Raw genomic sequence first — 72,050 nt, forward strand, 5'->3', positions numbered from 1 at the left:
TATCTTCACTTGCCTTGGAAAGCTGCTCGGAAAAAGAAGTTTCAAGATGAGCTTTTTCCTTGTCTGCTTGGCTGGAGGAAGCCTTTTCAACCACCAATTCCGAAGTCAAAGCCCGCACCTGCTGCTCCAAGGTACTTTTACTTTCTTCTAAGTACTCCATGTCGATCTGAAGACTTTCATACTGTTCCTTCCAATTATATGCCTCCAATTAGTAATCTCGCACTAACTGCTCTGAGAGGGTAACCTTTTTCATCATCTCCGTGCCGATGAGATTGGCCTAAAAAGGGGGAAAGGGAAGGAAATGAGAATCTCAAAGATAGAAAAATGGCAAGGTAAAAGTTAGAAAAAAGGAATACCTTTAAAGAAGCATGCACAATGCCATTCATCAAGGTCAAAGAACTATGACTCTCTAGCTTGGCTCTCTCAACAGGACCAATTAAAGGCTTTAGCCATACATCTACTTGACCCGATTTCCTTAAAAGGTTGCCCTCAGCGGGGACTTCAATAATCACTTGCCTCATAGCACCATTCCTACTTGAGGAGCCAACCTCAGCACGGTGAGTAGGTGGAGGAGGAATTGTCGAAGGAGGAACAATAGAAGTAGTAAAAACAGCCTGGGGAGGAACGGAAGCAGCCATAATCAGCAAAGTAGGAGTCACAGGCATGGGAGGAGAAAAAGAAGCCAAGGGAGCTTCATCAGAAATGGGACCTAAACTTTCACTACCAAACCCGCGGTCAAAAAGCTGCTCAACAGAATCATGAGCAGCAGCGGAAACATCATCAGGGATCATTACCAGGGCTTCAACAGATTTGGTAAGAGGAATAGAACGGCGGGTGGATGCTTCTGCTTCATCATCAGAAATAATGCGTCTACGAGCCCGTAGCCTTGTTACCAAGGAACCCCCGTCTTCTTGGGAATCTTGGTCATTAACAGCTTTTCTTTTCGATGAAGAGCCCAGAATTATTTCTTGAGCCCTTTCCAAAGAGATACGAGAAGCCGCAACTGCCTCAGCAGTAACTCATCGAATAGCAAATCCTGATAAAAAGACGGATTGGGATAAGTTCAGGAAAAAACAATATGTAAAATAAAATAAAAGCTCTTACCATGAGTTTTTACTTTCCAACTAAAACGTTGGGAAAGGATCTTCCAAGCTCTTCCATCCATTGGTGCAATACTCAACAACTTTCCTACCCAATCACGGAAATGGGGAACATCTTCCACAACTCCCATGGTTGCTGGAAAAGAAAAGTAAATTAGAAAAATCAACAAAATTGAAGAAAAAGGTACGAGAAAGTTAGAAGACTCATGTGCAAAATTTCACTTCTCAGGGAAGGGAACGTTCTCATCACCCACTAAACCAACAGTGGGGGCAACAATAAACCTGGCATACTAGCCATGGCCTTTGTCATCTTCAGGGCTAACTAGAACTCTTTTGCTCCTGGCTACTAGTATAAAAACACCATTGCGAAAGAGTCTAGGGGAGTAAAGATGAATTAGATGAGGGAAAGTAAAAGGCACACTAGCTATGTTGGTCAAATGCCTCAAACAGGCAACATCCCTCCATATTATTAGGCCAATTTGACCTAAGCAAACATCAAAAAAACGACATAACTCGAGAATAACAGGATCAATAGCAGGTTTGAATCCTAATGTGAAAGGGTACATATAGACAAAGGAAAATCCGGTTAAGTAAGAGGTAATTCTTTGATTCGGATTGGGAATAATGATAGGAAAGTCATGACTCCAATGGCAGTCTCTACGAACTAAAGAAATCAAACCTTTAGCGATTTGAGTGGGACAGATATCAGCACTATCTAAAGAAGATACTTGATTTCTAAGAGATTCTCTGTCATTATAGAAAGATAGTTCCGCAGGAACTATCTCCTCTACTAAAGGTTCACGAAGAGGTTCAGAAGATTCCTTACCTCTAGAAGAAGATCTGTGTGAAAGAGAACCTCTAGTTTTAGTAGAAGGTCCAGAACTAGGTGAAAGAAGAGAAGAACCACGTAGGGATGGAGATCCTAAATTACGAAGCCTATCTCCTCTTCTGATCCTACTGGAGCATTAGGGAAGTTATCAACTGTGGGGACCCTTCTAGGGTTAGGGTTTGATGAAGACATGATAGTACGAGGAAGAAACAAACAAAGAATTGAATATTTTGAGAACTTTATGTGATAAAGACAAAGAAGAAAACTATATTTATACTGCGAAGCAACCGTCAAAGGAAAAGGTGCAATGATGGAAAAGTCATAATGAGAACTGACGCTTTGTGATTAGTGAAGCTGTAAAAAAGCCCTAAAAAGCGTTGCAAAGTTGCGGAACCAGTAAAAGGATTCCACGCGTGAAGAGCATTAAATGGAAGTGACAAATGAAGCGTTGATTTTGCTATAGCATTAATGGTGACAAAAATTCCCGTTTCAATGAATTCCACTTCTCAAATATTCAATTTATGAATAAATGGCAAGTGGGGGGACTATCTGTATTGGAAAAAATTGAGTTTACATATTAAAGTGATTGGAAGATGACGTGTTATGACACGTAGAATGGTCAAAGAGTTATGATTGGCAAAGAGGCACGAGTTGCAACAAATACGAGTATAGGCATAAGATGAGGCACGAGCGGATACTCAAAAGACTCAACTGTCATACCTATTTAAGTCTAAGAATCAAGGAGAATGAATCTGACAGCACAAGAGAGTAAAGATACAGTATTTAATGAGCATTAAATACTAAAAACGTTAGAGAATCTGTATTAAAATACAATGATTAAGTAACGTAGCATTTAATGTCTTTAATTGTCTATAATGACCTTATTATGACAAAGGTAAAACACATATTTCCAAGATAGCTATAAAAGAGAAAGAATGGGTCAATTATAAAGACAGGAAATACTATCTGAATATATTGGTTTACTTTATCTTCTTCTAATTATCTTATTGCTTATTTTGGGATTTATCATATGTTAATGATTTAAATTGAATTATTATAACTGTTAAAAATGGATTGGGAGTTTGTGTTGGCTGGCCTTGTTTCACGATAGGCGCCATCATGACCGGGTTCGGGTTTAAGGTCGTGACAAGTTGGTAGCAGAGCCTAGGTTATATAGGTCTCATAAGTCATGAGCAAGTTTGGTAGAGTCTCGCGGATCGGTACAGAGACGTCTGTATTTATCCTCGAGAGGCTACAGAACTTTTAGGAAAAACATCATATTCTTGAAATTCTTGTCGTGCGAATTTGTTGATCCGAGTACTAAACTTCTGATATTCTATTATCTCACAAATGGTGAGGACACGTGCTACCGGTCAGGATGGACAACCACCAGTACCACTAGCTATGGCCATTAGGGGCCGAGGACGCGGTCGAGGCCTCTTCTAAATTAAAACTTTGACTGAAATTCCACTTTTGGTTAAACAATAACAACACATCACATATATTATGACATTGCATCATTTGCATTATCATCCCGCGTCATTTAAATCATAAATAAGATTCTTTTTGCTTCTTGAATGTTTAGTATTCAATTAAAATTTTAAAGAAATTTAACTAATTAATTTTGACACTAAAATGTAAAAAGAAGTAAATTTTACTGTAAATGTAGTCAAGATATCATTTAATACCATACAGAGAGGGTTTATATTCAAATTAGCTGTTGAAATATTGGGGTTTATACGAAAAATAAAGGACAAAAACTTGAAACCAGAGTTTGAGCCTTTAAAAAGTTAACAAATGGGTCATATACAAGACATGTGCCTTCTTTTTTTACAATAGTGGTGTCCAAATATAGTGTACGTACACCTCGACTAATATTGTCGTCTCCTGAGATTTGAACTCTGAGCTTGCACGGTCAGTTTTAACATCGTTCACCAATAGGGGCACACCACTGGGTGCACAAGAAATGAAGACAAGACTCATCTTTCTCCATCCAAGCTAAATACAACTATTAGAGGATTTGGTTCATTGTTCTCAACTCAAAAAAGTAGGACATGATTTCTGAAAACTAGGTATCAAAAATATATTATGTAATTTAGCTATAGATACAATTACTTGTACAGAAAATAGATGTTGAGTACAAATTACGTTACTCTTTCGTCTTAGAGATTGAGTTGAGATTAATGTACCGTCCTGTTGCCAATCCTTACATTTTTAGCTTTTCCTCAGCATAATTAATCATTACTCCTTCATGTTTACTTTAAGTGATTTTTTGACCTTTTTGTTGTGGTCCATAATATTTACTTAATTTTTTCAAATATTAAGAAAGAATTAACTTTTTTTTTTAAAGTTGCCCTTGGAGTAAAGAGTCTGTTGTATTTTTCATGAACAAATTAAGGCTAATATGGTCAATTATGTTGTTAATTAATACTAAAAGGTGAATTCCTTAATATGTGTGAAACAACCAAAAAATTATTTTAAGTGGATCGGAGGAAGTAGTATTTTGAGCCTTTCCTCAGCATATAAATCATTTCAAATTTAGAAAGCACCCAGTGGAGAAAATAGCTGAAGTTGATCTTTTTATAAAGCTTCCACTATATTATACTCTATTATTTAACTTATTATTGCAATTAATGGCCGGCTAAGTTTAATATTGATTATGGAACTTTCACATGGCCAATAAATATGAGAAGGAGAGAGACTTAATATGTACAGTACGTTGACAACAAGGTCACTTGCTTTTGTTAATTGGGGAAATTCTTGGTCTTCGATCGCAATATATTGGAGTAACGTTTGAATGTGGCAAATGCTACGCCGCTGCAGGAGTTCTCGCCTACTTTGGTGCTTCTTTTATAATTAATTACTACTACTAGTGATTAATTTAAACAAATTACGGATAAGTATCTTAGTCTATAAATTCAGCTTTTCATGATCAAGAGTGGAAATCACACCATTCTTCTACTCTTAGTTTAATTTGTGTGAAGTGAACCATGGCAGGAGGAGGACGTCCAACACTCATGCTCACTTTTTTCTTGATTGCTCTCTTTGTTACCACTACTGGTTCATATCTTTATATTCTTGAATACATACACATATATATATATATATATATATATATATATATATATATATATATATATATATATATATATATATATATATATATATATATATATATTTATGCTAGTATATACTTATGTGCATGTGTATTATTAAATTCTAGCTAGTAGTAATATTTATTATGTTTGTGTGATCAATTTTGCAGTTAATATGGAAGTGATGGCATTACGAGAAATACCGCAGCAGGTTCCGAGAAAGAGAAATATGTTTTCACTAACAGGTGCATGTACAGATCATTGCCGTACAGATAGTGATTGCAGTGAAAGTTATTACTGTCGCACTTGTACATATGGAGTAGTCTATGCGTATGGCGTATGCCTCTGACCATCTAATTACTACTTCTCTGCTCAAGGTTATTAATGGACTATCCTTGGAACATGAAATTAGCCAACCATATACTCCATATATATATATATGGTTTGCTGAAAACAGCTGTTAAATATTGCATGTTTGTTATGTGTCCTTTAAGCATTTCTTATGTTGTTGTTTCTACTACACTTGTTTTTCAACTTTGTGTAATAAAAGTAACCAATCAGTTTTCTAGAAGAAAGCTACTATGATTGGTCACATTTGTGAGTTTGGCTTGTGACTGTATTTACTATGAAATGCATTAGCTTGATCTAATTAATTTTATGCCCCCTCTTCTTCATGTGTTCTCATTTTGGCCGCGAATATACAGATATGGGGTTATGCCTAAACTAAACCCCCACCATGAAGGAGAGAGATTTATTTTTTTAAAAAGAAAATAAAGACTCTCACTTGTTGTGATCCATCACTAAAGAGTAAACAATATTTACTCACATGTTTCTTGTTTTACATCAACATAATAAATATATGACATATACTTTTATCTAAACTGTTATTATACTTAATCATAGTTAATTATATTTATTCTAATTCTATTTATTTTTAACCATGCTAAACTGATACAATTTGATGTAAACATAGAATATGAATAAGGCCATTTTACTAATAATGTGAATGACACCCTCTTCTCACAAGTTCGAATAAACTAATAGTTGGAGTCATGTGCATTCAAGTCAGATATAAAATATAAGAGCACATGTAGTAGATAATGCCTATAGTTCAAAACCTAAGGAATATGACTCCACACGAAGTGAAATTCTGATATTATTATTTTGGGAGATTCCAAGAACTTCCAACAAGTTCTTGCCAAAAAAGAGGAAGGGGAAAAAGGGGTGACAAATGGGATGTATTTTGGGCTGCTCAAGACGGGCTGACTCATTAATGAGTTATTCTCAAGCTCTGCTTAAAGTTCATTTGAGTTAAGATGTGCTAGGTGAAGATCAGCTAAACAATGGATTATAACCCTATCCGTCCAAATTGACCTAAATTTTTGCAATATTCTCAATTTTTAAACAAGTATATATAAAAATTATCTTAAGTTTTTGAATAAATGTTAATTCATGCCAGATGATTTCTTTCCTCAATTTGTATTTAGAATTTTATTTGATAGTTGTTCATCTTATAATTCTAACAAAAATCAGAATAATAAAAAAAATAGTAAAATTAGAACTTTCCCACCCACCCCAACCTAGCTCCGACCACCACAACCCCCACCTTACCCTTGAACCCCCAATTGGAGAAAAATGAATTGTCACGACCCTGGTTCACCAATTGTGAGCCTGTCATGACGGCACCCAGTCTTCGCGACTAGGTAAGCCTAACACATTGCGGAAATTAACAGTTCGAAATAAAAACAGTAAACAAACACTAAATAGAAAAGGAAGTGTATAACGATGCCGCTTGGCACATACACTGAATACACAACTCCTGAAAGTAACATCCCAAAACCCGGAATCCCACGGGCAACACAGGTTACAAGAAGTCTAACACTGCTCTAGTCACCAGAATTTGTCTAATACAAAGAGAGGAATCGAAATAACAGCTAACAACTAGGGATGGAATGAGAAGGAGACTTTGCGGATCTGCGGACGTAGCAAATGTATACCTCAAGTCTCCAATAATGCTCCCTGACAGCTACTGGCGGTATGCCTGCTCAGATGTACCTAGATCTGCACAAGAAAAGTGTGCAGAAGAGTAGCATGAGTACACCACAGCGGTACTCAGTAAGTGCCAAGCCTAACCTCGGTGGGGTAGTGACGAGAAAGGTCGAGGCCCTATTGAGATAAACATAAGAATAAATATGAAATGAATAGACAGAAGTAAATACAGTAAATCTCAAGTATCTAGCAAAAATAATAAGTAAACGGAACAGGCTACAAATACAAATCTACAAATACAAGAACAATCACTACAGGCTATTTATCATCGGGGATCTCCTAGTATCCCGAAGATCTCCTGGTATCCTCTTCATATATACAAGGGATCTCCAAGTATCCCGAGGATCTCCTAGTATCCTCCATTTAATCACGAGGGATCTCCAAGTATCCCGAGGATCTCCTAGTATCCTCCATTTAATCACGAGGGATTTCCAAGTATCCCGAGGATCTCCTAGTATCCTCCAATTAATCAATCCTGTGCTGGGGATCTCTTAGTATCCCGCACTTCCAAATCATGAAACAAAATACGAACGAGGGAAACTCCCGGGATGCCGTCCCGTTGACCCAATCGTAAACACATCACAACAAATCAATAATTAACAGAAAGAAGCTAAGTGCGGACAACAAGAAAAAAAATCTAGAGTCTAACATGCTTCACAAAGGCAGACATTGCAATTTAGTCAAATAGAGCAAATAAGTTACTAACATGTTCTCCCTAAGCTGAAACAAGTGAAATTGCCTTTTTAACAGTTAAATACGTGAAGAAACACAGTCTAAATAAGTCAAGTAAGGTGAATTTTAAACAATTAGCACAAGTACACGCCCGTCACCTCGCGCACAAGGCATTTTAACAACAGCAAAGACATCCTAAGGGGAGAGGTCCCCCACACAAAGTTAGACAAGCCACTTACCTCGAACCGGTACAAAAATCGCTAAGAAACAATGCCCTTGCCACGAGTATGCAACTCCGAGTGGCCCAAATCTATTCAAACCAATTACATATTGTAAATAACATCGCAAGTAACTAGTTCCACTATTAAAATTAAAGTTAAGGCGCGAAAATAGGTAAAATGACCAAAATGCCCCTCAGGCCAACGTCTCGGAATCGAATAAAATTTACATTTCCAGAAACCTCGTACTCTCACGAGTCTAACCATACCAAATTAATCCAATTCCGACACCATTTGGTCCTTCAAATCTTCATTTTATATTTTTGAAAGATTCGACAATTTTCTTCCCAAATTCCATCTCAAATCACTAATTAAATGATGAATTCAATGGTATATTCATGTATTTTAACCAAATCTGAGTTAGAATCACTTACCCCGATGAATTTCTTGAAAAACCTTCGAAAAATCGCCAAAATCCGAGCTTTATAGGTCAAAATATCAAATAAAACCCAAAACATCGTATTTATAGAGTACCCCTCGGATTCTGACAGTGCTGACCGCAAAAAAATGACCGCGGTCCACGCCCAGGGAGTGCTGACCGCACAAAAATGGTCGCGGCCGCGCAACAATTTGACTGCAGTGACAGGCTTCGCTATTTAGGCCGTAACTTTCTCTACCGATGTCCAAATGCCTATTATAATATGTTTCTAAAAACTAGATTCAAAGCTCTACAACTTTCGTTTTTGAATCACCTCAAAGTTCCATGTTGATCAAAAGATATGAGCTTCCGAAGTAGAACCAGCAGCCTGCAGATCTTCCCGGGCGCGGCCGCGCGCCCAGCGCGAAAAGGAGCGCGGTCCGCGTCTCCACTGCTGCCTCCTCCATTTTTCTAAGTTTCGGGGTGTCCGTACTTGCTCAAAACTCACCCGAAACACACCCGAGGCCCCCCGGACCTCAACCAAAAGCACCAATGCATCCTAAAATATTATGCAAACTTGTTGCAATCATCAAAACACCTCGACTAACACTAAAATAATCGAATTACATCAACTTCAAGCCTAAGTTCTTTTAGAAACTTCAAAATACACATTCGATCAAAAACCCGACCAAAACATGTCCGAATGACTTGAAATTTTGCACACACATCCCAAATGACATGACGGAGCTACTGAAACATCCAGAATTCCATTCCGACCCTCGGATCAAAATATCACTATTGGACCGGAAACTTCAAAAATTCTAACTTCGGCATTTCAAGCATAAATTAGCTACGGACCTCCAAAACACATTCAGAACACGTTCCCAACCCCAAATTCACCTAACGGAGCTAACGAAACCGTCAGATTTAAATTCCGAGGCTGTCTCCCCATTATTCCGACTTCGGTCAAATTTCTAACACTTAAGCTCTCATTTAGGGACTAAGTGTCCCAAAACTCCTCGAAACTCAAAACCGAGCATCCCGGCAAATCACATTAGCAGAAATAAACTTGGGGAAAGCAGTTAATAGGGGTTCGGGGCGTAAATTCTAAAAACGACCAGACGAGTCGTTACATCCTCCCACACTTAAACATTAGTTCGTCCTCGAACGAGCATAAAGAACATACCCGAAGTAGTGAAAAGATAAGGGTAATGGCTGCGCATATCCTGCTCGGTCTCCCAGGTCGCCTCCCTGACCGGCTGGCCCCGCCACTGAACCTTTACCGAAGAAATGTTCTTTGACCTAAGCTTTCTAACTTGCCTGTCCAATATTGCCACTGGCTCCTCAACATAGGATAGATCCTTGTCCAGCCGGACTGAACTGAAATCCAACACGTGCGACGGGTCACCGTGATACCTCCGGAGCATCGATACATGAAATACTGGATGCACTCCTGCCAAGCTGGGAGGTAAGGCAAGATCATAAGCAATCCCCCCCCCCCAACTCGCCTCAATATCTCAAAAGGGCTAATAAACCTCGGACTCAACCTCCCTTTCTTCCCAAATCTCATAACGCCTTTCATAGGCGAAACCCAAAGCAGAACCCGCTCACCAACCATATAGGAAACATCACTAACTTTCCTATCCGCGTAACTCTTCTGTCTGGACTGGGCTGTACGGAGTCTGTCTTGAATCACCTTAACCTTTTCCAAGGCACCTAAACTAAGTCCGTGCCCAATAATCTAGCCTCGCCCGGCTCAAACCAACCCACCGAAGATCTACACCGTCTCTCATATAAAGCCTCATACAGTGCCATCTCAATACTGAACTGATAGCTGTTGTTGTAAGCAAACTCCGCCAATGGCAAGAACTGATCCCAAGATCCTCCAAACTCAATCACACACGCGCGAAACATATCCTCAAGAATCTGAATAGTGCGCTCGGACTGTCCGTCCGTCTGAGGGTGAATGTTGTACTCAACTCTACCCGAGTACCTAACTCATGATGAACGGCCCTCCAGAACCGTAATGTGAACTGAGTACCTCTATCTGAAATGATGGAAAATGAGATACCATGCAGACGAACAATCTCCCGGATATAGATCTCCGCCAACCGCTCTGAGAAATAAGTAGTACACACAGGAATAAAGTGAGCGAACTTGGTCAGCCGTTCCACAATCACCCAAATAGCATCGAACCTTCTCAAAGTCCGTGGGAGCCCAACCACAAAGTCCATGGTGATCCGCTCCCTGATACGGTTAAACAAGGAAGACCGAGAAACCACACAAGCTAGGACTCGACTGGGCTTCGAAAGGTCCAATCTCACAAACTGGCTGACTAAGGCCTGAACATCCATTGCCATAAGTCTCTCTGCACTGCTTCTACTTTGTTTAGATCCACTCGAATACCCTCACTCGATACCACGTGGCCTAATAATGCCACGGAATACAACCAGAACTCACATTTCGAGAACTTAGCATATAACTTCTTCTCTCTCAAAGTCTGAAGCACAGTTCACAGGTGTTGCTCATGATCTTCCCGACTCCAGAAATACACCAGAATATCATCAATAAAGACAATGACGAACGAGTCAAGATATGGCCGGGACACACTGTGCATCAAATTTATAAAGGCTGCTGGGGCGTTGGTCAGCCCAAATGACATAACAAGGAACTCGTAATGGCCATACCAAGTCCTGAAAGCAGTCTTCGGGATATCTGGTTCCCGAATCTTCAACTGATGGAAACCTGAGCGCATGTCAATCTTAGAAAACATCTGTGCGCCCTGAAGCTGGTCAAATAAATCATCAATACGAGGCAAAGGATAACGGTTCTTCACTGTAGCTTTGTTCAACTATCGATAATCAATACACATACGCATAGAAGAACCCTTTTTTTTTCTTTACCAACAAAACAGGAGCATCCCAAGGCGATACACTGGGCCGAATAAAACCCTTATAAAGCAAATTCCTGTAACTGATCCTTCAACTTAACTGAAGGTTTCACCTCATCCTTAGTCCATAACCTTAGGACAGGACCCAAACTTCAAAATCTGCCATTCATCGTAGGATACAAATTCCACATACACGACGTAGCTTATCTCTTTCTTCGCACATCTTAAGGTCTCAAATTTTCTAACTTCCAAAATTTATTTATTTATTTTTTTTGAAATTTCGGCATAGCCTCCCCTATATTTGGGTATATCCACCTACCAGAGTAACACCAAAACAACTACTAACAACACATCTACAACCCAATGAAACACCACAATGTATATATCAATAACACTAATCTCATCATTATAAGCATCGCATTATCATGCTGATATCTGGACATGAAACACATCATATGTATGCTAATAACCATGTCTATGGCCATAATAGTTGTTCATAAATCACAATATTGCCAATTAACCTTATGTTAACAATCATCTTATTTCAAACCTCCACTTTACTCACAACAAGGCATTGAGACCTCATAATTACTTACCCAAATTAACGAGTCACATTTAACACCACATGGATACTCATCTCATAGGCTAGAGCTCAACGTTTACAACACAAAAAAAATGGTTGAATATGAACAGAAAATATACAAGAATTGTCAAATAAGCCCAATAGGCATGACTCCCATTTAAAATATAGTACCAAAAATTTTAATTTCATAAAAGGAGAATTTTAAACACATAAACCTTTCACTACCAGGACCTTGTCCTTATATAACATCCACCGCAGCTTGTAGCTCGGTTTAAAATATTTCACATTATATAATTATTTGAGGATATCACCCTCAACTCTGAATCACAAGTATTTGCACATTGTGCCAACTGAAATTTTTTATTTCCTTTCTTTCTTCTTTTCAATAATTTCCGTCAAAGAAAATCACAACATACAATAATAGGGATAGCTATCTCCATATAATAGCCCAACGTGAGTATTCACATAAGTAGATTTCAGGATTACGAAGCTCACTCATGAGTGGAGCATATTAAGAGGACTTCGCCTAAATTTTCAAAATCAAATCAAGTTAAGGAAAAAAAATATCATTTTTATAACAATCAGAATTGTACTTGTAATGACACCATCTGGTATAGTGGCCTCAGCCACACTATAGCAATTATATCAATGGGTCGGGCATCCACCTCTTAGGCGCCATCTGCCCGTTCGTTCTCCATCTCTATCTTGTAGCGTATGTAGATTAGTAACTATAATGGAGTGTGTTAACTGTGTGTTCTGATGAAATAGGTTTCTCCCAAGTTTGGGATAATTTCTCATGATGTTTCTAGTATCACTACATTCATAACAACCCATCTGCAGTTTGGATGCTCATATTGAGTCTGTGTCGGATAACTAGAATAACCATTTAAGGAACCCCATGCTAGTGGTGCATTTAAAAGATAATTGTCCCATGAGAGTGCCCTGATTAACTGGAGCACTACGAGTATTCTAAAATTGTTTTCATTTCCCTGCTGATACTGAATGTAGAATCATTATGGACATAGGAACATCGAAAGTCCCCACATCATCCCATACAAATCTCAGCTCCTACTCATATACAAGTTTCAGAGAACTTTTGGATACCACATAAATACACCTCATGCCAAATCTGATATGACACATGACCCACAATTTGATCGTTGATAGTGAACTCTCTTCACTTGGTACAAGGCCATAAGATACATCTTGATACTCCACAATACTAACCTTTATCGCTCGTATGTCACCATCATGAGACACCCCAAGCCATTCGTTTGGCATATGTCCTTCTTAGGACAGTTAAACTCACTTCCTCCAGTATCTCGGTTGCTAGTTATACCCTTCGCTATATAGACATCTCATACATACCACATAGTCCCTATTACCACCAACTATCTTCAGATCCACGTCCACCTCGTGACTCTACCATTACTGCGACGATTAGGCAATTAAGTAGACCTTCTTAAGACCGTACTTATCAACCAGATGTCAGAACCTATTGCACCCCCATGTGCACAATTGAATGATCTCTCAATACTTCTGTATTATCGATATGGATGACACGCGGTAACAACGGTTGAGAAAATTCTTGGCTCCCTTATAATCCTTCTGTAGCATCACGAACCATCGGCGCAAAATTGATACCGAGTGCACAATTTCAATACACGAGTGAATGCAAAAGGAACATATGATATAAGCTCCAAACTGAATAAATGACGCACGATAAGAAATGAAATGAAGTGGAATGTTCCTAACGGTTACATAGCCTCTCGTAGATAAGTACAGACGTCTCCGTACCGATCAGCGAGACTCTAATAAACCGGCCTGTGTCCCGTGACTCCTATGAACCTAGAGCTCTGATACCAACTTGTCACGACCCTGGTTCACCAATTGTGAGCATGTCATGATGGCACCCAGTCTTCGCGACTAGGTAAGCCTAACACATTGCGGAATTTAACGGTTCGAAATAAAAACAGTAAACAAACACTAAATAGAAAAGGAAGTGTATAACGATGCCGCTTGGCACATACACTGAATACACAACTCCTGAAAGTAACATCCCAAAACCCGGAATCCCACGGGCAACACAGGTTACAAGAAGTCTAACACTGCTCTAGTCACTAGAATTTGTCTAATACAACGAGATGAATCGAAATAACAGCTAACAACTAGGGATGGAATGAGAAAGAGACTTTGCGGACATGTGGACGTAGCAGATGTATACCTCAAGTCTCCAATAATGCTCCCTGACAGCTACTGGCGGTATGCCTGCTCAGATGTACCTGGATCTGCACAAGAAAAATGTGCAGAAGAGTAGCATGAGTACACCACAGCGGTACTCAGTAAGTGCGAAGCCTAACCTCGGTGGGGTAGTGACGAGAAAGGTCGAGGCCCTATAAGATAAACATAAGAATAAATATGAAATGAATAGACAGAAGGAAATACAGTAAATCTCAAGTATCTAGCAAAAACAATAAGTAAACGAAACAGGCTACAAATACAAATCTACAAATACAAGAATGATCATTACAAGATATTTATCATCGGGGATCTCCTGGTATCCTCTTCATATATACAAGGGATCTCCAAGTATCCCGAGGATCTCCTAGTATCCTCCATTTAATCACGAGGGATCTCCAAGTATCCCGAGGATCTCCTAGTATCCTCCAATTAATCAATCATGTGCCATGGATCTCTTAGTATCCCGCACTTCCAAATCTCGAAACAAAATACGAACAAGGGAAACTCCCGGGATGCCGTCCCGTAGACCCAATCGTAAACACATCACAACAAATCAATAATTAACAGAAAGAAGCTAAGTGCGGACAACAAGAAAAAAAATCTAGAGTCTAACATGCTTCACAAAGGCAGACATTGCAATTTAGTCAAATAGAGAAAATAAGTTACTAACATGTTCTCCCTAAGCTGAAACAAGTGAAATTGCCTTTTTAACAGTTAAATACGTGAAGAAACACACTCTAAATAAGTCAAGTAAGGTGAATTTTAAACAATTAGCACAAGTACACGCCTTTCACCTCGCGCACAAGGCATTTTAACAACAGCAAAGACATCCTAAGGGAAGAGGTCCCCCACACAATGTTAGATAAGCCACTTAACTCGAACCGGTACAAAAATCGCTAAGAAACAATGCCCTTGCCACGAGTATCCGACTCCAAGTGGCCCAAATCTATTCAAACCAATTACATATTATAAATAACATTGCAAGTAACTAGTTCCACTATTAAAATTAAAGCTAAGGCGCGAAAATAGGTAAAATGACCAAAATGTCCCTCAGGCCAACGTCTCGGAATCGAATAAAATTTACATTTCCAGAAACCTCGTACTCTCACGAGTCTAACCATACCAAATTTATCCAATTCCGACATCATTTGGTCCTTCAAATCTTCATTTTATATTTTTGAAAGATTCCACAATTTTCTTCCCAAATTCCATCTCAAATCACTAATTAAATGATGAATTCAATGGTATATTCATGTATTTTAACCAAATCTGAGTTAGAATCACTTACCCCGATGAATTTCTTGAAAAACCTTCGAAAAATCGCCAAAATCCGAGCTCTATAGGTCAAAATATCAAATAAAACCCAAAACCTCGTATTTATAGAGTACCCCTCGGATTCCGACAGTGCTGACCGCACAAAAATGACCGCGGTCCACGCCCATGGAGTGCTGACTGCACAAAAATGGTCGCGGCCGCGCAACAATTTGACTGCAGTGACAGGCTTCGCTATTTAGGCCGTAACTTTCTCTACAGATGTCCAAATGCCTATTATAATATGTTTCTGAAAACTAGATTCAAAGCTCTACAACTTTTGTTTTTGAATCACCTCAAAGTTCCATGTTGATCAAAAGATATGAGCTTCCGAAGTAGAACCAGCAGCCTGCAGATCTTCCCGGGCGCGGCCGCGCGCCCAGTGCGAAAAGGAGCGCGGTCCACGTCTCCACTGCTGCCTCCTCCATTTTTCTAAGTTCCGGGGTGTCCGTACTTGCTCAAAACTCACCCGAAACACACTCGAGGCCCCCCGAACCTCAACCAAAAGCACCAACGCATCCTAAAAAATTATGCAAACTTGTTACAATTATCAAAACACCTCGACTAACACTAAAATCATCGAATTACATCAACTTCAAGCCTAAGTTCTTTTAGAAACTTCAAAACACACATTCGATCAAAAACCCGACCAAAACATGTCCGAATGACTTGAAATTTTGCACACACATCCCAAATGACATGACGGAGCTATTGAAACTTCCGAAATTCCATTCCGACCCTCGGATCAAAATCTCACTATCGGACCGGAAACTTCAAAAATTCAAACTTCGGCATTTCAAGCCTAAATTAGCTACGGACCTCCAAAACACATTCCGAACACGCTCCCAACCCCAAATTTACCTAACGGAGCTAACGGAACCGTCGGATTTAAATTCCGAGGCTGTCTCCCTATTGTTCTGGCTTCAGTGAACTTTCTAACACTTAAGCTCTCATTTATGGACTAAGTGTCCTAAAACTCCTCGAAACTCAAAACCGAGCATCCCGGCAAATCACATTAGCAGAAATAAACTTGGGGAAAGCAGTTAATAGGGGTTCGGGGCATAAATTCTAAAAAGACCGGCCGAGTCGTTACATGAATTTATAAAGAAAATATTTTTCAAATAATTAAACCAACCAAACATGAAAAAATTCGAAAATATTTTTCTGCACATGGATCAAGGTCGAATTCTAAAATTGAACATTTCCGTTGGTCAAGGTTGGATATCAACATGGGTCCATTTGTGCCGATAATTTTTGATGTGTTAACTTGGACTAACTTAAAACAACTCATTTTCAAAACCGTTCTAGCCCAAACTGTCATGACCTAAAATTCCTCCGAAAGAGTCGTAATGACACCTAGTCTCTAAACTAGGTAAGTCTAACATTGACAGAAATAATATTGTTATTCACTAACTTCAAATTCGATAACTCTGAACAATTACAATTCCCAAAACTGGTGGTACAAGTCATAAGCCTTTCTAAGAGTAGTTATACAAAATAATTACATCATTGTTCTAGAAATAAATGAATAATTGGGAGAAAGTACAAATGAAGGTGACTCTGAAACCTGCGAACGCAACAACAGGTTTGCCTTGAGTCTCCACCGCGATGATCCGCACAGCTACTACCAATCAAATACCTGGATCTGTACACAAAAATGTACAGAAGTGTAGTATGAGCACACCAAAGTGGTGCCCAGTAAGTATCAAGACTAACCTCGGTAGAGTAGTAACGAGGAACAGTCAAGACACCTACTGGTCAAATAAATTGAATAGGATATGATAATAAACTATCAACATAAGGATAACAAAGTAATATCAATAGTAGAGAGAAAAACAAAATACAATCAGTAGAAACAATAAAGGGACACACGGATGGAAACGAAAGATAACCAAGTAAATTAACACCAACATAGTTGGGACACAGACAAGTAAAATGTACCCAAATAAGGAAGACGATATCAACTAAATCCATCATTTCATTTCTGATGCACAATTCCAGCCATCTCAACACTCGATGTCTCATATCATAACCTCAATTTCCAAACCTTTAGTACAACTGGCACCTTGTGCCCACATATTTCTATCTCACTTTGCACAACAACATTCTCATGTTACTCAGTACATAATGTCCATAATAGATGCAATTAAGAAGTTCAAGGAGTCTCATTTACCTAACATAAAGTAGAATACAACTTCTAACTAATTAGGAAATCAGCAAGAAGAAATGAAGTTGTTTTTAGAAGTTATTTGAATAAAGAAAGTGCCATTTTCAGTTAAAATACAACATCGAATGAATTATTACCTTTAACATGGGATTTAAAAAATTAAAACTTAGTAGAAATTCCTTTTAAGTAAAATACAACCTCAGACGGTTTAAGAAAATTTAATTGAGAAACTAATTGAATTAAAAATATAACAATTATTAAAATTTGAAGTACTGAAATATATATTTATATATATATATATATATATATATATATATATATATATATATATATATATATATACGACGAGTTCAAATATAAAAAGTCATACAAAGCAGCGAAGTATAAATTCCTTTATTTTGAATCACGAAATTACTAATAACTTAACGGGACAGGAGAAAAATATTTCAACGTAGTAAATTTGCTTTAAAAATTATTTCACCAGAATAATAGTTTCAGGAAAAGAACCCAATGAACATCAGCAAGTCAATAACTCAATGCCAATAACCCGATCTTCACAACTCAGTAAAACCCGAAATACAAATTGTCAAGTCTTAAATAGAGGAACTAGGATCTTCTCAGTATTCAGCTATAACCAAATCTTAAATGAAATGTAAAACCATCGAATAACTCGTACAGTCAAAGAGGATTACATAATATATATATATATATATATATATATATATATATATATATATATTGATGCGGCGCACATCCCGATCCCACCGATCCTCCTTTATTCCTCCTCAACAATTACAATAAAGTAAATAGTATATATTTATTGCGGCATGCAACCTGATCCCACTAATCCTCCCTTATTCCTCCTTAACAATTACAATAAGGGTAAATAGTATTTATATTGCCATATCAGTAACAACCTGATCATTCACCCTTATTACTCCTTGTTGCGGCATGCAACCCGATCCCACTAGTCACCCTTATTACTTCTCAACATATATCACCCTTATCCCTCCTGTTGCGGTGCACAACCCGATCCCACGTGTCCACCCTTATTACTCCTTGTTGCGGCGTGCAACTCGATCCCACCAGACAACATCAATTCTCCCTTATTCCTCCTCAACATATCAACAACCAAACATAGCTTAACATCAACAACGACAACCACAACAATTCAACAACCCAAACACAAGGATTTCTACCACCAAGGGTATGAGTACACGGCAACAAGAGGGTCATGGAAAAATCAAGAAACACTACAACCATTACAAATAACAAGACATATAAGGCACGTGATAACTACACCGGCAACCACAATAAGTTGGACACATAACATATATGCACGGGGTCATAAAGGAATTCATAATTAAGAGATAACAAAATAATAAGGAGAACCATCACTTCAATTAAGGCAAATAAGGGTCAAGTCACAAGTAAGAGTTAGAAGAACTCTAACAACATTGTCTGAAGCATATAGAGGTAAAACAAGCAATTAGGAAACCCAATCATATCGGAAAACTTCTCACTTAATGAACATAAGGACCTAAGAACCCTAAAGAAAAATTTCCCACAAATAAGTCCAAGCACACACTCATCACCTCGCATGCACGGACTACAATTAGCATAGAAGACTCAAATCCTAAGGGGAAGTACCCCACACAAGGTTAGGCAAGATACTTACCTCAATCCGGCCAATTTAGTACTCAATTTAGCTTTTCCTTTACCTATTCATCAGCGTTCGGCTAAATCTAGCCAAAAATGACTTGAATATATCAAACAATGCAAGAGAAAATAATTTCAATTAACAAAACTGTGATTCTTATACAATTTGCAAAAATTCAACAAAAGTCAACTCCCCGGGCCCGCACCTCGGAACCCGACAAAATTTACAAAAACCGAACACCCATTCCGCTACGAGTTCATCAATATAAAAATTATCTAACTTCGATACCATTTGGTCATTCAAATCATCATTTTACATTTTTTAAAGATTTCACAATTTTCCCAAAATTTTCCTTTAGATTCTCATGAATTTGATTTTAAATCTAAGATATAATCACAAAATATAATTAGAAATTGATTAGAGACACTTACCCAATGATTTGGTGTAAAACTCTTCTCTCAAAATCGCCCACTCTCGAAGTTAGGGTTCAAAGAATATGAAAAATGAGAAAAAATTTGGAATACCCAGCTTTTAGCAGGCTGCAAATGTCGCATTTGTGACACTGGGTTCGCAAATGCGAACTCACAAGAGTGAAGAATACTTCGCAAATGTGAAGCCTGAGGAATCCTGTCTCCATTGCAATTGCGATGAGACACTTCGCAAATGCAAAGCAGGGCCATCGCAAATGCGGCCCAAATATTTGCAAATGCGAACTAACTCATCTTCGGCCTTTATCGCAAATGCGATGCTGAGTCCGCAAATACGAACTCAACAGGACTCGCAAAAGTGGAAATTTCCTCGCAAATGCGAGTCCATTCCTTAACAGCCCAGCTTCGCAAATGTGAGGCTGCTTCGCAATTGCGATAGTCGCATTTGCAACATAAACATCGCAAATACGATGACACTAGAACCAGAAATGAAAGACTATGAAAATGTATTCCAAAACCAACCCGGAACTCACCCGAGCCCTCGGGGCTCCAAACCAAATATGAACACAAGTCTGAACACATAACACGAACTCTCTTGCATGGTCGGAACATCAAAATAACCTCTAGAACCACGAATCAGATACCAAAATGCATGAAAATCACCATGAACTTCAAGAACTTCTAGAATTGCAACCATGCATCCGAACCATATCAAATCAACTCCAAACGACACCAAATTTTGTAGACAAGTCCAAAATGACATAATGGAGCTGTTACAACTTTTGAAATCGCATTCCGACCTCGATAACACAAAAGTCAACTATGGGTCAAACTGTCACAATCCGGATTTCCCACCCTCGGGAGTCGTGATGGCACCTACTAGTGAAAGCTAGGCAAGCCAACTATTCCAATTAATTTACCCTTTTCATTTTTAACCTCTTAGCAATTTCAAGTTAATATATTATTAACAGCAGAAATAACAATGCAGAAGAACAAGAATTTAACAATTAAGTTAATGCCAATACGAATCCATAAACACCAACCACCTAGAACTGGTGTCACAATTTCACAGACTGTCTAAGAAAAACTACAAATAGGGTCTGAACAAGAAAGTACATGTCTGTCTCTAAAGTAGAAAAGAACAGAAAGAAACTATATAGGAAGCGGACGCTAAGGCCTACGAACGCCTGCAGGAGTACCTCGGGTCTCCTGATGGACTGAAGGCAGCAACCCCTAGCTAAGGTCTATATGCTCCAGTACTGGGATCTGCACAAAAGAGTGCAGAGTGTAGCATCAGTACAACCGACCCCATGTAGTGAGTAAGTGTCGAGCCTAACCTCGGCGAAGTAGTGACGAGGCTAGGACACAACAAACAACATAACCTGCAGTTAAACAGTATTTAGTAGAATAATAGTAATAGAAGCAATTCAAAAGTAACGGGGGAGGGGTAACATGCTAAGGGGGAAATGCCAATGTAAAGAATCACAATAATAATGGAATAAGACAATTAAGGTACTTGAACCGAAAACAACAAGAAATCATAACAAACAGGCAATAAGTGCACGACATCACCCTATGTGCCTTACTCTCAATCCTCACCAATGCAATCAAGTAATGAAAATGTGCACGGCATCACACTTTGTGCTTTATCTCTCTTCCTCACCATGTAAATGTCAGAAATATGCACGGCATCACCCTTCGTGCCATATCTCTCTTCTTCAAAATATGCATCAATATCAATGAAAATGTACACGACATCACCCTTCGTGCTTTATCACTCTTTCCTCACCATATGCATAAACATGAATGTGCACGACATCACCCTTCGTGCTTTATCTCTCTTTCCTCACCCAAACAATAGCAACAATCAACATCCCGGCAAGGGAATCAACAATAAGAATAAACACATCCCGGCAAGGGAATCAACAGTGAGAGATAAATACGTCCCGACAAGGGAATCAACTATAACCAAACTTGTACCAACAATTAACTTCGCAAATAAAACCTTAACTGGAGCCAATGCTCAACAATAAACAAATACCACGAAGATAATCATAAGTTTTGCTCAACACGGAGAATCAACAATTTAGGCATTTGTAGCAATTATTAAGAAACACAATGATTACAATTTAAGACTTACAGACATGCTTGACACCGACGTATAGATACTTGTCACCACACCTATACGTCATACATTACACTAGCACATAGCAAATAAAGTACAATATCTATTCCCTCAAGCTAAGGTTAGACCAAACACTTACCTCGAACTTTCATGGCCAACTCAAGCCTCAAACACCGCTTTTCCTTTAGAATTCGCCTCCAATTTACTTGTATCTAACCCAAATTAATTTAACAACATCAATAAATGCTAAAGAATTCATACACAATGCTTAATTATAAGTTTTCTATCATTTTTCCCAAAAAGTCAAAAATCGACCCTAGGCCCGTTTGGTCAAAACTCGAGGTTCAGACCAAAATTCGATCACCCATGAGCCCGAATATGCAATTAGTTTCGAAATCTGAACCCAAAATGAGGTCTAAATTCCAATTATTCAAAAAGCCCTAACTCTACCCAAATTCCTAATTCCTACCATAAAAACCCTAGATTTTTGAATGAAGATTGATGAAATGCAATGGGAAATCGAAGGAAAAAGGTTTAGAATCATATACCAATACTTTGGGGAAGAACTTTCTCCTTAAAAATTGCCTCAATACTCTCTAGTTTTGAAAATATGAAAATGTGGGCTAAATCCCGACTTTGCTACTGTTTTAAGTGTTGGGCGACAGTGTTCATCGCGTTCGCGAGAGCACTGTCTCGTTCGCGAAGAGCTGCCAGTAGTGGACTTACGTGATCGCGGGAGAAGCTTCATGTTCGCAAAGGCTTAGCCCAGCCTGGTCTTCGCATTCGCGATAGAGGGGTCGTGTTCGCATAGTTCTCCCTAGATTCCCTGACCAACCCCTCCTAATGCTACGCGTTCGCGATTGACCAGTCGCGTTCACATAGAGCAAACCCCCCAACGCTCCGCGTTCGCAACCTGGGTCTCGCGCCTGCATAGAACAAATTTCACCCCCAACCCAGTTCCCTTTCGCGATCGCGAGAATGGCTTCGCGATCGCGAGAATGGCTTCGCGACCGCGAAGCACAAAAGGTTTGTGCACCAGAAGCAGCAAAACCTGCAATTTTCTAAGTGTAAAAATATCCCGTGGCCTATCTAGAACTCACCCGAACCCTTAGGGCTCCAACCCAAACATGCACACAACCCTAAAAACAACATACAAACTTACTCGTGCGATCAAATTGCCAAAATAATGCATCGAACTACGAGTTTAGCATCAAAATCAAAGAAAAATCTCAATAACTCTTAAGTTCAAATTTTCACAACCGAGGGTCCGATTTACGTCATATGAAGTCCGTTTCTTACCAAATTTTATAGGCACAACTTAAACACCATATAAGACTTGTATCGCGGGCCCGATAAAATTAAATTCAATTGTATTTAAATTTCCAAAACTCTTATAATTTCAGTTAAACAATTTTCTTCAAAAATTTATTTCTCGGGCTTGGGACCTCGGAATTCAATTCCGGGCATACGCCCAAGTCCTATATTTTTCTATGGACACTTCGAGACTGTCAAATTATGGGTTAAGGTCCGTTTACCCAAAATGTTGACCGAAGTTAACTTAAATTTAATTTTAAAGGCAAAATTAGCATTTTTATCAAATTTTCACTTAAAAGCATTCCGGATATATGCCCGGACCACGCATGCAAATCGAGGTGAGATAAAAGAAGTTTTTAAGGCCTAGGGACAAAAAATTTACTTTCAAACCGAGTGATGACCTTTTGGGTTATCACATTCTACACCTCTAAAATAATCGTTCGTCCTCGAACGGACATAGAAAAGAAGTACCTGAGTCGGGAAAAATATGGGGATATCGGCTCCGCATATCGGACTCGGACTCCTAGACTCCCAGGTAGCTACCTCGGCAGGCTGACCTCTCCACTGAACACGAACAGAAGGGTAACTCTTCGATCTCAACTGACAAACCTACCGGTCCAGAATAGCCACCGGCTCCTCTTCACAGGTCAAATCATTATCCAATTGGACAGTGCTGAAGTGTAACACATGTGATGGATCGCCGTGATACTTCTGAAGCATGGACACATAAAACACTAGGTGCATAGCTGATAATCCTGGTGGCAACGCAAGCTCTTAAGCCACCTCACCCACTCTTCGAAGAATCTCAAAAGGGCCAATGAACCTAGGGCTTAGCTTGCCCTTCTTCCCAAATCTCATCACGCCCTTCATGGGCGACACCCGAAGCAACACTCGCTCTCCGACCATAAATGTCACATCACGAACCTTGCGGTCGGCATAACTCTTCTGCCCGGACTGAGCTGTACGAAGCCTATCCTGAATGATCTTAACCTTTTCCAAGGCATCCTAAACTAACTCTATACCCAAAAACCGAGCCTTTCCCAGGTCAAACCATCCAACTGGCGATCGACACTGCCTATCATATAGTACTTCATAGGGAGCCATCTGAATGCTCGACTGGTAGCTGTTGTTGTAGGCAAACTCTGCTAATGGTAAGAACTGATCCCAAGAACCTCCAAAGTAAATAACACATGCTCGAAGCATATCCTCCAAAATCTCAATAGTACGCTCAGATTGTCCATCCGTATGAGGATGAAATGTTGTGCTCAACTCGACTCGTGTGCCCAACTCACACTGAGCTGCTCTCCAAAAATGTGAGGTAAACTACGTACCTCGATCAGCAATAATAGTCACGGGCACACCATGAAGATGAACAATCTCCCGAATATAAATATCTGCTAACCGCTCAGAAGAATAAGAAACTGCCACAAGAATGAAATGCGCTGACTTGGTCAGCCTATCAATAATAATCCATAATGCATCGAACTTCTTCTGAGTCCGTGGGAGTCCAACAACGAAATCCATAGTGATCCGCTCCCACTTCCACTCAGGAATCTCAATCTTCTGAAACAAACCACCAGGTCTCTAATGCTCGTACTTTACTTGCTGACAATTCAAACACCAAGCTACATAGGCAACAATGTGCTTCTTCATTCGCCTCCACCACTAATGTTGTCGCAAGTCCTGATACATCTTAGCGGCGCCCGGATGAATAGAATACCTGGAACTATGGGGCCCCTCAAGAATCAACTCACGAAGTCCATCCACGTTAGGCACACAAATATGACCCTGCGTCCTCAAAACTCCATCATCTCCAACTGTAACCTGCTTGGCACCTCTGTGCCGCACCGTGTCTCTAAGGACAAGCAAATGAGGATCATCATACTGCTGATCTAGGATACGCTCAAATAATTAAGAACGAGCAACTGTGCAAGCTAGCACACGACTGGGCTCAGAAACATCCAAACTCACGAACTGATTGGCTAAAGCCTGAACATCCAAAGCAAGCGGCCCCTGCTCATTCTTAGGGTCCACCTCTGATTGCGCTGAAAGCTTCGTAGCACATGGACCTCCAAGGATCCTAGAAAAATTCTCACATTCCGTTTCAAAATAAATCATACCCACCATATGCGTCTCATTATGCACAGGTGACAGACTTTGGCAAGTGTCTGCTGTATCTGGATTTTACACGACAATGTCGCCTGCATCAATAAGCTTCTGAATTGCATTCTTCATATTCCAACACTTTTCTATGTCATGTCCCGGGACATCCGAGCAATATGCGCACCTTTGAGAAAAATCAAACTTCTTTGGAAGAGGGTCTGGCATTTTTATCTGGGTCGGCTTCAACATGTCCAGTATCCTTAGCCTCTGGAACAGACTGGCATATGACTCTCCCAAGGGAGTGAAGGTCTTCTTCTTCCGTAACCTCTCGTTCTTAAAGGCTTGATTGGGCCGGAAACCTGATCCCGGGGGGGTTTGGTAGACTCGTGAGGGTAGATAGGCATTTTGTGGAGCTGGGTACTGGGAGAGTGATGTACAACTTTGGGAGTTCTGTGGAGAGAAGTGGCATTGGGGAGGATCATATGGTGCATAAGGATATCCACAGGGATGATGTCGAGGCTGGAAGTATTGATCGGGAAAGCCCATTGGATCATCTTCTCTGTTTCTCTTTCTTCCACCCAAGCTTACTGGGATGTTCTAAATGTTTCTCGAACAACTCATGATTTTGCCTGCCTTGATTCCCTCTTCTATTAGCTCCCCCATTCTTAACACATCATTGAAAGGCTTCCCTAGGGCCGGGATCAAATGACTGAAGTAGGTGGGACCTTGGGCTTGTAGGAAAAGCTCAACCATTTCTTCTTCACCAATCGGGGTATTGACTCGAGCAGCCTGCTCCCTCCATCTGAGCCCAAACTCTCTAAAGATTTCCTCCGGCTTCTTTCCCATCCTAGATATGGAGAAGCGGTCTGGGGTAACGCCTGATTTGTATTGAAAGTATTGAACAAAATCTTGAGCGATGTCACCCAATGTAGGCCACTTACCAACATCTTGACGAGCATGCCAGTCCAAAGCTGCTCCAGTCAGACTCTCACTAAAATATGACATCATCAAGTTATATTTCTCTCCAACACCTCTCATTTCACTGCAATAAACCTTCAGGTGGGTTACCGGATCCCCACACCTATCATACAAGTTAATTTTTGGCACTTTAAACCCCGCGGGCAGACGAACGTCAGGGGACACAGACAGTTCCTTGTAAGCCATGCTTCCCTGGTCTCCCGTTATTTGCTTGTTCTTTAAGGACTGTTCTATGCCTTTCAGCCTCTTGGGTACCCCATCTTTCCCTTTTCTTCCTGTGAACCTTTCATTTTCAACATGAGGCTCATCCCTTGGGCCCTGTTTGTATGAGTAGGGAACCTTGTGGGCAATCTCTGAGGGGTAATATTGGGCATCATGAGCTTGGAGATAAGCGGGTGGATCTTGAGAGTATGGAGGATCATCTGGCATTATGTCCGGAGTTTGGGTAAGGGCAGGATCTAGGAAGCTAGGTGGCGGCGGGGGTGGCACCTTCCTAATCATCCAAGCCTGATACATGTCAGACATGTGTTGTTTTAACATCTTTACCTCTTCAACCAAACCATTGTCCTGTTCAACCAACTGCTTTCGAGCGTCGGTATCAACCAACTCAATTCTGTTGTTGTCTGCCATTGCCTTTGACTTTAAGTTGTAGAGAAGAGTTACCACTTTAAAACCACAAATCAACCACTCTTTTGCTATGAATATAACAAAATGAAGTCATCACGTTAGCGTTAGGGCATTTAATATAAGATAATCTCACTTTATGTGCAATGCACCTAGCCACAGTTATCGGTTCTATAATGACTTCGAAGGTACGAAGGTCAGTTGGCATCATCCCAATTTGTTCATTTCAATCCTCTCTTTTCTTTGCTTTTCTAGCATTTGTTGGCTTGCCCATTTTCCTTCATTTCTTTTTTTTTTAATCATCACCTTTCTTTCTCTCATATCTCACATCCCACAATTCCACCTCTTTTTTTCTTCTTTTTTTCCTTTTTTTTCTTTTAATAAAAAAATGATTTGATCGAACCTTATGTTGCTTACGTATCATGACCCCGCATGAATCAGATCTTTGCGTAGTTCTGAAAGATTGGATACGGGTGAAAAATAAAAATAACAACTAATTTAGAGAAAATATATATTTTTTGTTTTTTCTTTCTCTTTTCTTTTTTGAAAAATGATGAAACTTGTAAACTCTTTTTTTAATTTTCTTTTTCCCTTTTTTTTGATTTTTGAAAAAATGATGAAAAAGTACAAAATTTAAAAATTTTCAAGCTCGCTTTTTCTTATCAAAATGTAACAGAAAACATAATTAGGCCCCACTCGCTTTATCTTCACACTTCACCCCTTTTTTTTTCTTCTTTCTTTTTCATTGTCTTTTTTTCATTTCTTCATCTACCCTCAGCTATCATTGGTCCGCCAAAATGACCCTTTTACCCTTGAATAAATACAACATGTAGCACATAAGATGCATCAGAATAGTCTTTTATTTTTTGGGGTATACCCGTCCTAGACGGACCCAACCTCTGTGTTGAGTCCCCTAAGTCAAAATGCACATGATGCAAACAAACGTTCCTACTAGGGATCCGACATGAGGTATTGTTATACTAGGTTTTAAAAAACCTGGGTTTATTTTTTCTAGACCTGGCTTACCCGAGAAGACAACTCGAGCTGAGGAGGGGCTACGTACCGGTAACCAAAAGATCATCCGGCTTTGCAACTTGTCCGAACCTCGTTCTATTTGGGATATGACACTAACAGAAAGAAGTCACAACCAGTGTGCACTCCTCAGGAGAGAGAAAAGAGGGGTTTCGTAACAGTTTATATATACAATTCAGATAATATCAAGGCGGTAAAAGCAACACTTAGCACATTAGGCCCAAACCTGTAACAAAATCAGATAAAGCCAAATATAACACTTCATCTAAGCTCGAATTCTGAACCTTGAACCAAAGATTCTGGGTACTTTTCCCCAGCAGAGTCGCCAAAGCTGTCACACCACCTTTTTCACTACACCCCAGAAAAGGGGTATAAGAGAGTTTTTTCCAACTTAAAGTGACAAAATCGAAATGGGATTGTTTAATTAAAAATTCAGAGTCGCCACTTGGGATAGTTTATGGTGTCCCAAGTCACCAGTTCAAAATCCCGAGTCAAGGAAAAGATTGACTCTGTTTTACAGTCCGCGAACACAGAAATCCTAGTAAGGAATTCTGTTAACCCGGGAGAAGGTGTTAGGCATTCCCGAGTTCCGTGGTTCTAGCACGGTCGCTCAACTGTTATAATTGGCCTAATTATCCGATTTTAAAACATTTTAAGCCTATGTGCATTTTAACTTTAAAACCGCTTTTATTTAGATATTTTTTAGAAAGATTCAACATCATCTAAAATACATCTTGGACCACGTCACATAAATGCACTCGCGGTCCACGACCCGTTTTATCTAACATTGTTGAGATTGGATTTGGGTCACATAAATGCACACCCAAATTTTAGAGTTAGGTATCACAACTACGTCACGGGAACCGTACCCGTAGCTATGACAATTATCTAATTAACGCACCTAAAGCAAACTACGAGAATTCAAAGTATTTTCTACACTAGTTATGGATGTTCCAAGATACGTGCATTACCTTATATTTGCCTTCCTCCCACTCTGAGATGAGAATGGGAAATACATGGCCTTAGCTCATTACGTTATAATTAAGGAAAAGAAGAAAACGAAATAGTGCAACAATCATTTGCCAAGAAGATATACTAAGAGGAAACTGATGCCGACAAGAGAATGATAACAATCAATACACAATCCATTTGGTATTATAGTCAGTGCAAACTTGACTCACGTGATGAACATAAATAGTCTAGTGAAGGAAGTTGTCAAGTTTTCACTTGGAGAAAAACATGAAAATGATACCTTATTCTTTTGACAAATTTAATAGACCAAATCAAGACAAACTGCAATATGAAAGATATGCTTCAAATAGTCTGATTACGGTCTTTTGTCGAAACTGTTCATTTTAATCCAAATTTCAGATTAATTCACTTCAAATAACACTTGAAATTATGTCAGTTGCAATCATATGAACCAGTCGATAAGAGAATATTAAACATCAACTATCACCATTGATTTAGCTTCGTCTTAATGGCTCTTTGAAAACTTGATTCACAATAATTAAACTAGAATAGGGAGGATTAATAGAAATGAACCTGAGCGCATTTGAGAGGAAAAAACTACTACTGAAATCTGAGTTTTAGCAGGAACCGCGACGCTCGAACCGGTAAACTCGACTCAAATAAAGCTCCATCGGTTTTAACGGAGGTCACCGAAAGTGTAACGTCTAGCCAGATCTATCGCCGGGGTGTTCAGCAGCGAAACAGAGTGAGGAAAAGCAAGGGACGAGGTCATAGCTGGTCACCAGCGACTCCAAGAGACAGCGAAAGATTTCTGGGTGAGCAACCACTCTCTTCTCTGTATATGGCTGTGTGTGCGTGTGGAGAAGATGGTAGTGGGGTGGTGGCTGTTGGCTCGGGCTGGTCGGCATCGCAGAGGTTCAAGGGGTGGGCTGGTTTTTGGGTGTTCTCTTTGAGATTAAGAAGAAGAGGTCGTTTTGTGACCTCTTCATCTAAGAAGACGATCATCAAATCCTTGGTGTTATCAGCGCAGCCTTCAACTTTTTTCTTCTTTCCCTAGCTCATTGTAGGCCTTACCTATAATATAGGTCTAGGTATTTGTAGGGTTTTCTAGGTTAAGGGGTATGAGCCTAGAAATTATAGGCTTAAGAATTATGAGCTAGGTTCAAAATTAGGCTTAAAAATAGGTTGCTCGAGCCCAAGTTTTATTTTTTTCTCGCGAACGAGATTAAAATACGACCTCATTTATTAATCAGTCCTACTTAACTAAAATAACTGTTAAAATAAGACTGATCATTAAAATAAAATTATTTTTTTGTATTTTCAAAATATCGTACTAAAAGATAGAAAAATCATTATAAAATTAAGATAACATTCCTAGAATTATTTTTGTATTTTTGAATTTAGTAGACAAATTAAAAGTCACTAGATAAAAATATTAACTAGTTAAATAAGAGAAAATATTTTTTTGTGATAAAATAAAGCAAATAGAGTCAAAATTAGTTGAAATAACTATATTAGGCCTAAACTAAATATTTACATGCTAAAATATATAAAATCTTGGGGAGGGTCAAAAATCACATGTCTACATGTGGTAGGGTAGTAGGTTGGTCGCTCGTCGTTGCAGTTTCAGGCTAATTGATAACTTGTTGATTGGGTATACTATGGTATATTTGGGGCTTTTTTCGTATTGAAGGTCCTGAATTGTAATTAGATTGATTTTGAGTTGCTGATTGTATTGTGTTTGTATCTCGCCTATAGTAGGCTTGAGGGAGCAGTAAAATCAGGGGAAATGCTGCCCGTTTTATTTTAGAATCGAGTTATCATTTGAGATACGTAATATACTAGCGCCATCTAAATCATATATGTATTTCTTTGTTATAGGTTTGGCGCGCTAGTTAACTTATGCTTGTTGTGTAGTTGTATTGACGACTTGAGGTATCTAAGGCTATCCCTCATTTCCTTTTGGCATGATCCATATGATACAACGAAACAAGCAAGCACGCAACTTTCACAAATGATTCTATTCTTAGAAGTACTAGGGTTGCCTTTGTTCTGGATTCCCCATATGTCATACTATCATATCGTCTGTTCATGGGTCTCATGACATTCCGAGAGATCTAATTGAATTACTTCATTATGCATTGCATCCATTTATACATGTATATTGACCCATGACCCGATGGTGTTATATACGCGTATAGTATATGTATATGGGGTATGGAGAAAGGTTATGGCGTTATATACGCACCACCACCTGATCAGCTAGTATACATTTATGATTTTGCCCACAGAGGCTAAGATGATATGATGTGATATCCTTAAAGGCTTGATGATGTTATCTACGCATATACCTATGCATGACATGACATTTATATGCATATGCATGACATTATAAATGTTTCATGATTTACAGAGCTATTCAGACTTACAAGTTGAGTACTTTACTCCATGTCTATTTCATGTATTTTATATAATAATCTTTATGCCTTACATACTCGGTACATTATTCGTACTAACGCCCATATTACCCGAGGGACTGCATTTCATGCCCGCGGGTGCAATTAAACAGGCTGGCGGTCTCCATTCTTTGGATCCTTTCTCAGCGAGAGTTGGTGTGCTCCATTTGATCCGGAGTTGCTATTGAGTTTTGGTACGATACTTTTGTATACATATGGGTATGACGGGGCCCAGTCCCATCCTTTATAAAATGTACACTCGGTTTGAGGTCTATAGAAAGTCATGTGTAGTTAGATAGTATGTGTCCTTGTCGGCTCAACCCTACCGTATTCCGTATATATATATATATATATATATATATATATATATATATATATATATATATATATGTATGTATATGTATATATGTTTTTTGGGCATGTTTTTCCATGTATGTTATTCACATGATTCAGTAGTTTATTGCCAAACGTTATGCATTGCCTATAATTATTTAATGTTTATATCTTAAATGTATGCTTAGGGGTGTTCGATAGGGAGGACTAGGGCACTCGTCACGCCCCATCAGTTTGGATCGTGATAGTTTTGCCACTTAGAAAGTTTTTTTATTTTCTCTACCCTTGACCCACTTGTCTTTTCACCAAGATCCTTGTATGTTTCTTGCTAATTTCTTACATATAAAATAGATGTACTCCTTTTACATACATCATTATATTGCCATTACACTGACTAATACATCCAGTGTTGTATTTTAAACAGTAAGCAAGCAAAGTTTTATTATTCTTAAGTATCCGTCCTATCATATTAGTTCATATCCTATACGCATATTATCCCAAATACTTTGCTTAAACCGTGCAAGTCCTTATACCCTTCAAGCACTTTAATTACGTTATGAACTCCGAGATTATTAAAATTTTAAGCTATAAATTTATGGGGCTTTACATAATTTGTCCTAGAACCATTTACCAGGATGGATATATTATTAGTAGAGATGCATGATATAATAAGCTTTGTAATTTTTGGTGAAAATTTAAAGTAATAAAGGGTTCGATAAATGAAAGACCATTCAAGTCTATCAAATGCTTTCTCAAGGTCAATTTTCAAAAGCATGTTTGCATTTGCTCCTTTCATCTTATTAAATTTAGAGACGATTTCCTAGATAATAGTGGTTATCACTAGCCCTTCTATTCTTTATAAAACTTGATTGGTAGGGACCAATTAAGTTGTTTAGGAAAGGTTAAATTCTATTGGCAATAATTTTGGTAATAATTTTATAAATAGTATTACATAATCCTATTGGCCTAAAGTTCTTAAGATTATTAGTATTGAGAATTTTTGGTATGAGGCATAAGAAGGTATTATTAATAGATTAAGGGACATGTTGACTGGAAAAAATCTTATGGCAAAAATCTCTAACTGATATTCCTACGATGTGCCAATATTTTTAAAAGAAAAGGGGGTGGAGGCCATCCGATCCTGGGGCCTTAAAGGGGTTAAAAGAAAAGAGAGCCTTAGTAATTTCACTATCTAATAGGCGATTATATGATAGATAAATCTTGGTGGTCAAAAGATGTTGGGTCTGTACATATGCTCCTCCAATTTGTATACACATGAGATGTTGTGAACATATCCTTGAAAAATCTTAGAGTATGACTCATAATTGCCTTTTGGTCATCAATCTAATTACCATGTGCATGCTTAAAGAAATAGATTTTATTTCTTCTTTTCCTGTTCGTAGCCATGAGATGAAAGAATATTGTGTTTGCATCGCCATCATTTAACCAATACACCCTAGATCGAATTTTCGAATAATCCTCCTCGAGCTTGAGGATATTGTTATACTCAAACTTGGGGGTTGCTTCTAAATTGTGGAGGAAGATATTAGTGGAATAATTGTTGGATCGCTGAATACCATTCAATCTTGCTAACAGCTTTCTTTTCTTATGGAAAAGATCCCCAAAAACTGCCCTTTTCCAAATATTGACATTATACTCGAATCTAGAAATGACACTATTTATGTCTCTATTTTCTGAACTACTAGTAACAACTTTAATGAACTCAGGATGTGAGTACCATATTGATTTTAGCCTGAAAGGTTTTATCGAAGATCTATAGGGGTTTGGAAAAAGTTTAACTAATATAGGGTTGTGGTCGGAGTAGGTTTTTGATAAATGAATAATGGAACTATACGGAAAAAACTTAATCCACTCTTCATTGGCTAAAACTCTATCCAATCTCTCCATAATGAGGCCTCTTTTTCTCTTCCAGTGGTGACCATGTAAACTTGCACCCTTTGAATTCTAAATCAATTAAATTACACCTGTAAATGCTGGACCAAAGTTTTGAGCATCTATTTAGGCTAACAGACTTTCCACCAAACTTTTCATTAGAGCTAAAAATATCATTAAAATCACCTCCAATTAGCCATGGTCCATTGTAAGGAGCAGACATATGTTCTAAATTTTTTCACATAATATTTCTAGTAGTCTTACAAGTACTTGCATAAATGGCACTAAATAACTAAGAAATGCATTTGGGAAGTATATCAACTATTGCATGGATGACATGGTCTCTTTGATTGAAGTTGTGAACTATAACCATGTTGTGATCTCAAAGGATGACCATCCCACTAGACCTTCCTTCCGCTAGTATCTCACTCACCTTAGTGAAGTTGAAGTCATTATGAAGGGGGTTATGGTTAGTCATCCTAGTCTCTAAGAGTGTAACCATGTTAGGCTTGTGTATATCTAGCATTTCTCTAAAGTTCCTCCTGAATGTGTCACTATTTGATCCCCGTACATTCCAAATTATGAATTTATTTGCTTGATTCATCATCATTGATAAGATTTATTGGTTCACAGTGCTCATCTCCTCCAAATATGAAAATTGAGTTTTCCCTAAGAATAGAACTTATATCGTGACATGTTGTCCTACGATTGGATCTTGTGGAGTTCGTATGTCTATGGGGCAGTTGCAAAGTGCATTCAGACAGCTGACGATATGCCTCTTCTCTTGCATCTCCTTAAAAAGTAAGGTCTTGACATTGTTTAGACTTAAGAATTCGGCCCTGGGCTTTCTGGTTGGTTAGACTATTTCTTCTAGTGCCCCCATTATATTGCCTTTTGATCCTAGAGCATTGGGTAGTGAATTTGGTTAAGCATTCATAGGCACCATGTTGTTGTTTCGAGCAGTGGATTATGCCTGATTCCCCTGAGTTTCCCATGGTATGAATATGGTATTGAGATGAGTTATCTCCTCTAGAGGAAAGAATGTCAGATTTGATGTCGTGTTCTATGGTGGGAAGATGTTTTAGCGGTTGGGAGGATTCCATTGGATCCACAACGTTTGAATTGGATTCTGATTTATCGATGGAGCAAGGGGGTGTAGAATATTTTTCACCTACGTATGATTCATGATGATGCTTATTGCAAAGTTTTCTATGGTTGGAATTATGTAGAGGAGTATTTGGATGGAACGATATTTTCCCCTTTAAGAGATTGGAATCATTGGCATTGTGGTGATTAGTGGAGTTCATAAATTTTTTATTACAGGGTTCATTTGGGGATACCCCTGTTTGGATCGATTTTGGATCAGAGATGTAGTTATCATAGTTGGAATCGACATGATTATTAGTAGCTTGCTCATTATAGTAGTTAACAGACAAGTTGTTGCTTTGGTTAGAGTTTCTAGTGATATGACTTTATCCTTTATCATTGGTATTTGGGGAATCAATTGTTTGGGTGTTGGATTCACTTGTTTCTTTAGAAGGAGACACATGTAGGACACTTGTAGTCATATTGTAATTAAAATTTGAGGCACATTATTTTGGATTTTTGGCAGTAGTATTTTTTCTAGTAGTATTCTCCAAAATCGTGTGCTTATTTTCAAGAAGAAAAAATTATTTTTTGTCTGAACGGGATTAGTCACCGGAGGAATTATAGTGTCTCGAGCTTTGTGATTTTCCCTTTTCTCTATGTCAATGACATTAAGAAAGTCTTTGTGTTTATATTTAAGTATTTGAGCATTCAAATACTTACCTGCAATGGCTTCAAAAATCTTGATATTAACACATGTTGCCGGAGAAGCTTCCATTCGCTCAGACATTGAATATGGACTTTTCTTCTTCTTTTATGCAAAAGACATTGTTTGCCATTCTTCTCCATTTATACACTAAATAATTTGCTGCGAGATTTTCCTGCTAGTACCTTCTTATGATGGAGTTGAAATTGAGTAGGGATAATGTAGGCTCAGATGTCCTAATCTGCCACATATTTTACAAAGGAAATGTTCTCCTTCATTTAAGATCTATTGTTTGTGGGATCTAATGAAGATGTATGGTTTAACTGGTTGATTCAGAGGTATTTCAATACATAGTCTAGCATAATGTCCTCTTAGTGTACCTGATGTACAGACATCAACTTTTAACAAATGATCGATTGTGTTCCCAATTTTTTTCAAAATTAATCCATCATAAAACTCGGTTGGAATTTGAGGTAGTCAAACCCAGATAGCTGAAAATAATTGTTTGGCTTGATAGGCTACAAAATTTTGTTCTCATTTTTGTATGGAGAGGAAATGACTGTTAACAAACCAAGGACCATTTTGTAAGGCTTTAATCATATTTCCTTCTTTGCTAAATTTAACTATATAATAATTTGATCCAAGGTCAATCAATGGAAAATTTTCTATAGGCCTCCATAGCTCTTGGATCTTTTTCTTTAGGTATTGATGGAGGATTATCTTACCTAATAACTTGATTATTACTGAATATCTCCATGGTTGTTAAATTCAACACATATCTTCAATTGATAGGTGCACTTGAAACTTATCTTTTATGACTTCTTCTCCGGTTGTGTTTGAGCATTCTAGCATAGCCACTTCCATTATATTTTCTGTAGATTGCATAGCAATATAATTTATTAGGACGTCGGTTAAAAGCTTATCTTTGAATGAGGGATTATTATTCATGGTAGATAGGTTCGTGGATTTAGTAGTAATATCAGGTGGCTTTGGAGGGATGGAGTTAGGTTGATCGTTAGTGGATGATGAATTAGACATGGAAGGGAATGGTAAAGCTTTAGTGAGGATATCTGAAAATTTTAAAGAGAGGTCAGAGCATCTATCTAGAATTACCTTTAGACAAATACGGCTAAACATGAACCTAAATCCCTAGCAAAAAGAAAATCAGACAAGGTCAATAAAATATAAGAAATCAAAAAATTCTTAGCATCCAAGAGATGCTCGGCATTCAACAAATGACCATAAAGGGTCGATAAATGGTAAATGTAACGATCCGACCGATTGTTTTGAGCTCTAGCATATTGTTTAGCGGTTTGAGGCCTTGATTAACTTCATGTAAGATATTATGACTTGTACATGTGATCGGAATTGAATTTCGGTAAGTTTGGAGTTGATTTGGAAAGAAAATTCTAATTTTGGAAGCTTTAAGTTGGAGGAATTGACTAAAGTTTGACTTTTGAGTAAACGTTCTCGGAATCGGGATTTGAAGGTTCCAACAATTTTGTATGATGATTTTGGAGTTGGGCGTATGTCCGGATTGGGTTTTGGATGACCCAGGAGCGTTTCGGCGCCTATTGTGGAAAGTTGGCATTTTGGAAAAAATTTATGAATTTGGGTTAAAGTGTATTTTAATGTTATCGATGTCTGTTTGGGATTCCGAGCCTGTGAATACCTCTGTATGGTTATTATGTTCTTAGGAGTGCATCCAGATGTGGATTTAGAGGTCCGTAGGTCATTTCAGAAAGTTTGACCAAGGGTGGATTCTTTGATATCGGGTTTGGATTCCGATTCCGAGAGTTGGAATAAGTTCGTAATGTCATTTATGACTTTTGTAAAAAAATTAAGGTCAATCGGACGTGATTTGATAGGAATCAGACATGCGGATGTGTTTTCGAAGTTTTGATTTTCATGAGTTAATCCATGCGTTTTGGCGTCCGATTCGTGATTTTTATGTTAATTCAGTATTTTGATCATGCAAGCGAGTTCGTATGATATTTTTAGACTTGTGTGGACGTTTGGTGTGGAGCCCCGATGGATCGGGTGACTTTCGGATGTGCTCGGAAGGTTGAGAAGGCTTCGGTTTTCTGGTTTTTCTTTGCTGGTGTCTCAGGTATCGCAAATGCGAGAATTGGTTCGCACATGCAAACCTTGCATTTGTGAGAAAGGCTTCGCAATTGCGAAGAAGCCTGATCTAGGCAGGACTCGCATTTGCGAGATTTCCAGTCATATTTGCGACCAGCCTGCCTTTGCATTTGCGACCTTGACAGTGGGGAGCTCAGCTTTGCATTTACGAAGATTTTGTCGCATTTTGCGACCTTCGAGTTTGCGAACCAGGTGTCGCAAAGGTGACATCGGCGACCTGTGCAACAACTTTTAATGAGGGACTTAGCCGTATTTCCCTCATTTACCACTTGGTCTTGGACGATTTTGAGAGGGGTTCCATCAACATCAAGAGGTAAGTGATCCCTATCGATTCTTTAGCTAAATACATGAATCATAAGTAGATATAATATGGAAAATGGTGGGATTTATGGGATTTTTGAGTAAAACCTAGGGTTTTGATAAAAATGGGATCTAACCACGAAAATAGTTATGAAATTTAATGAAAATCATATATTGAGTTCATGAGGTTATGGGTAACAATTTTCTTCTAAACTTTCCAGAATTCGGCCACGTGGGCCTGAGGGTAAATTTTAGGAATTCTTCAATTTGGGTTGGAAAAATCACTTTAATAGTTAGGGTATGAACTCTTGAACATGTATTGACTATTTTATATAACATTTGACTAGTTTCGAGTCATTAGGCACCGAGTTGAAGGTTTAAAGCACAATTTTGGACTGGAAAGTAAGCTTTGAGAGGAGGTAAGTCTCTTGTCTAACTCTGTGAGGGGAAAACTATCCCTAGGTGTTGTAATTAATATTTTCTACTTGTTGTAGGGGCTACGTACGCACGAGGTTACGAGAGTCCGTACATAGCTATATTCATGTTATTGTCTGGGTAGACTCAGGTTTACAACATGCTATAACTGCACTATTTGAGCCATCTCTTGCCTATTAGATTTTACTAAATGTTACAATTTGAGACTAGACTTGTGTAGACCAGTAGACTCGTTATTGTAGAGATCGGACGAACTTTATGATTTGCCACAGAATAATTGTACTCCTCTTACGAATTTCCTTCGTGTTATGTGTTCTCATCTAGAGGTTTCCCAAAAGCTTTCTTAAAACTCACCTGTCCCTTCGTCAGTAGGGTCAAGTACTTTTCAAAGCTTCTTATTCTAATGGGATCAGGCCATTCGGCTCGGTAGGATAGATACATCTATGGTTCATGTTGTTCGACCCTCAGCAGTGCGCACACCTTATGGGATCGAGCCATTTGCCTTGGTTGGATTATGGACAACACTCTTATCGGAGCTGGTCGTTCACCTCGGTAATATTTATAATAGTTGTATCTATGGTTATGTACCAGATTATAATGGGATTGGGTCGTACGCCTCACATTTCTGTAAAATACTCTTATGGAATCGTACATATTATTTGTAGAAAAAAAGTCAGTGTATCTGGGAGTTTTCCTAATTTGAATTGTGACGACCCATCTGGTGAGGTCCATTATTTATATATACATATGCTCCGGTGGAGGAGGTGACTGCTAATCGAGAGTTGAGTTTATTGTTGAGAGAAGGATTGTACCACATATTTATACTTGTTTAATTCATTTATTTACTCTGCCTCATATCCGTTTACTTCTTATTGTATCTGTCTTATTGGACCACTAGTAAGTGTTGATGTCGATCCCTCATCACTACTTCTCTGGAGTTAGGCTAGATACTTACTGGGTACGCATTGATTTACGTACTCATGCTATACTTGCTGCACATTTTTGTGCAGGTACATACATGTCTGGTGATCTTTTGAGCGCAGAGGCACAGATGATGCGGGGACCTACCGTGAGCTACATTTCATGTTACGATCCACAATCTGCGAAGTCTCTATCATAATTATTTGTATTCTCCTGTCTAATTTGTATCTTAGATAGATGTTGTATTTTTTTAATTTTATTTCTGAGTTAATGCTCATGCACTTGTGACACTGGGTTTTAGGGGTACTTATGGATTGTCCTTTATTGCAGTTGTGAAAACATTATCATTAACCTTGTAAATTCTATTTCTTACTATTTAATTGATGAAAATTATGATTTCAAAAATACTACAACGAGTAATTAAATTAAACATTCATTATTGGCTTGCTTGACTGCGATGTTAGGCGCCATCATGACCTCTAGTGGATTTGGGTCATGACAGTTTAGTATCAAGAATTAGGTTCACTTAGGTCTCACGATCCATAAGCAAGTCTAGTAGAATCTTGCGGATCGGTACGGAGACGTCTGTACTTATCTTCCACAGGTTATATGACTGTTAGGAGCATTTCCCTTTCTTGATTCCTCATCGTGCGATTTAATTCCTTTGAGGCTTATTCCTTTTATATCCTTCTTACTCATCCTTATACAATGTCCAACACTCATGTCATTTGGGCATCGATGAGTTGCAGTGGTGCTACAGACAAGGAGCAGGGTATTTCTCCCTGCGCATTCGAGTAGGTTATTATCATCTTCTTGTGGAAGGAGGTTCTATCATTTCAGCTTAGTGAATGTATTTTCGATGGTTTCGAGGCTATGCGCAGGTTGCTATGATGTTCAGACGTTGTTATTGCTCAGTTTTGGTGTAGTGGTAAGGTGCTTGTCCATATGTCGTGCCAGTGAATGACTTGAAAGGAAGTTTTTTTTCTCGATTCATGATTTAGGGATTCAACAATTAAATACCGCGGAGAAAAGATAATAGGTCTATGAATACCCAGACTTTGGTCGATGGAGTAGCGAGACTTGGTATTTTGGGCGTGGTGGAATTCTTAATTGTGATGTGGTGTCGTCGCCTTTGTTGAACGCGTTATGCTTCGCCGGTGTTACGGCCTTGTTCAATTCGCCTTTGGGGTAGGGTATTCTGAAATGTTACAAGGGAAGTGGCTGTTAGAGATCATGGTGTGTAGTAGTTCGAAATTGGATCGGTGTTCCTAATGTTGATGGCTCGAAAAAGATGATCTTTGGAGAGGTTTAGAGCTGGTAGTGATCTATTTGTTCAAGTGCTACAGAGAGGAGTTTTGATTTAGGGCAACAACTGGGCAACGAAAGAGGAGGAAGGACATGTGGGGGGTGTCCTGCGGTGGTTAAAATTCTAGAAGACCAAGTGTGAGAAGCAGAAGTCGAGTAGTTGTGGGCACGTGATTTTTGCCCTATATGAATTATTCCAACAAATTCAAAGCAAAATAATTTCTTTCAGTGTTTGCAATTTTTTTGGATTTTGTGGCATTTTCTGTTAATTATTTGCATTTGTCTATGCATGTTTATTTTATTTAATTTACGAAAATACAAAAATATCACGCACTACATTTAGGATTTAATTTTATATTTTTTTAGATTAATTAGTAAAATAGTTTGTTTTATAAAATATGAAAATCACAAAAATAGTTTAATTTGTACTCTTTAATTTTAACTTTGATTTTGAGTAGTCTTCTTTAATTTATTTTTAATTAATTGTGATAATTTTTATTTTAGGTTTAATTAGTGTTTTTCAGGTTAATTAAGTTCTAGGATTTAATTTAGATTTTAATTTAATTTTGAAAAAAAGAAGAAAAAGAATTATTTTGAAAAAAGGGAATTGAAAAGTTAGAAAATTGGGCTGTCTTGTTTTAATTTGTCCAAGCCCAATGTGAATTCCCTCACCTGGCCCAAATACCCGCCCGATACCAGACCAAAACCGGCCCAAACCCGCCCTTAACCTAGTCTCTTTCCCCACTAAAACCAAACGACCCCATTTTGAAGGCTTGATAGATCTGGGTCGTCGATGTTGTTCCATCCAACGACAGGAACTAAGGGTGTGCTTAATATTTAAGTGTCGGAACCCTCAGACCCCCCCTCCTCGTCGTCTCCAACACTCCCAAAGACCCCACCTCAACCCCACTGTGCACCGCCGCCGGAAATCGCCCTACGGCGGCGGTAGGTCTCCGATGGCCACCGGATTTACACCCTAGATCCCTCTCCTTCTCCTCATTCCGAATCCACACTCCTTTTCCCTCGAATCACACCCGAATGTCTCAAATCTGGCTCAGAAGATCGAAACCCTAACACCGCCCTTGTTCTCTCCGGTGGCGGCGCCACCTCTGTTCAACCCCAAATTAACACCCCATATCCCCCATGACCTCCTCTCTCCAAACCCGTAACCTATACCCCTCAAATCCTTCCCGAATCCGCTGAATTTTGAATCTAGGGATAGGGTCCGAAGTCCTAAGAGGTCAAAGTGTGTTAATCCTTGATTCCATGGTTTGCATGGCTACCTGCTCCTGCTCTTCTGAAGATTGAAGGTTGTTTGAACATGAATGTGATGTCGTTCACTTGTTCTTACAAAGAACAACTGAGTAACATCACTCTTCGTTTAAGCCAGTGTTTCAATTAGGTTTCGAGCCGTGATTTGGTAAGGTCCTCCTCCCCTCTTGTATTTTCTTTCACTGTTTCATCTTCCTCCTCATCCTTTCTCTTTTGGTTTGGGCGAAGTTTGTTTGGGTTGTCTGAGTTCAAATTGGTTCCATCTCCTGTTCTCTTTTCCTCTTCTTTTCTTTTCGTTGTGAAAGCTTGATTATCTGATGTCTTTAGTCCACCTTGTTTTGTTCGTCTAAGTCTTTCATCATCAGTTTAATCACCTAGCTAATGAAATTAGGCCCATGATTTAGTTAAATTGCTGTTATGAAATTAGATTGGTTAGTTCAGTCATTTTGCTTTTGGTTTCGGCTGCTTTTAAACAAATGGTTCCAAAGTTTGGGTCAGTTTTTCAAAATTAGAATCATCGTTTGATTTTAATTGGACTCTGAGGAATCAGAAGCCCAAGAAGGAATTGAACCTGGGTTTTTAACCCGTATCAAATCAGGCTTTTGGGTCAGCTTGACCTGTGAGTTGCTGAGTGTGAATAAGGGGCATTTGGGGGGGGGTAGTCTAGGGAATTGGCCTAAGGAATCTTGTTCTAACTAACTAGGAAGCTTCTAGGAAGCTGGGGAGGGGGACTATTTTGAAATTCTGAGGTTAAACTAGGGGTACTTAAGCTAAAATGAAAATTGCAAAGAGGTCTAGGTGCAAATCTGATACTCCTCTAGCTACCCTAAATGCCTTGTCTATAAAGGCTCTCTAACTTGGCATTCAAGGCAGGTTTTGAGAGATAGAAATTCTGAAAGTTAAAAAATGGCTGCTTCTTCAGGAAATTCAGAAAATAACATATAATTCTGGAGGTTCTCTAAGCAGCTAACTGGAAATTTTGTTAGGATTTTGGTTATTCCGAATAGCCCAATTAAAATCATTGAAGCTGTGATAGTTCTTTTTGGTTTTGGGTTGAAAATGAGTTGAATTCTGGGTATTTTTTTAGCAGGCTTGGATTTATTGTTGGGAAATTACTGTTTCATTGTTGTTTTGAGCTGATTTCACTGTTCCACTGGCTGATTCTGGGATGATCCCTGCTGTTTGTTACTAATAACCTTCCATCTCTTAATTCTGTTCATTTTCCGGTATTCTCCTTAACTATTGAGTGGCCATCGAAGCTTTGAAAGTGATTTGTTATGTATAGACGAGAGAGGATTCTCTGAAATCATAATGAGATTGTTCTCTACTTGAAGTTTTGTGTTTTCTTTAAGATAATATAAGTTATTCAATCTTGTCTAGTTCTCTTCCTTCTTTCTTAAATGGCTTATATGGATAATGGTAAATGTATATTTAGTTTCATGCTGAAATATTTAAGTTTTGTGTTAGACTATGAAGTAAGATTTTGATTTGTTGTTGTTCAAGAGATGCTCTACTTGTAATTCTTAAATTGCATACATTACTTTAGGACTACTTTGCTACTGATGTGTTGTTGAAATGAATGCATGAAGTTAAAGGTTTGATTTACCATTTAAAGACTCAAGGGAAATATAACGGTTTCCCTGTATCTTGTTACTGGAAGTGAAAGAGGGCCTGTAGGTTCACCATGCTTATCTCATAGGACCAGTCTTGAAATTGAGGGCAGACTTATACACCTGTAGGATGAGCCTATTTGTTTGGTGTAATAAGTTATTTACTTTTGAGATTTTGTACCGGTGGGGATTCAAATGGGGATTTCGTTGCTGGATTTTTCATGATGGGTTGGGCCTAAAGAAGCTTGAAGGTTAAAATTCATAAGTTAGCTGGATTGGTTCACATTTGATTAGGTGAAGTTTAGAAGTAATTGAATCAGTTTGATTTCCTGTTTTCCTGTAGTTTCTTTTCCGTTAATTGGCATTAAATGATTGAGCAAGGGCTTGGTTTTGAGGAATGGGCCAATGTTGGCCCAATTGAGGACTATCATGACAGCCTTGGTAGTCTATCTCCTGTCATTTGGGCGTCTTTTCAATTCAGAGATGGACTTCCCATTAGGCCCAAACCTAAGACTAATGTATGTGGATTTCGTAAATATTGGTTTGCCGAGTCGAGTTTGAATTGCGGTTTAACGTGATTTTCCATATTTTGCAAATAATATTCGATTAATTGATTATTTTCTTTACATATATAAAGTTGGGGAGCAAGCCATATTGAGCAAAGCATAATCCTTAGCCCTCATGGTTGCAAGATAAGTAATTTTAGGCAATTAAGTGAGGTGTGCCTATTAAGTAAAAATAGTCTATGACCCTTCCAATGTAGTTTGAATACTCTTTATTATTAGAATTGAGGTGCGCCATGATAAATAAAAATAACAATTGCATGGCCCTCATTTAATTAATGTGTTTGCTCTCTAGAATTCGAGGTGTGCCATTTAGCAAATTTTCCATGGCCTTCGTAAAGTTAAAAACGCGTAGTTGCTTTAGGCGCATTATTTTAATAATATTACTTTCCTAAACTCGGGTGTGCATTTTATGTGACCCAAATCCAAATCGTGATAGCGTTGAATAAAATGTGTTTCGGATTGCGGGTGAATTTCATGTGGCGCGGTCCAAAGACATGTTTTAGACGACGTTAAATTTTCTCTAAAATAAATAAAAACGGTTTTAAATTAAAATGCACGTAGGTTTAGTACGTTTTAAAATCAGATAATAGGCTAATTATAACAGTTGAGCAACCGTGCTAGAACCACGGAACTCGGGAATGCCTAACACCTTTTCCCGAGTTAACAAAATTCCTTACCCATATTTTTGGTGCGCGGACTGATAAACAGAGTCAATCTTTTCCTCGATTCGGGATTTGAACCGGTAACTTGGGACACCATAAAATTATCCCAAATGACGACTCTGAATTTTAATAATCCTGTTTCGATTGTCCTTTAATTGGAAAAACTCCTTTATGCCCTTCTGACTGTAGGTAAAAAAGAGGTGTGATAGCTCTGGAGACTCTGCTGGGGCACGAACCCAGAATCTCTGGTTTAGGATTCAAGAATTCAAGCTTAGAATAACTGCTATAGTTGGCTCTATCCATTATCTGATTTTGTTACCTAATTTGGACCTAATGTGCTAATTGATTACTTTTACTGCTTTGATATTCCGTGAATTGTATATAAATTGTTGCGAAATCCCTCCTCTCTCTGAGTCTTCTAAATCATGAAGAAGTGCGCACTTCGTGTGATTTCTTTTCTGTTAGAGTCATATTCCAAATTTAGAACGAGGTTCGGACAAATTGCAAAGCCGGTGAAGCTTCTGTATTCCCGGTACGCTGCCCCCCTCGGCTCGAGTTGTCCGCTCGAGGAAGGCAGGTCTAGAACAAATAAACCCAGGTGTAAACCTAGTATAACAATACCTCATGCCGGATCCCTAGTAGGAATGTTTGTTTGCATCATGTGCATTTTGGCTTTGGAGACTCAACACAGGGGTTGGGTCTGTCTAGGACAGGTGCACCCGAAACAAAAAGACCATCCTGATGTATCCTACTTGCTCGTTGTGCATTTATTTGCTTTGGACTTTCATGCTGATCGGCTTATGGATATTGGGAAAAGTTGAGGAAAGAGAAATAGCAGTATGAGGGTTAAAGAGAGTTAATCGCCTCTTTTGAAAAAAAAACCAATGTCCAAATAGTGTCGAAACTCTGCCGACTTTTTGAGAAAATAAAAACAACACAAAAAGAGGAAAAACAAAAGTTGGTGTTTTCAAAAATAGTTGTATTTGCCAATAAAATGAAAAAAAAGTCTTCTTTTCAAAAATAGTTTGTTTTATTTACCCGAACTACGCCAGTTTGTTTCTCACAGGGTGTGAGATACGTAGGCCACCCCCATCGGGTCCAACTTCCTTTTTTGCAAAATTTTTTTACTTTAATTTGAAAACAATTAGGGTGATGCCATTCTTGTCAGAAATAGCCGAATGTCCCTAAAAGGGCGCCGGAAGGCTGTTTTTGCAAGAACAACCACTTTTTGTCACTTTTAAAGGTTTTGGCTTGTTAGCTGACGCAACCTTAAAATCTTCGTTTTCGAAGTGCTGAAAGGCCGTGTTTGCAAGGCCGGATGTTTTGTGGAAATTTTGAAAATGGTCATTTCTCTTACGTCAAAACGAGTCATGGTTTTCTTTTAATTAAAATCACCTTAATAAATGTGCAGGATGAGTACAAATCAAAATGAACCTTTCTCAGTCCGTGAAGAGATCCCTTTGGAGCTACATATGTGGTGGCATGATTTGGGGGGCGACAGCAGGAAAGTTGTGACAAAATCATTGGGCGGTCTTATTGGGCTCTTGAAGGCCAAGCCCAGAAAAGACGTGATTGAGGCCTTGATACCGTTTTGGGACCCAGCACATAATGTGTTCCACTTTGCGGATTTCGAGTTAACTCCTACGCTAGAAGAGATAGCAGGCTATGCCGGTTTTGAAGGGAATCTCGGAAGTCAAAACCCGGTAGCACCAAAAACAGTGACCCCTCACAAATTTTTGGACTTGTTAAGCATCAGTCGGGACATCCGAGACGGACATCTGGCCAAAGGATTTTTACCTTCTACTTTCTGTATCGACATTACGGGAATCCCCGTGGCTTCAAAACACCAGATACCGGTCTTACTCACGCTGGAAATCAAGACAAGTGGGAAGCTCGGAGAGGATTAGCTTTCATAGTGGCATTCGTGGGTATCTTGGTTTGCCCGAGAAAAGACGAGAACATAGAGATGGGGCTAGTAGGGATAGCCGACTTTATGATGAAAAGGGCAACTGGGACTCTAGTGCCACTGATCTTGGCAGAAATTTACCGAGCTCTCACTCTCTGTCGAGAAGGAGCGAAGTTCTTTGAAGGGTGCAATATGCTGTTACAAATATGGATGGAGGAACACCTTTGCCACCATCCCAGATACTTGAATTGCGGTATGACTGGCCTTGAGTGCATTGAAAAACATGAAAAGCGAGTAGAGGGTTATGAGTTTCCGGATGGTACGGAAGCATGGCATGCTCATTTGAGATCTTTGACCGCAAATAAGATCGAATGGACATTCGGGTGGCTCTCGGTCAACGAAGTAATCTATATGTTGGCTGAGGTGTGTTTTTTGCTGTTGATGGGTCTTCGGAGTATCCAGCCTTATGCTCCACACAGAGTCTTATGTCAGTTAGGCGGATACCAGACCGTCCCACACAATGAAGATTTGAGTCGGCAAGTCATTGAGTTAGATCCAAAAGTTGCCTTCCCAGAAGAGAAAGTGTGCCGGATTTGGCATTAGTGCAGATTCTTAGGGCCTAATACTCAAGTACGAGACCTATCAAGACGCAAAGTGGAGCCTAGTTATACTACTTGGTATGGTAAAAGATCCTGAGTTCAACATGAACCTGACAGGTCCGCAAAGAGACCCCATGTCCAACAATTCACTGACGGAGCAAAAGTACAATGGGACTGGCTGACCAAAGAAAACGAGTACGGGGCTACCATAAGCAAATTGGAAAAGCAAGTCAGAGAACTTCAATTCGAGAATAGCCTGCAAGTCGCGGCGGATGAAGGAGAAAAGAAAAAGCTAGCCAAAGAAAATGAGGCCCTTCGAGCTCAAATTCAAAAAATGAAAGTAGCGGCAGAAAATCCAGCCCGAAGCGACAGAGACGAAAAACTCATCGCTAACCTGAGGCAGAAAGTAAATGACTATAGTTTTGATTTGAACAAAGCAGAAAGTGAACTAGCCAAGGCTCGAAAGCAATTGGGTAAAAACGCAGAGGAACGAGTACGCCTGGTTAAGCAGTTGAGAGAAAGGTATGACGATAAGGTCGCAGGGTTAAAGAAAAGGGTCATCGCCACGGAAAACAAAATGATCAAACTGGCAAAAGACTTCAAAGTTGAAAGGGAACATTGTTATACAGCATTGGCGCAATTAGAAATAGATTTGCAACAACTTCAGGAGCAAAATCATGCGGTTGAGAAAACTTTGAAAGCCAGGGCCCAGCAGATTGGGAGTTTGTTACAAGAAAAAGGCGTCATAAGAGAGAGAATTAGAAACATCACTGACTACATCGTTATGAAGTGCCAGATCTGTGAGGATATGACTCGCACTACCTTCTTTGTAGCAATAATGATGTTTGTTAAACAGATAATGAACGACTTGGATCGACTTCAAAGGGAGCTTGCATATAAGCCCGCGGCGAGACCGAATGATGTCCCGCGGGCACCAGGAGCATTGATGTATTCATGATTTTTCCGTTTGAGTCTGCATTTCCCTTTTGTTAGCTTCTGTTAGTCATGTTGAGTTTGTATTTTCTTTCTGCTAGAGTCCGTCAAATTATTTTTGAGTCTGTATTTTCTTCTGTTGGAGTATGATGTCTATTTTCAGAGTCTGTATTTCATATTTGCATCGAAATCTGTTAGTCTTTTGGAATTTGTTAGTTTTGAGTTTTGTAATGGAAGCATTTGTTTTTTTATAAAAACTGAGAATCCCAAAAAATGTTTTATTTCACACTTGTCTCCAAGAACTACGCTTGGTCTGATTTATGCGGGGTCATGATACGTAGGCAATCTCCACAGGATTCGACCATAACCAAATAAAAAAGGAGAGAAAGAAAATAAGAGGAAACACAAGAGAGTAAAGAAAAGAAAAGAGCAGAAAAACAAGAAAGAAAGAGAGAAAATAAGAAATCAAGAGAGAGTAAAAACAAAGAGAGAACAGAGGCAAGAGTGAAAGGAAGGAAAAAGAAAGAAAAGGGGGAAGTTTGCAATTAAAAGTAAGAAAAGGCCGGGATGACGCATGCAACCGATCAAATACACAATAGAGACGGTTAACTGTTTAGGTGCATTCATGCCCAATGTGCGGTTACTAATCTGTTAAAGCCTAATCGCTAACAAGGTTGTTGTTTGATGTAACAGTCCAAGCAGGTGGTTAGTTGATTGGCACTCTGGCAACTCACTCATACAACACCCGATCAAAAGACAGGCTGAATATGACCAACCAGGAACCGGAAACAAGTATTGTTGACCCATCGAAAGAAGTGGAAGAAATAGATGTTAATGCGATGAAGGAAGAAATGTATAAGCTAAATCAACAGATGGCTGAAATGTACCAAGTCTGGGCCAAAAAGCATCCACCACCAGTTTATCCCGCCAACCCTGCTTATATCCCACCATCAGCCCAACCTCCGGAATCTCCATGAACTCATCGCTAGCCTTTCCCCTCTACCAACAATGCCATGGCGCCACTTCCCATACTTCTCAAGCTCCACCACCCAAACAAGTCCTATACCCTCTCCCACCAATTACACCTGTTTTTGTGGCACCTCCACCTGCTACATTACACCGATCTTCCAGTGAACCCCTGTTGCAAACTCACGACAACCAGTACTATCCCCTTGAACCCACCTTCAAAGTTCCAGAACCATATCCTTACACCCCTCATCTTGATCTCCCGACAGAGACCGAGAAACCACCCAAAAATCCCGAGCATGAAGAGATGATCAGAAAGGTCAAAAGTTTAGAATAGTCGTTTCGAGATATGAGGGGGTTGAGAGGTCAAGTAAGTGTGGCCTATAAGGATCTGTTCCCAGTTGTTCAGTTGCTAGAGGGGTTCAAAATGCCCAAGTTTAATTTGTACAATGGGCATGGTGACCCAGTAGCACACTTAATAGGATTTTGTAGCAAAATGAGAGGACCAGGTGGAAGAGATGAATTGCTGATGGCGTATTTCAGCCAAAGTTTAAGTGGATCGGCCTTAGAATGGTATACCACACAAGATCACAACAGGTGGTACACATGGGATGATTTGGCCTAGGCCTTTGCCTGCCATTTTCAGTACAACCTCGAAATTATCCCAGACCGTCTGTCATTGACAAAGCTTGAGAAGAAGCCCGGCGAGAGCTTCAGGGGATATGGATTCCGTTGGAGAGAGCAATCAGCGAGGGTTGACCCTCCGATGAAAGAAAGCGAGATGGTTGATTATTTCTTGCAGGCTTTGGAGCCCACTTATTTCGGTCACTTGGTGTCAGCAGTAGGTAAGTCCTTTAATGAAGTCATAAAAATAGGAGGCATTGTTGAAGAGGGACTCAAGTCCAACAAGATCATGAGTTATTCAGTGATCAAAGCGACCACTCAGGCCATTCAAAACGATACTAGGGGTGTGCTTGGGAAGAAGAAGAAGGAGGATGTTGCGACAATTGAGTCGGGAGCTTGGTTTGGATCCAGGAACCTTTCCCGTTACTACAACCAGCCGTGACCCTATCCCCAAACTTTCCCCTACACTCCATATAACCCACCACAACACTATTACCCATCGCCAGATCCCCATTTTTCTGTCCATCACCCACAAACCTATACCTAACCGCCCGCTCACTCACAATGGCATGCGCCAGCTCTACAGAATCCGTACCAAGCTCCACAAAATAACTATCTACCCCCAAAAGCCTACGGAAATCCTCCTGGAATGGGTTTTCGACCCAACCAAGCCTTTAAGAATAAGAGGTTGCAGAAGCAAAAGACTTTCACTCCATTGGGAGAATCATATGCTAGTCTATTCCACAGACTGAGACAGTTGGGTATATTGAATCCGATCGAGGCTAAATTTCCAAGTCCTCCTCCCAGAAATCTTGACCGCTTGGTGAGTTGTGAGTATTGTTCAGGGGCCCCGGGACATGACACAGAGAAATGCTGGAAATTGAAAACAGCCATTCAAGAACTCATTGACACCAATCAGATTGAGGTCCAAGCTCCGGAGGCGCCCAATATCAATCAGAATCCCTTTCCAGCCCATCATGAAACAAATATGATTGAGATAGTGCATAAGGGAGGGGAGCCTAAGAACACAAACCGTCATGATGATTCGGGCTAGTGAAGCCAGGCCATTTGAAAAGTCAACAAGTAAGAAGTCTGTGATCAAGTTGAACAGGGCAAATAATGAACCATCTGTGGAGATCAAGAAGGGGTCCTCAAGTGACGTTGCAGGAAAACATGAAAGAGCAAAAGTGGTTGTTCCAGGAGTGATGAACAAGCCTGTGGTAATTGTGAAGGGCGCCCCCACAAATCCTGTAATTATCAAACCGGTAACTCAATTACCGATAGTCAACAGCAAGACAGTCCCATAGAATTATGAACGAGTGACCGTGATTTACAAAGGGGAAGAGGTTAAAGAAGAGGTGTGTGAGACTCATGGTTTGACTCGACCGGGGAGATGCTTTGCCCCCGAAGAGTCGAGGAAAGCTAAGACCTCAAAAGATAATCCAGTGTTGGTGAAGAAAGCGGTGACTGAGGAAGAAGCAGAATAATTTCTGAGAAAGATAAAAGTGAAAGACTATTCCATTGTGGAGCAGTTAAGGAAGACACCAGCTCAGATCTCGCTCTTGTCATTATTTATCCATTCAGATGAACACCGTCGGGCTTTGATGAAAATCTTGAACGAAGCCCATGTTCCTAACAAAATCTCAGTAAACCACTTGGAAAAGATAGCTAGCAAGATATTTGAGGTAAACAGAGTCACTTTTTCTGATGATGAATTGCCCGTGGAGGGTACCGAGCACAATAGAGCCCTCTATCTGACGGTGAAATGCGAAGATTCCGTGGTTACTCGAGTACTGGTTGACAATGGGTCTAGCGCGAACATTTGTCCTCTCTCCACATTGAACAAGCTGAAAATGGAGGATGAAAGAATTCATAAGAACAATATTTGCGTTCGGGGATTTGACGGTGGAGGGAAAGATTCAGTCGAGAACATAGTGCTTGAGCTCACAATAGGGCCAATTGAATTTACTATGGAATTCCAGGTACTCGATGTGGCTGTTTCTTATAATTTGCTGATGGGACGACCTTGGATTCATACTGCCAAAGCAGTCCCATCTACTCTACATCAAATTGTCAAGTTTGAATGGGATCGACAGGAAATTGTCGTACACGGCGAAGATAATTTGTGTGTGCCTAATGATGCCATTATTCCGTTCATAGAGGTTGACGACGACAAGGGACCATGGGTTTATCAGGTTTTCGACACAGTATCGGTAGAGAAAATTCTGTAAGGAAAGTGCGTTTCAACTCCAAAGATGGCTGCGACATCAGTCATGGTAGCCATTGAAATGTTGAAAAATGGTTTCGTACCGGGCAAGGGTTTGGGTGCATCTCTGCAAGGTATTGTGCAGCCAGTTTCTCTTCCAAAGAATCCAGATACTTTTGGCCTAGGGTTCAATCCCACAGTTGCGGATGTGAGACGAGCCCACAAAATGAAACAGAAAGCATGGGCATTGCCAAAGCCCATCCCGCGTCTGTCCAGATCATTCGTCAGGCCGGGTATCAGAAAGCAATTGTTGTCAAAGGTTCCTGGATCATTGATTGGTGCTGATGGAGACTTGGAAAAGGGGTTCGAAAGGTTATTCGCCGAGGTTAACATGGTTGAGGTTGGGGAAGGGTCCATCAAGGCAGATGTGCAATTCGTGGGACCACGTGCAAAAGTCAACAACTAGGAAGCTACTCCTCTTCCTACCCGGAAGGAGTATTGGTAGTGGGTTTTGATTTTCTTTTAGTTGTCTGAATAATTTCAGGGTCTGTAATTCAGATATTATGTTCCGTCCAGTTGGATGTGTTAAAACCCTGTTATCTTTAAATTTAATGAAATGCAATTGTTCCTTTCCATTCATTTCTTCTAATTTTATTTTTGTTTTCTTCTTTTGTACAGTTCTTTTTATGCTGATATCAATGACATGACATGCATGAGAAATCTTCGACCCAGTTTTAAAAGCCAATCTAACTCTGGAATAATAATACAAGAAATTGAGTGTGATGACGAGTCTGAATTTGATGATAATGAGGCCTATGAAGAAATTTGTAAAGAACTAAGTCATTTTGAGGAAAATCCCAAACCTAATTTGAACGATACAGAAGCACTTAATCTAGGGAACTAAGATAATGTCTGTGAAACTAAAATAAGTGTACATCTGGAACCTCAGCTCATGGAGGAAATAATTAAAGCACTTTTAGAATACAAAGATGTTTTTGCATGGTCCTATGACGACATGCCGGGTTTAAGCACTGATTTAGTGGTTCACAAGTTGCCCACTGACCCGACATTCCCTCCTATCAAAAAGAAGCTGAGAAAGTTCAAAATGGATATGAGTGTAAAGATCAAAGAAGAGGTCACCAAGTAGTTCGATGCCAAAGTCATTCGGGTCACCCGGTATCCCACCTAGTTAGCCAATGTTGTGCCTGGGCTGAAGAAGGATGGCAAGACCAGGGTGTGTGTTGACTATCGGGATCTCAACAAGGCGAGTCCAAAAGATAATTTCCCATTGCCGAATATCCATATCTTGATTGATAATTGTGCCAAACATGAGATTGGTTATTTTGTGGATTGTTACGCGGGGTTATCATCAAATCTTAATGGACGAGGAAGATGTAGAAAAAACGGCATTCATCACGCCGTGGGGAACGTACTGCTATAGGGTCATGCCATTTGGCTTGAAGAATGCTGGGGAAACCTACATTAGGGCAATGACAACAATATTCCATGATATGATACACCAAAAAATCGATGTGTACGTGGATGATGTGACCGTGAAGTCTAGAAAGCAGTCTGACCATGTCAGGGATCTGAGGAAGTTCTTCCAAAGGCTTCGCAGGTACAATCTCAAGATTAATCCTACAAAGTGTGCTTTTGGGGTGCCGTCTGGAAAGTTGCTAGGGTTCGTAGTTAGCCGCTGGAGCATTGAACTGGATCCATCAAAAGTCAAGGCCATACAAGAATTGCCACCTCCGAGGGACAAGACTGAGGTGATGAGTTTGTTGGGGAGATTGAATTATATCATCAGGTTCATCGCTCAGCTCACGACAACTTGCGAGCCTATCTTCAAACTGTTAAAGAAAAATGCTGTGGTCAAGTGGACAGATGAATTTCAGGAGGCGTTTGATAGGATAAAGGGGTATTAGTCAAATCCACCCGTGTTGGTCCCGCCAGAACCAGGGCGACCTTTGATCCTATATTTGACAGTTTTGGACAATTCATTCGACTGTATATTGGGTCAACATGATATCACTGGCAGGAAGGAGCAGGCTATCTATTACCTCAGCAAGAAATTCACATCGTACGAAGTTAAGTATACTCATCTTGAGAGGACATGTTGCGCCCTAACTCGGGTGGCACAGAAGCTGAAACATTATTTGTCATCTTATACTACCTACCTCATATCTCGCTTGGATCCATTGAAGTATATCTTTTAGAAGCCTATGCCCACAGGGAGGCTTGCAAAGTGGCAGATCCTGCTCACAGAGTTTGGAATTGTCTACGTGACTCGAACTGCAATGAAAGCATAGGCCTTGGCGGACTATTTGGCCGAGAACCCGGTTGATGAAGATTATGAACCTTTGAAAACTTATTTCCCCGATGAAGAGGTGATGTACATTGATGAGTTGGAGCAAGTTGAGAAGCCGGGATAGAAACTTTTCTTTGATGGGGCTGCAAACACGAAGGGCGTGGGGATAGGAGCGGTACTTATTTCTGAAATAGGGCAGCACTACCCTGTTACGGCCTAGCTTTGTTTTTACTGTACTAACAACATAGCTGAGTACGAGGCATGCATTCTGGGTTTGAGGTTAGATGTGGATATGGGTGTCCAAGAAGTCTTGGTCTTGGGTGACTCGGACCTCCTGGTGCACCAAATTCAGGGAGAATGGGAAACACGGGATTTGAAACTCATACCATACAGATAATGTTTGCATGATCCTTGCCAGCGGTTTTAGTCAATAGAATTCAGGCATATCCCAAGGATCCATAATGAAGTTGTCGATGCTTTGGCTACTCTGGCGTCAATGTTACATCATCCAGATAAGGCTTATGTGGACCCTTTGCAGATTCAGGTCCGTGGTCAGCATGCTTACTGTAATATGGTGGAAGAAGAACTTGATGGGGAGCCATGGTTCCATGATATCAAAAAATACATCAGGATGGGGGTATATCCGGTACGGGCCACAGATGATCAGAAAAGAACAATTCAACGATTGGCAAGTGGATTTTTCCTCAGTGGAGGGGTGTTATACAAAAGAACTCCAGATCTTGGATTGCTAAGATGCATAGATGCCAGATAGGCCACAGCTATCATGACTGAGGTATACTCTGGGGTTTGTGGGCCGCATATGAGTGGGTACGTTCTGGCAAAGAAGATTCTTCAAGCAGGTTATTACTGGCTCACTATGGAGTGAGATTGCATAAGTTTTATGCGCAAGTGTCATTAGTGCCAGGTGCATGGAGATTTGATTCATTTCCCACCATCTGAACTGCATACAATTTCGGCACCATGGCCCTTTGTTGCTTGGGGCATGGATGTCATTGGGCCAATCGAGCCAGCAGCATCAAACGGACACAGATTTATTCTGGTGGCCATTGATTATTTCACCAAGTGGGTTGAAGCGAAATTTTTTAAATTTGTGACCAAGAAAGCAGTGGTCGATTTTGTGCATTCAAAGATCATCTGTCGGTTTGGGATTTTGAAGGTAATCATCACGGACAATGGCGCTAATCTCAACAGTCACCTGATGACGGAGACATGTTAGCAGTTTAAGATTATACATCGCAATTCCACCCCATATCGCCCTAAAGCGAATGGAGCAGTCGAGGCAGCCAATAAGAACATAAAGAAGATACTTCGGAAAATGGTGGAAGGGTCCAGACAATGGCATGAGAAGTTACCGTTTGCATTGTTGGGTTATTGCACTACTGTCCGTACTTCAGTAGGGGCCACTCCTTATTTGTTGGTATATGGCACGGAGGCAGTAATACCCGCAGAAATTGAAATCCCATCCCTTCAGATTGTCGCTGAGGCAGAAATTGACGACGCCGAATGGGTCAAAACCCGCTTGGAGAAATTAAGTCCGATTGATGAAAAGAGACTGGCAGCAGTGTGTCACGGCCAATTGTACCAACAGAGAATGGCGAGAGCATATAACAAGAAGGTATGTCGACGGAAGTTCGAAGTGGGTCAGTTAGTGTTGAGACGTATCTTGCCTTATCAGGCTGAAGCAAAAGGAAAGTTCGCCCCAAATTGGTAGGGGCTATTTGTTGTAACTAGAGTGTTGTCTAATGGCGCGTTATATTTGACAGATGTAGAAGGGAAATATGTAGAAATGGCTATCAATTCTGATGCAGTCAAGAGATACTATGTATGATTTCTTTGTTTGATTGTACTTGTTTGTATTTGGCATATTTTGAAAATTGAAATGACGAAGGCATTTTGTTCTGCTATCTAAACACTTTATCCCTCGTCACCCCTTTTGAGCCTTATTTATTTTCTTTCATACCCCTCTTTCAGAATCAGTAGTGAATATCAGAAACACAGACGTGAAAGATAAGAAAAGGAGAAGAAAAATGAAAAAGGAGAGAAGAAAGAGAAAGAAAAGAATGAAAAAAGGAAAGAAAAAGAAGAAGAAAAGAGAAAAGAAGAAGAAAAACAAGAAAAGAAAAAGAGAGAGAGAAAAGCAAGGAAAAAAAGAGAAGAAAGAGAAAAAGAAAAATTACAACAACAAAGTAATTTCTATGATATGAACTACATTCGACCTGATTCCTTTTAAGGATACATAGGCAGCCTCACGGTTCGGTCTCATCAAAATAAACATCCAAAAGACCCCAAGCAAGAAACTGGGGCAGAAGTCGTGGTTGTTGTGAGAAATCTGATTCCGAAAGTTATAATTTTAACCAATTTGAGTTGTTTTGAGCCTTTCATGTCCTTTATTTCTAACCATGTCCAAAAGCCCACATTACGATCCAAAGAAAGACCTTCTGATCAGTCTTTGAGAAATGCCAAGTCGAGCAGGTAAAGGTAATTCATGCCAGGGGCAACACTCTGGCTCAAGTAGGAAAAATAAAAATGAGAGAGTCTTATTGGTGAAAACCCTCGGGTGCACCATGAGGCAATGAGAGCTGAGAGAAATAAAATGAGAGAGTCTTATTGGTGAAAACCTCCACATGCACCGTAAGGCAATGTGAGTTGAGAGAAATTAAAATGAGAGAGTCTTATTGGTGAAAACCTTCACGGGCACCTTGAGGTGAAAGTGAGTTGAAACGTCAACAAGAGAGAAGGGTCTGTTGGTGGAAAACTGTTTCAAGGCACCACAGGATGAACAAGGTCAAGGTTTGGGTAAAGTAATCAGGTCATGGAAATTCTGAGGCGACAAAGTACGGCAACTGAAAGTTGATTGGTTGGACAGATTGGGCGGATTAATCTAAAATGCATGTCATGATCATTGGTACTAGCTGTTCCACTCAGATAAGTTTCTTTTTCTTTTTCCCTTTATAGCAGTCATCTGGGTTTGGATTCTTCTTATCCCTAACCCTCAAAGTCACTGCATTTTATTTTCTTTTGGGTCTATTTGTCTAAGATGTTTTAATGTCAGTCTTGTCCCAAGTAAGTGGAAAAGAATTTCAAAGCTCACTACCAACTTCCAAAATTGCAAATCACAATGTGGTCAGAGCATACTAAAAACAGCATGATGTAAGGTAGGATACAGGGGATCACCAGAAGTTTCACCGGTGGAATGATTTGGTAATGTCATGGGAGATGCAAAGGTTCAGATAAAGGGGTCAGAGGTGTGAAACAACAACATGGATATAGAACACTCGGTTCGTCAAAGGTCATTGGATTTGAAAGTCAGTCAGAAAGTCAAAGTGGTTCAGGGCCAGTTCGGGAAAGCCATTCAGAACAAAACAATGCAGTGGAAAGATCTTCAGCAAGAATGCCATCAGCTAACCACCACTTTAAACTGACAAAATTTTCTTTGATTGAGACAGGGGCAGAAAATTCGTTTGTTTCGGAGAAACTCTTCGTAGGGGAAAGATCAAGCACAAAAACAGGTTTGACCGTAAACTTTCAAGACCCTCCTGGAAAATGGGATCGAGTTTAAAGTTCAGAAATAGCATAATCTAGCATAAATGTATCCCAAAGGAATATAAGCAGGTTTAGAAGTTTGCATGTTCGAGATAAGATTCAATTAGGAGTTTCCAGGACCCTCCTGAATAATGGGACTTAGTTTAAGATTTCAATTAGATAATGACATTTAGCGTAAGTTCTGCTATATGGTAGTATAATTCAGCCGTAAAAGTTTTCACTCTTAAGATAAGACTTGATGTTTGATTTTTTAGGACCCCCCTAGATAATGGGATGTAGTTGTAAGACCTTCTTAGATAATAGGATTTAGCAGGAGTCACACCTTTAGAAGATATAATTTAGATTTTTAAAGCCATCATTTAACTAGGAATTTTCAGGATCTTCCTGGATAATGGGACCTAGCTTTCAATTCTTAGTAATACTTGGTAATATGATTTAGTTTTACACTCACATTGGTGCCCAGCCACCAAACTAGGGCAAAAATATTTTCTTGGTTTTGTCTATTTAGAAGTCAGGAGCCCGCCTAAAGAGCAGGGAGTACATTTCAAGTTGAAGTCAGGAGCTCGCCTGGAAAGTAGGGAATACATTCCAAGTTTAGCAATCAGGAGCCCGCCTGGAGAGCAGGGAATACATTCACGTTTAGCAGTCAGGAGCCCACCTGGAGAGCAGGGAATACATTTCAAGTTTAGCAGTCAGGAGCCCGCCTGGAGAGTAGGGAATACATTCCAAGTTCAGCAATTAGGAGCCCGCCTGGAGAACAGAGAATACGTTTCAAGTTAGCAGTCAGGAGCCCGCCTGGAGAGTAGGGAATACTTTCAAATGCAGAAGTTAGGAGCTCGCCTGAGAGAAGGGAATAATTTCAAGCGCAACAGTCAGGAGCCCGCCTGGAGAACAAGGGAGTACAATTTAAATTTTAGCTTTCAAATTCTTTTTTTTGTTTATGTTGAAGTCAGGAGCCCGCCTAGAGAGCAGGGAATACATTTCAATTTAGCAGTCAGGAGCCCGCCTGGAGAGCGGGGAATACATGTCAAGTTAGCAGTCAGGAGCCCGCCTGGAGAGCAGGGAATACTTTTAAGTTCAACAATCAGGAGCCCGCCTGGATAGCATGGGAATACATTCACGTTTGAAGTCAGGGGCCCGCCTGGATAGCATGGGAATACATATCAAGTTCAGCAGTCAGGTATCCACCTGGAGAAAGGGAAACATCTCAGTTTACAATTCAAGGTGGCAACGAAAGAATTTTACCAAGAGAATACAAGACAACAAGGCAACGAGAAACACAAGATCAAGTTTGAAGATCTAGATAGGATTTTCGAAAGCATATATCATATTCTAGTCTAGCTTCTTTTATTTTCGACATGGTGTAATAAGGGGTTCAGTAAGCAGCAGCAACAACAACAACAGTGAAATACCAGCTGCATGGTAGTCCCAGCTACCAGGCATTCCCGAACTACACTGATCTGATTCCTCTTCAGCCAAGGATATGTAGGCAACCTCGAAAGCAGGGTGCGGTCAAATCTTTCAAAAATTCTTCCCACGGAGTATTCAAACGGGCAAAAATCGCTCGTATCCACTCACTTATATTTGCACGAAAACTCTTCGTGTTTCCGGGCAAAAAGGGGCAGTTGTGAGCACATAATTTTTTCCCTATATGAATTATTCCAACAAATTCAAAGCAAAATAATTTTTTTCAGTGTTTGCAATTTTGTTGGATTTTGTGGTATTTTCTGTTAATTATTTGCATTTGTCTGTGCACGTTTATTTTATTTAATTCACGAAAATACAAAAATATCACGCACTGCATTTAGGATTTAGTTTTATATTTTTTTAGATTAATTAGTAAAATAGTTTGTTTTATAAAATATGAAAATCACAAAAATAGTTTAATTTGCACTCTTTAATTTTAACTTTGATTTTGAGTAGTCTTCTTTTAATTTATTTTTAATTAATTGTGATAATTTTTATTTTAGGTTTAATTAGTGTTTTCAGGTTAATTAAGTTCTAGTATTTAATTTAGATTTTAATTCAATTTTGAAAAAAAAGAAGAAAAAGAATTATTTTGAAAAAAGGGAATTGAAAAGTTAGAAAGTTGGGCTGTCTTGTTTTAATTTTTCCAAGCCCAATGTGAATTCCCTCACCCCAGCCCAAATACCCGCCCGGTACCCGATCAAAACCGGCCCAAACCCGCCCTTAACCCGGTCTCTTTCCCCACTAAAACCAAACGACCCCGTTTTGAAGGTTCAACAGATCTGGGCCGTCGATGTTGTTCCATCCAACGAACAGGAACTGAGGGTGTGCTTAATATTTAAGTGTCGTAACCCTTAGACCCCCCCCTCATCGTCTCCAACACTCCCAAAGACCTCACGTCAACCCCACCGTGGACCGTCGCCGGAAATCGCCCTACGGTGGCGGTAGGTCTCCGATGGCAACCGGATTTACACCCTAGATCCATCTCCTTCTCCTCATTTCGAATCCACACTCCTTTTCCCTCGAATCACACCCGAATGTCTCAAATCTGGCTCAGAAGATCGAAACCATAACACCGCCCTTGTTCTCTCCGGTGGCGGCGCCACCTATGTTCAACCCTAAATTAACACCCCATAACCCCTATGACCTCCTCTTTCCAAACCCCTAACCCATACCCCTCAAATCCTTCCCAAATTCGTCGAATTTTGAATGTAGGGATAGGGTCCGAAGTCCCAAGAGGTCAAAGTGTGTTAATCCTTGATTCCATGGTTTGCATGGCTACCTGCTCCTGCTCTTCTGAAGATTGAAGGTTGTTTGAACATGAATGTGATGTCGTTCACTTGTTCTTACAAAGAACAACTGAGTAACATCACTCTTCGTTTAAGCCAGTGTTTCAATTAGGTTTCGAGCCGTGATTTGGTAAGGTCCTCCTCCCCTCTTGTATTTTCTTTCACTGTTTTATCTTCCTCCTCATCCTTTCTCTTTTGGTTTGGGCGAAGCTTGTTTGGGTTGTTTGAGTTCAAATTGGTTTCATCTCCTGTTCTCTTTTCCTCTTCTTTTCTTTTCGTTGTGAAAGCTTGATTATCTGATGTCTTCAGTCTACCTTGTTTTGTTCGTCTAAGTCTTTCATCATCAGTTTAATCACCTAGTTAATGAAATTAGGCCCATGATTTAGTTAAATTGCTGTTATGAAATTAGATTGGTTAGTTCAGTCACTTTGCTTTTGGTTTCGGCTGCTTTTAAACAAATGGTTCCAAAGTTTGGGTCATGTTTTCAAAATTAGAATCATCGTTTGATTTTAATTGGACTCTGAGGAATCAGAAGCCCAAGAAGGAATTGAACCTAGGTTTTTAACCCGTATCAAATCAGGCTTTTGGGTCAGCTTGACCTGTGAGTTGCTGAGTGTGATTAAGGGGCATTTGGGGGGTAGTATAGGGAATTGGCCTAAGGAATCTTGTTCTAACTAACTAGGAAGCTTCTAGGAAGCTGGGGAGGGGGACTACTTTGAAATTCTGAGGTTAAACTAGGGGTACTTAAGCTAAAATGAAAATTGCAAAGGGGTCTAGGTGCAAATCTGATCCTCCTCTAGCTACCCTAAATGCCTTGTCTATAAAGGCTCTCTAACTTGGCATTCAAGGCAGGTTTTGAGAGATAGAAATTCTGAAAGTTAAAAAACGGTTGCTTCTTCAGGAAATTCAGAAAATAACATATAATTCTGGAGGTTCTCTAAGCAGCTAACTGGAAATTTTGTTAGGATTTTGGTTATTCCGAATAGCCCAATTAAAATCATTGAAGCTATGATAGTTCTTTTTGGTTCTGGGTTGAAAATGAGTTGAATTCTGGGTATTTTTTTAGCAGGCTTGGATTTATTGTTGGGAAAATACTGTTTCATTGCTGGTTTGAGATGATTTCACTGTTCCATTGGCTGATTCTAGGATGATCCCTGCTGTTTGTTACTAATAACCTTCCATCTCTTAATTCTGTTCATTTTCAGGTATTCTCCTTAACTATTGAGTGGCCATTGAAGCTTTGAAAGTGATTTGTTATGTATAGACGAGAGAGGATTCTCTGAAAGCATAATGAGATTGTTCTCTACTTGAAGTTTTGTGTTTTCTTTAAGATAATATGAGTTATTCAATCTTGTCTAGTTATCTTCCTTCTTTCTTAAATGGCTTATATGGATAATGGTAAATGTATATTTAGTTTCATGCTGAAATATTTAAGTTTTGTGTTAGACTATGAAGTAAGATTTTGATTTGTTGTTGTTCAAGAGATGCTCTACATGTAATTCTTAAATTGCATACATTACTTTAGGACTTCTCTGCTACTGATGTGCTGTTATAATGAATGCATAAAGTTAAAGGTTTGATTTACCATTTAAAGACTCAAGGGAAATATAACGGTTTCCCTGTATCTTGTTACTGGAAGTGAAAGAGGGCCTGTAGGTTCACCATGCTCATCTCATAGGATCAGTCTTGAAATTGAGGGAAGACCTATACACCTATAGGATGAGCCTATTTATTTGGTGTAATAAGTTATTTACTTTTGAGATTTTGTACCGGTGGGGATTCCAATGGGGATTTCGTTGCTGGATTTTTCATGATGGGTTGGGCCTAAACGAGCTTGAAGGTTAAAATTCATAAGTTAGCTGGATTGGTTCACATTTGATTAGGTGAAGTTTAGAAGTAATTGAATCAGTTTGATTTCCTGTTTTCCTGTAGTTTCTTTTCCGTTAATTGGCATTAAATGATTGATCAAGGGCTTGGTTTTGAGGAATGGGCCAATGTTGGCCCAATTGAGGACTATCGTGACAGCCTTGGTAGTCTATCTCCTGCCATTTGGGCGTCTTTTCCATTTAGAGATGGACTTCCCATTAGGCCCAAACCTAAGACTAATGTATGTGGATTTCGTAAATATTGGTTTGCCGAGTCGAGTTTGAATTGCGGTTTAACGTGATTTTCATCTTTTGCAAATAATATTCAGTTAATTGATTATGTTCTTTACATATATAAAGTTGGGGAGCGAGCCATATTGAGCAAAGCATAATCCTTAGCCCTCATGGCTGCAAGATAAGTAATTTTAGGCAATTAAGTGAGGTGTGCCCTATTAAGTAAAAATAGTCTATGACCCTTCCAATGTAGTTTGAATACTCTTTATAATTAGAATTGAGGTACGCCATGCTAAACAAAAATGACAATTGCATGGCCCTCATTTAATTAATGTGTTTGCTCTCTAGAATTCGAGGTGTGCCATTTAGCAAATTTTCCATGGACTTCGTAAAGTTAAAAATGCGTAGTTGCTTGAGGTGCGTTATTTTAATAATATTACTTTCCTAAACTCGGGTGTGCATTTCATGTGACCCAGATCCAAATCGTGATAGCGTTGAATAAAATGTATTTCGGATTGCGGGTGCATTTCATGTGGTGCGGTACAAAGACATGTTTTAGACGACGTTAAATTTTCTCTAAAATAAATAAAAGCGGTTTTAAATTAAAATGCATGTAGGTTCAGAACGTTTTAAAATCAGATAATAGGCTAATTATAATAGTTGAGCAACCGTGCTAGAACCACGAAACTCGGGAATGCCTAACACCTTCTCCCGGGTTAACAGAATTCCTTACCCGGATTTCTGGTGCGCGGACTGATAAACAGAGTCAATCTTTTCCTCGATTCGGAATTTGAACCGGTGACTTGGGACACCATAAAATTATTCCAAGTGACGACTCTGAATTTTAATAATCCCGTTTCGATTGTCCTTTAATTGGAAAAACTCCTTTATGCCCTTCCGGGTGTAGTAAAAAAGGAGGTGTGACAGTAGTTACTTAAAGGAGAGGGTTGACCAAAGCGGGGGAGTGACATAGTAGCATATGGGTTCTGTGGTAGGATAGCTACACGCCTTGGTAAAAGTTTATAGTGATTTGAGATTCATGGTGGACAGTGACTAGGTCTACAGACTTAATTTGGAAGGTTGGCTACTATACTAAGGAAAATCGTATATGATAGAAAGGAGTTCGTTTGATATGAAAAGGGTGTAACATGACTTTGGGTTGGAATGTGTTGTCGGACCTTTAGTTGATGTCAATCGGGAGTAAATGGACTTCTACAGCTGGTGAATGAGCACGAGATCAGGATGTTTTATTGATTTCGTAGTAATTGTATCCATTGCAGCATCATTGGAAGATGTCGGCATGGAATTTCCACAGGCGGTTTATCTCCTGTGAACAGGTTGGCTATTGCATGGTGTTGACGAAGCTTCTACAAAGAATTCTATTGGCCATCCAGTAAAAGGTCGAATATGTGAATGTGGCTAGTGAGACAAAATGTTAATAAAATGTTTAACAGGAAAATTTCGAGAAATTGGCGGGTCGATTGTGCGAGATCATGTCAATGAGGAAGAAGGAACCTTGGTGGGTTCCGGGGTTATGTAATTGTTGCTTCAAGCTAAGTAGGAGAGCTCCACAGTCTATGATTGGATTACGTGGTTGTCTACTTATGAGGTTTATGGTTATCGGTGTATTAGTGGGTTATTACGATCAAGGAAAGAAAACATCAATCGTAATTCGAGCAAAGGATTTGAGGAATGTGCTCTAAATTGGGCCTTATAGATTCATGCCCAGGTTTTGGGAAGACTCAGAGTTATGCTTCGTGTAGATGTGATGTACAAAGAAAGTAATTCATCCAAGTGCTTCTTTGAGGGGGTGTTCATGTGCTAGTAGGGCCTTGGAGTTTGATTATATTTGAGACAACGTGGTCTCGTGAAATAGGGTCACTCAGGATGAGTGCAGATTGGGTTTGTTATATTTTGAATGGACCTATTATTATTTCTATGTGAAGTCCAGAGTAAATTAGAAGAAGTGGGAATGGTTAGCAATGGTTGAGTCAGCATGATGGTGACAATGATCAGTTTCTTCAGCGTGTTAAGCTGTACATGTGATTTGTGGAGGTACGTGAGAGGCATGATGGCCGCCGTAATTTGATTTATTTGGAGGTATTCGATTATAATGGCTTGTTATGTGTAGATTGATCCCGGAAGAGTTATGGTGGTTTAGATCACTACTTGAGGATTGTATTCTGTGGTTATGGGAATTCAGTCGCGTGTTGCAATGGTTCTCCTAAAATGAGTTAAGTGAAAGGTTTCTACATGATGGGGTGTTTATTCTATTAGTGGTTCAGAAGTTGTGATGGAATTCTTGTACTCTTGCATATTGGCATGTTAGGTGCAGTGAGCGGCATGGGAATTGGAAGTTGAGGATCAAGGTTGCATTTTGGTGTAGACAAGAATGTTACAAGCTTGGATGAGTAGGGAAGAATTCAGATGTTTAGAGTAAGCTGGTATTGTCTTTAGCGTCACCTGAGATCGATGTCCTATGTAAGAGGCTTTGTGTGTTGATTTGCCAATTCGCAATTCACTTTACAACATTGTATGGCCGGTGGTATGGATGTGCAGACTTTGTTACCTAGTGCGAAAGGTCGTGGGAGCGTATCCCACGGGAAGATTGTATAAGTGTGACATGTAGTCACTTGATTGATTGAAGATTGAAACCAAGTATGGACATTATGGTACTATCGCTAATGTGAGAGCTTAGGCCTGGGAGGCACCTATTCATTTGGTTGTGAACTGTGGAAGTTTGTTTCGGATTGGATTGTTGTTCTTATATGTCATGAATAGGGTTGTTGTGGATCCTTAGAAGGTTATTATCCCAGTGCAGTACGATCAGAATCGGCTTGAGGTCTGCAGATGGATCTAGATGTGAATGTGCACTCTATATCAGGTCGGATGTGTTCATATTAGTATAACGTTGCTTACGGAGGGGTTTTCGGGCCTTGGATGTTATTTCTGTCAACAGATATTCCATGTAATCTCTATTGTGCCCTGTGGATTGTGAGACGGTATCATTATTCACACTCGTATTGAGACCCATGTAGTTGTAGTGTTGTGAGAGCAGGATGGATCTTGAGATGCTAGTGGTCGGCATTCGGGTATTTCGTAGGTATGAGCATTCTGGCTCGATAGGTACTTCCTTCTACATTATTATGTTTGGATCGAGTTGCACGCCGCCATGGGTATCATGGTTGGATCGGGTTGCACGACGCAATAGTGTGATGTTGAGAACAGTTCCCTATATCTATTCTTGTGTGTTTTGTTTCTCATTTTCTGAGGAAGGTTCATAACATCTTTTCGGTTGTTTAATTAGTTACACAGGTTGAGTAGTTCTTTCCAGAGTCCATTTTTCCTTATGTATCACATTCGAGTTTGTAGCTTGTTGGTACATTGTAGCATCATATAAAACTTTTGGTAGTGTCTAAGGCGGCTTATTGCCTGAGCAGCTTGTACTGGGTGAGACGAGATTATTGGACCTGGGATTAGTGCGATCGGATTTATATAAGGCATATTAAAGAGCAAATATTATTATTTAGTTCAGAATGAGGTAATGGCTCTTGTCAGGAGGAGAGACTACCTAATTTTTGATTTGGCAGGTGGTTATGAGTTTCTACACATCTCTTCCGTCATGGCAGTATTGCGAGAGTTGGAACATGGCTTATATATGCTATGAGGTATACTATGGGCTTCGGGTCAGTGGAAATCTCAGTTGTTGTATTTGGGGGAGATTGCCAGGTAAATGAGTCATGGGGTACATGGTGTGATTTCAGCGGAGGAGCATGGTCACGTTGGGTTCAATGTCTGGTGATTGATACGGTGTTCATGTGTGAGAATCCGGTATCATGGAGAACTCCTAATGCTGGAATTTGGCTCTAAAGCTTGCTAGCTAAGGTAGCAGGAAGGATCTTTAGTCTGGTTCAAGTTACTGTACTTAACTGGTTTGTGGTGGCACGGCTAGGTGCACAAAGTATTATACAGTGATTTTGGACAACTCCGGAGCTGTCCTTAGCACGTTCAAGGACAAACGTATGTTTGAGTGGGAGAGAATGTAACGACCCAAACGGACATTTTGAGCTCTAGCACGTCGTTCGGTAGTTTGAGGCCCTCAGTAACTTTACTTCAGGTATTATGACTTGTACATATGATCGGAATTGAATTTCGGAAAGTTAGGAGTTGATTTGGAAAGAAATTTCTAATTTCGGAAGCTTTAAGTTGGAGGAATTTACTAAGGTTTGACTTTTGAGTAAACGCCCTCGGAATCGGTATTTGAAGGTTCTAACAGGTTCGTATATTGATTTTGGACTTGGGCATATGTCCGGATCGGGTTTTGGATGACCCAGGAGCATTTCAGCACCTATTGTGGAAAGTTGGCATTTTGAAAAAATTTTATGAATTTGGGTTGAAGTGTATTTTAATGTTATCGATGTCTGTTTGGGATTCTGAGCCAAGGAATAGCTCCATATGGTGATTATGGTCTTAGGAGTGAGTCCAGATGTGGATTTGGAGGTCCGTAGGTCATTTCGGGGTCATTTGACGAAAGTGGAAAATTTGAAGTTTTTGAGAAGTTTTCCCAAGGGTGGATTTTTTTATATCGGGTTAGGATTTCGATTTCGAGAGTTGGAATAAGTTCTTAATGTCATTTATGAATTGTGTGCAAAATTTAAGGTCAATCGGACGTGATTTGATAGGAATCGGACATGCGGATGTTTTTACAAGTTTTGAGTTTCATGAGTTAATCCATGCGTTTTGGTGTCCGATTCGTAATTTTTTATGTTACTTCAGTATTTCGATCATGCAAGCGAGTTCGTATGATATTTTTAGACTTGTGTGGATGTTTGGTGTGGAGCCCCGAGGGCTCGGGTGAGTTTCAGACATGTTCGGATGGTTGAGAAGGCTTCAGTTTTTTGGTTTTTCTTTACGGGTGTCTCAGGTATCGCAAATGCGAGAATTGGTTCGCATTTGCGAGAAAGGCTTCGCAATTGCGAAGAAGCCTGATCTAGGCAGGAATCGCATTTGCGACCAACCAGCCTTCGCATTTGCGACCTTGATAGTGGGGAGCTCAGCTTCACATTTGTAAAGATTTTGTCGCATTTGCGAACCAGGTGTCGCAAATACGATATCTGCAACCTATGCAACAACTTTTAATGCAGGACATAGCCTTATTTCCCTCATTTTCTACTTGGTCTTGGACGATTTTGAGAGCATTTTTGAGAGGGGTTCCATCAACATCAAGAGGTAAGTGATCCCTATCAATTCTTTAGCTAAATACACGAATCATAAGTAGATTTAACATGTAAAATGGTGGGATTTATGCGAATTTTGAGTAAAACCTAGGGTTTTAATAAAAATGGGATTTAACCACGAAAATAGTTATGGAATTTAGTGAAAATCATATATTTTAGTTCATGAGGTTGTGTGTAACAATTTTCTTCGAAAATTTCCGGAATTTGGGCATGTGGGCCTTGGGGATTAGGAATTCTTCAATTTAGGTTAGAAAAATGACTTTAATAGTTAGGATATGAACTCTTGAACATGTAACGACTATTTTATATAACATTTGACTAGTTTTGAGACGTTAGGCACCCAGTTGAGGGTTTAAAGCATAATTTTGGACCGGAAAGTAAGCTTTAAGACGAGGCAAGCTTTAAGATGAGGCAAGTCTCCTGTCTAACTCTGTGAGGGAGAAACTACGCCTAGGTGTTGTAATTGATATTTGATACTTGTTGCAGGGGCTACGTACATACAAGGTGACGAGAGTCCGTACGTAGCTATATTCATGTTATTGTCCGGGTAGACTCAGGTTCACGCCATGCTATAACTGTACTATTTGAGTCGTCTCTTGCCCATTAGATTGCTTTACTACATGTTACAATTTGATACTAGACTTGTGTAGAGCGGTAGACTCGTTATTGTAGAGATCGGACGAACTTCATGATTTGCTATAGAATAATTATACTCCTCTTACGAATTTCTCCCGCGTTATGTGTTCTCATCGAAGGGTTTCCCCAAAGCTTTCCTAAAACTCACTTGTCCCTTCGTGAGTGGGTTTAAGGACCCATCAAAGCTTCTTATTTTAATGGGATCAGACTGTTCGCCTCGGCAGGATAGATACATCTATGGTTCGTGTCGTTCGACCCTCGGTAGTGCGCACACATTATAGGATTAGGTCCTTTGCCTCGGCATGATTATGTACCACACTCTCATGGGAGCTGGCCGTTCGCCTTGGAAATATATATAATAGATGTATCTATGGTTATGTACCAGATTATAATGGGATCAGGTAGTACGCCTCGACATTTCTGTAAAATACTCCTATGGAATCGTGCGTATTATTTGTAAAAAATAGCTAGTGTATCTGGGGAGTTTTCCTGATTTGAATTACGACGACCCATCTGATGAGGTCCATTATATATATACATATACTCCGGTAGAGGAGGTGACTGCTAATCGAGAGTTGAGTTTATTGTTGAGAGAAGGATTGTACCATATATGTACACTTGTTTAATTCGTTTATTTTCTTTGCCCCATATACGTTTACTTCTTACTGTATATGTCTTATTGGACCACTAGTAAGTGTCGATGTCGACCCCTCGTCACTACTTCTCTGGGGTTAGGCCAGATACTTACTGGGTACGTATTGATTTACGTACTCATGCTACACTTGCTGCACATTTTTGTGCAGATACATACATGTCTGGTGATCTTTTGGGCGTAGAGGCGCAGATGATGCGGGGACTTACCGTAAGCTACATTTCATGTTACGATCTGCAGCCTACTGAGTCTCCATCAGAGTTATTTGTATTCTCCTGTCTAATTTGTATCTCAGATAGCTGTTGTATTTTTTTTATTTCTTAGTTGATGCTCATACACTTGTGACACCGAGTTTTTGGGGTACTTATGGGTTGTCCTTTACTGCAGTTTTGAAAATATTATCAGTAACCCTGTAAATTTTATTTCTTACTATTTAATTGATGAAAATTATAATTTAAAAAAATACTAAAATGAGTAATTAAGTTAAACATTCACTGTTTGCTTGTCTGACGGCGATGTTAGGCGCCATCACCACCTCTAGTGGATTTGGATCGTAACAGTAGCATAATTTGCTTTGGCTTCAAGGGAACTGCACAATGAAAGAAAGTGATTCTTGCACTTGATAGGGAAGAGAGGTAATCACCAAAAGAGGTCTGGCGTCGTAAATCTCCCGGACATCATCAACGTAACTTGAATTGGTAAAAAAGGACAAAAAAGTTTAGGGTAGTTATAGAGCCATAGAGAAATGGTGTCATTTGCTAGAGAGAAGAAAGAGAAAAGAAAGAAGAAAAACATTGGTTGGGAGAAGGTGGTGCAAGGCCGCCTGAAGTTACTCAAGTCTCTACTAAGATCATAAAGACTCAATACCACGAAAAAATGAAACCTCTAATTGACTTTTGCAAATGAAAAATATAGAAGTTGAACTCCTTATATAGGAGTCTTAAACTATTTACAACATGATAGATAATCAAGATAAATAAATATTCAATTAACTAAAAGCAAAATATCCTAAGATATCCTATAGATATAATATTTTTCTTATTCAAGTTTAATGAATCTAGACATGTGGGAATCCAAATACATTCTCTTAAACAGATACTTTCTAGGTCCCTTTTACACAGGTAGCAACTATTGCATATTGAACATCCTTTTATCACTAAGTTGTCTTTGTAAGGGGGACTTTATTCAACGCTATCCATCCAAAACAAGCCAACCAAGATGGACATATTAGTTTACCACAACATTGTCCATGCTAGTCCTTACTCAAATCTAGTTTTTCAATTTATACTACTTATATTTCTATGAACCTCTTAATTGTCACATTTTAACGTCTATTTTTTGAATTAAAGACATTAAAGTGTAAAGAGAATTAACACTTCTTTTAGCAACAAAATTGTAGGAATAGTTACAAAAAGCTAGTACATCACATATCAAACCACCATAACATACAATTGAAGAAGACCTAGTTTACCTAAGAAAATGAATCTAATAGTAACCAAAACCTCAATACCAGATTCTTAACATTCTAAGAGGAAAGAGTGATCCAGGTCTTGTTAATATGCTCATGCAGCTTCTTAATCCAAGGCTTGGTCGGCGTCATATGTCATCTTTCTGAGACTTGGAGAAAAGAAGTTCATACAGTCATACTGATGCAATAGACACTAATTTTATTGCCAATGCCATCTTAACTTCTCTTTCCAGGCAATCATCAAAGCTTCTTTGTGTATCTGAAGATTTATGTAAAAGAATTTTGGGAAGATCAATCTTAAATAGGAGATAAAAGATAATTAAATTAGACAATTGTAACTTACACTTTATGTCAAAACTTAAAGGAAATTGAATGGGAGAAAAGTAATGAGGAAAAGAAATTCTCAAAACCATTGTGTATAAAGCTCTCCAAACGTCCAGATAAGAGATTCGTCTTCGGATTTTTATAGTACTAGTAAGTACTTATATCCCATTCAAGGTTGCAAGTATAATTAATATTTACCCACGTAATTCTATAATAATTGTAGTTTCCATGTTCATATACATTGTATATGAAAAGATGTCAGTAGCTTAATAAATTTGTTAAAATCTATAATTACGTTATTGTACAAAAATATTGTAGATATTGAGAATAAAATGGGCATTCAATTTTTTATGGGTATTTTAGAAATTCAAGTTTGACATTAGGAGCTTTATACTCAACTTCTGGGCAAGCAACCCTTTCTCAGTTCTACTCTCGAAAAATTGTCTTGCAGACTTGTAAATCAAATGAACTCCCCAACGTCTCGCAATGTGCCTTTGGATAGATGCCTCGAATAGGCCATACTGGTTAAAGTTTATAGCTTCTGTGCCAGAAGTCTGCAGCAAAGAACACAATGGTATGTAGGCAAAGCAAACACACCAGCTATAAGTTCTAGACCTCGTACTGACTTTACACTCTTTCTCCAGCACTTTAAACTTTCCAGATGATTATTGCATATCAATTTGGCTTTGATGAAAGTATAGTCATACTTCCCTGATAGCCCTGAAACAGGATCGTGGACACCTGCCCCCATGCAAGTGACACAGCATATAGCAAAGCCCTCAAACCCATCATCATACCAATCCTCGGGCAGTTTAAGCAAGATCTTTTCCTCAGTACTCTGATGTTTAAACCATGTGGGGATAGCACGTTCAGGAAAGATAATACAATAAGTCATCCTATCATCCATGCTGTCTAAAAGAAACAAGCTCAGAATCTCATCCAAAACTGAGTTATCATCGCTCTTCTCTGTGTACGGTTGTTGATCAAAACTATAGTTGGTGAATGAGACCAAACACAACCTTCGGTATATCGACATAGCTAGCATAATTTGTCTGGCCAGAAAATCTTCTGCATACAATTCCTTTATATTTTGAGGAAGTTCGGGAAGTTTCTTAAGTTCATGACAGTGTGTTATGTTGAGATATCGAAGTCGATAAAGTTGACTGATGCCATCAGGTAGAGAAATAAACTTGTTTCTGCTAAGGTTTAGTTCCGATAGAGAAGTCAAGAACTTATGAGCATTAATCTTGTCACCAGATAAATTGCATCCACTGAG

At 39.4% G+C, this 72,050-nt stretch overlaps 2 long non-coding RNA genes across 2 annotated transcripts; one reads left to right on the plus strand and one right to left on the minus strand.

Annotated features, from left to right (window-relative positions):
• Positions 1-4,771: 4,771 nt before the first annotated feature.
• On the plus strand, positions 4,772-5,682 carry LOC138872115 (uncharacterized). Its single transcript, XR_011400559.1, has 2 exons — positions 4,772-4,989; positions 5,195-5,682. It is a non-coding gene; the product is annotated as an uncharacterized lncRNA (long non-coding RNA).
• Positions 5,683-20,657: 14,975 nt separating this feature from the next.
• LOC138870086 (uncharacterized) lies at positions 20,658-29,847 on the minus strand. The gene is made up of 3 exons (XR_011400321.1): positions 29,383-29,847; positions 21,926-21,998; positions 20,658-21,043 (listed from the first exon to the last, which is right to left on the minus strand). It is a non-coding gene; the product is annotated as an uncharacterized lncRNA (long non-coding RNA).
• Positions 29,848-72,050: the final 42,203 nt, after the last annotated feature.

This window comes from Nicotiana sylvestris, chromosome 6, assembly GCF_000393655.2.
Source record: "Nicotiana sylvestris chromosome 6, ASM39365v2, whole genome shotgun sequence".
Lineage (NCBI taxonomy): Eukaryota > Viridiplantae > Streptophyta > Magnoliopsida > Solanales > Solanaceae > Nicotiana > Nicotiana sylvestris.